The 52,556-nt window shown below is 39.7% G+C and overlaps 2 protein-coding genes across 2 annotated transcripts in view; both read left to right on the forward strand.

The window, feature by feature from the left end:
- Nucleotides 1-16,610: 16,610 nt before the first annotated feature.
- On the forward strand, nucleotides 16,611-42,052 carry cfap20dc (CFAP20 domain containing; the record flags this gene model as incomplete). The annotated part of the gene is made up of 17 exons (XM_083771046.1): nucleotides 16,611-16,631; nucleotides 16,838-16,927; nucleotides 17,557-17,650; nucleotides 17,752-17,824; nucleotides 18,401-18,515; nucleotides 18,617-18,770; nucleotides 19,442-19,585; nucleotides 22,024-22,196; nucleotides 22,875-22,938; nucleotides 23,993-24,079; nucleotides 24,182-24,316; nucleotides 25,644-25,915; nucleotides 31,931-32,290; nucleotides 34,688-34,927; nucleotides 35,933-35,994; nucleotides 40,625-40,719; nucleotides 41,937-42,052. 17 exons carry the CDS (start codon nucleotides 16,611-16,613, stop codon nucleotides 42,050-42,052), a joined length of 2,295 nt encoding a protein of 764 aa, XP_083627172.1.
- A 4,183-nt stretch (nucleotides 42,053-46,235) lies between these two features.
- asb14a (ankyrin repeat and SOCS box containing 14a) overlaps nucleotides 46,236-52,556 on the forward strand; it is an 11,660-nt gene continuing 5,339 nt past the window's right edge. The window contains exons 1-5 of the mRNA XM_083771218.1: nucleotides 46,236-47,081; nucleotides 50,061-50,235; nucleotides 51,310-51,359; nucleotides 51,457-51,591; nucleotides 51,741-51,899. Coding sequence (XP_083627344.1) covers nucleotides 50,102-50,235; nucleotides 51,310-51,359; nucleotides 51,457-51,591; nucleotides 51,741-51,899 — 478 coding nt within the window. The 5' untranslated portion in view covers nucleotides 46,236-47,081; nucleotides 50,061-50,101. The remainder of the gene's footprint in view (nucleotides 47,082-50,060; nucleotides 50,236-51,309; nucleotides 51,360-51,456; nucleotides 51,592-51,740; nucleotides 51,900-52,556) is intronic.

Genomic DNA, 52,556 nt, shown 5'->3' on the forward strand with positions numbered 1-52,556 from the left:
GAATGTGAAGTAGGTGAGGCAAACGGTTCTCGAGTTACGTGCATTACAACCGTACACACGCAGACAGACACACACGCACGCACGCACGCACACAGAGACGTGGTGCATTTATAGTAGGATGGTCCTCCATTAGCAATTCGACAAAACCGTTAACACCTATCGCCAGAGTTGCGTTGACCGCAGATGAAAGTATCTCTCAAGTCAAATAGTTGCGGGCAGTGGGCACCCCTGCTTCAAAGGGTCAAAAACGCGATTTTGTTAAAAGAATTGGATTAGGATTGCAGTGTCTGGCGTGATTTGGGCTGGGAGGAGGAGTAGGACTAAGGCCCTATACGTCCCCCCTTCGGGGGGTTACTACCTGTGAGTGGGGAGTGTTGGCTGATGAATGAATATCAACATCCTAATACATCCCGATACTGGGGGGTCAAATTATGACAGGCAATTCCTGCTGTCAAAATATGACCCCCCAGTCAAAAAACACTTTGTTTGAAATAGACACTCGTGCTTTCCAAGGTGTGATTTGGGCTGGGAGGAGGAGTAGGACTAAGGCCCTATACGTCCTCTCTGTAAGACAATATAGTGAATCTTTTCTAGCCCTCAAAGAAATGTAAAAGCTATAACTTATAAGTATCTAAATCATTCCATTCTCTGTCTGTCAACCTCAGCAGAGAAAAACATTCTTCTCTTTTTTGCCCTCCTCTGTAATGCAGGTGTGTTTTGTGGGAGCTATAGCATCAGTACTCTAATGGCACTGCGGCTGTTGTAATGAAGCATTGACAACATTCACCAGTGATGGGGCGTTTCATCACTCTGAGTGCGTAGTGTTTGAACTCATTTAGCTGAACATATGTGCTATCCAGGTCCCCTCTGTGCTTCACATACACACATCTCATCCACAAATCTGAATTTAAGCCCAAGAGGGGAATCAATTCAATTCAATTAAATTCAAAGGGCTTTATTGGCATGAGAAAACATACGTTTACATTGCCAAAGCAGAAAGAACAATACAGCAATACAATCAAAACAAAAATGATGTACATTTGAAGGTCAGAATCTTCAATAGATCAAATTCTATGTACCAAGGTCACTCGATGCAGGTATAGTGCAGGAATATACACAATGATTAGTCTTTAGGGTGGTTGTGTTCCATTTGATATCCTTCTCCTATCACAGCACAGGAATCAAGGCCATGGGAGTCAGCAATAAAGGTTTTAGGCCTACCTTCGTTTAAACACACTGCACAATGTTGTGATTACTGTTTTTGCATTACACAGACAAAGGATGGATTCAACAAAGACAACTTTGTTGTTGTGTCTGATGTTCATCTTAATTGCAAAAGAGTGCTTGCAACCAGGGAAGATTTCTCATTTAAACACAAATATATATATACAGGTTGCATATATATATGCAACCTGTCTAGGCTGATAACTTCTGTATATTCAGAGGTCCGCAAGGAGGGAGGCAACTAAATGCCTAATAAGTAGGCCTACTGTATATACTGGGTTGTGTGCCGTGCCACACACCCAAAATAGCAGATTTACAACTCACAACATGTAACATGTATAGTATAAATCACACATTAGGGGGATTGGATAAGCATCATGCACATTGATGCTTATCTCACTTCCAGAATAACCATCATGAATTCCTGCAGAGACGAATGACTCCTATTAAGCGTGACAATCATGAAGCTTGATTCTGTATTTTGAGCCTGTCAAATACAGCCTTATCACTGATTTTGTTGCATGGGTTTTCACATACAGTTTACAGCAAAAATGTTAGTGTCATGTTTGTTTGTAACATTCTGGAATGAACAAGAACAATAGTGGCATTCATTCTGTATAGTACTTTACCTGTAATAAACTCCTTTATGATCCCTATTGTTTTGTGAATTCATCTCGGTCAGGCCAAAGAATCCAGAACTAATCTTGCAAATCACTGGAACGACGAACGATTGGTGTCAAACATTATTTTTGGCACGAAGCCAGTAGGCCAATAAATTAAGACACTCAAACAGATCTTTGAGTGGTGCAACCACTCCCTTACGGAGCTATGTGTGTGGGTGGGTGGCTGGCTGGGTGGCTGGCTGGGTGTCTGGGTATGAGCACGAAAACAGCATGGTTGTTTTTCACCACCTGTGCGCAACCTAACGCACACACAAACACACACACGCACGTATTAACTGTATATATGATGCTTTCGGGGGTGCCAGTACATTACAGTGACAGTACAGTACAGTACAGTACAGTACAGTACAGTACAGTACAGTACAGTACAGTACAGTACAGTACAGTACAGTACAGTACAGTACAGTACAGTACAGTACAGTACAGTAGACTATACCGAGTAGAGGGTATAGTAGAGGGACCGCCACACGGTAACTCTGTCATTTCTCAACCATTTCGGACGCGGGGAGGTTCGCCGGAACCGGGCCGGCACCCTGCGTGCGTTCCTGTGGGTCAGAACCACCCCCCCCCCCAAGAACCCCCACATGGAGTTGCACCACTCACTTCACACGGGTGTGATTTTTTCAAATCAGCCTCATGGTGTCCAGCCTGATTTTCAATCCAGCCTTTCTTCTAAACATACTTTCTGCCACTATTCCTATATACATTTTGTCCAAAACTCACACAAATTGGTACACATAATCTCTGGAGATCGTCATCATTCAGATTTTTGAGGGGCCTTCCTATATTCAGCTATTAGTGTAGATTTTCATACAGATTTCACAAACATTACATTCCCATAGACAATGAATGGAGAATTTACGTCATATGTGAACGAACAAATCAGTATTTTTGTTTTACACAAACATTAAATTCCCATTGACAATGAATGGAGAATTTACGTCATAATGTAGGATGATAAGAGCACCCCTCACTTCACACAGGTGTGATTTTTAATATTCTATTCTGATCATGAATGCAGCATCTGATCAAACCCACAATTGTCACACATTGAGGGGCCTATACAACACAGCCAAAATGAACCCACGTGTTTGTTGTAGATAATTGATCTTGTGAGTCTCAGTCATGTGACACTGACCGTCAAACAGGGTTTTAATACTGATTGGTAGCTACTGTTTGTGCCAAATGTAGTACATATTATACTGTAGTTTGTGTTTCAATGGGACACTGGGAAAGAAATGTGCTCATGTATTTTATTCTACTCTAGAGTCAGTGGGATCACTTAAAATAGCAGGTGTGAGTGTACTGTCACAGTCACAGACCTTTGTCATTTATTGTACAGTCTAGGTCTTGTATTTCTGTTTTGTTCCCTGGTCTAGTTTTCATGGTTCTGTTTGTTTGCTCCAGCTGTGTCTCATTTTGTAATCAACCCTCATGTGTATATCAGTCTTGTTCCCCAGTCAGTCTTTGTTGAGTCATTGTATCCTGTCACCTGTTTCAGTCTGTTTTTAAGTTGTTCATGTTCACCTGTCTTCTGAATTAAAACACCAATTCTTGCCTGACTGTCCTGCGTTTGGGTCCTTACCTCACCTACACATGACATGTACGCCTGTAAAACACTGACCTTAACTTCCTTTATAAAATATCCCTGGGGTATAATAATATGTGACCAGATTTGACTGAGAGACTGCCAACCACAGAAGTGAACCTTTCAAGCCTGTTTTCTCAACTCGCTGTTTTCTGCAAGACATCACTCTATAAGCCATATCTCCAAAACTGGTGGGTCATACTGAACAACCAATATGTCAATTTGAAGCTATGATTCCCTGCTTTGATATGAAATGAAAAAATGAAAATGAAAAAAAGAAATCCAATGGCAGTCTCCCAGTCAAATTTGGTCACATATATGGGGGCTCATGAGCTCCATCCCCAAGGCTGATGTTGGCACATCTTTGGAAGTAGGAGTGTCAGAGAGTCTCTGCAAGCTATGGAGTCTATCTCAGTGGTTTTCATCCTATTCTGGACCCACTTGAAAAAATAAATAAAAAAATAAATATTTTTTTGTAATGTCATGGCCAGATGTAAATAACAAACAAGTGCTTGGCCAAGTAGTCACAATCTATTGCGCTATCAGAGTAAAAAACAAACAAACATGTAGTTGTATTGCATACATGATGCTTATCAGACATATTTTCTTGATAGCATCTCTCCAGTAATGGTTTACCAAAGATTAACACAAATAACACAAATGAGTGTTGTCCTCAATGATAGATACTTATTAATTTAGTGTCACTTAATATCAGAGGAGAAGTGAGGATAAATCCTCCTGGCATACTCCTATAAGGTTCAAGCTACAGTAGACCTCAGTTGACATCTCCCCAGCCCTCCCCGCCGTCGGGGCATTTTAGATCTTCCTCAGATCGTCTTAGACTCAGATAAACACTGGTTTTCAACCTGTGGGCCAGGGCCCACTGGTGAGCCGGGAGGATAAGTGGGGCCGGGCCCCCCAAGTTTGCAAAACACCAAGGTTTTTATGATAACATGACATTAATCATTCTAAAAATAATCTTCAGTAATGTTTAACAGCCTTGACAGTGTGGCTGGTATCTTTTTCATCTTGTGAGTGAATCTGTGTGTGTGTACGTGTGTGCGTGCGCACGTGCGTGCATGCGTGCGTGTGCGTGTGTGTGTGTGTGTGTGTGTGTGTGTGTGTGTGTGTGCCATCAGTGTGTCTGTGACGTGCATGTGATGACATTTTGTTCAGGCATGGTGTGCGGTCTGAAAAAGCACAGGGCGCACACATTATAATACAGAGCCAGACTGGGTGGGAAGGCAAATCAGGGCGGGCCAAAATTTACATAAAATAGTTAGAGAAGGCAACCAAAACACGGTAAATGATCAGTCGGAAATGCAAACGACTATTCAAGTCGTGGGTTGAGTCTGGTATTGCACTGCCTTAAATAGCCCAAAGAATTTCAGATTTTACAGAGGCCAGTTTCGAATTGCAGCCATCCGTAGGTGCCCTTTGAGAGCGGTTTTGAAGGAGTCAAGGGATTCACATGTCTTAATGACTGTTGGTAGGGCGTTCCACATTTTTGTGGCATAGGAGCGAAAAGAATTTAGTCCCTTGTTTGTGCCGAATCTGGGTTGTACATGGTTTGTTGCACTCCCTCTGGTGTTGTGGGTGTGGACTTCGTTTACATTAAGGAAGTATTTAGACAGGTACATGGGTATCTTGGTGGTGTATCGAATCTTGTGGACCAGACCCATTGCAAGATGCTGCTGTAGCAGAGCAGGTGGGTGGGTACCCTGACACTAGCAAACATCTGACTTGCACTGAAGCTTCTTGGAGCTCTCAGCAGCAGCCGTTTGAAACACTGAAGAAGGGCTCTAGGCAGACATGGTGCTGTGTGTTCATGATCAAAGTTCATTATGAAATTAATATCTAATTATATCACGATCTTTGTCAGATAACTGAAATAATGAAATGATGTAATCTAATTTGCTTTAAAGATTGGACCAAAGCAAATCATGCTTCTGCAACAATTGATACAAGGTTTTGCATTGTATCCGATTCCTTAGGTCAAAGAGAATTTGCTTGTGAGTTGTTTATAAAGACTCGTGGTTAAAATGTGGGATAATTTGGGGTTGATAGTTACAGTATTCTCTTCCCACAAGCTTTAGAAGCCAATTGTAACCAGCTGGTATGTAATATATTTTCTATTGTGCCTGTAATTGTTGGATATTAGCCTGGAATCACATTCAGACCATATACCCTGGCCACTCTCGGAGTGGACGCTTGTTGCTAGTCTAGCCTGGAAATTGGATTGTGTCTGCCCCTTTGGACTGTTTGTTTTGTTTAACTGATTAAAATCAGATCTGCTCTGCCAGGTGTCCAGGTGTCTTGCATTTTGTTTCACAACAGTTAAAGCAGCATTATGTAACATTTTATTATTTTTTTAAATTAAAATTTACATTTTGTCCAATATGTATAGTAGAGTAGCCTGCCTATGTTAATACAATAGCCTATAACTTATAATCTTTATTTCAGGCAGAAGCCCATATAGCAGGGGGCGGACTTGTAAAGATTTGGCTTTTGGTGACTAGTTTCTGAATTTTGGTGTGGTGTTAGGTATGGGTATAAGGTTTTCAAAAAGCTGTGCCAACGCGTTGGGCGTGCCTCGCCCCCTAGTGGTCTGTTTGCACAGACTAAAATATTGGATACTATGAATGGTTGAAAACCAAAATAATTGATAAAAGAGATTTTACAATGGATTCTGTTACTATTTGTGCTAAATTACATTTAGGAATTTTAGGAACAACGAACAACCTGGCTAAAATGAGCTAAAATGCCTATAAACTGGGATTTAATATGTAAAAAATCATAACAATTAAGCACTTTGTAACTACTTTTTGAATTTTGGCATGGTGTTAGGTATGGGCATAAGGTTTTCAAAAACCATTGCAAACTAATTTGGCTCTCCCCCTAGTGGTCGGTTTGCAATGAAACCACTATTAGATACTGTATGTCAGTATATGGTTGGAACCCCAAATAATTGATATAATAGATTTTACAATGGATTCTGTTACCATTGGGTGTGTTAGTAACATACTAAAACATACAAAAACATAAGAGAGACAAACAACAAAACAAAGTAGCCTACCTAATCAGCAGCAGGCTGTGCTTGCGCAGCCTGGACGTGACCCGGTAACAGCTCTTGATAGGGTTTGTTAGCACCACTATGATGCCGTTATAGACACCTCCAGCTGTTGCATAAAATTGTTGTTGTCTTAACAAAGCCTCACAGGTGGGCACACCAATAGAAGTAAACAACTGACTCGCACTATGCCACCTAGGAACACAGAGAAGTATCCTCATGGCATTGTTGTATGCCACTCTAAGCCGTTGCATGCTTTTCACGCTGTAAGAGGACCATATTCTCTGAATAGTGCACATTTTACATTACTGAGCACATAGACATTTTTCTTAAAAGCATATTGGCCTGAGCATATTTTGCGACACTGTTGTTGGATGTCACTGTCATCCCAGAGATTCTCTGAGAGGATATGTCAAAGATATTTTAATTCCTTAGACACAACTAGAGTGGCATCTGAGAGACAGAACACTAAAGGTGTGTAGCAACTCATAATGTAATAGCAACTCATAATGTAATAAGGGCTCAAAAAGGCTCATAATGTAATAAGTTAAATGTAATAAAAACTCATAATGTAATAATCAGCTCATAATGTAATAAAATCATGAGCGCATAACGTAATAACAGATTTTTCAAAAAAAGACGTGTTACATTATGAGTTGCCTTAATAGGCAGCTCATAATGTAATAAAAGTTCATAATGTAATAATGGCCCATATTGGTGAGAAAAGTCTTACACTGTCATTGTTATTACCTCTGTTGACAAATGTAGACTTTCATATGGCCCATATAGTCTTACACTGTCATTGTTATTACTTCTGTTGACAAATGTAGACTTTCTTATGGCCCATATAGTCTTACACTGTCATTGTTATTACTTCTGTTGACAAATGTAGACTTTCTTATGGCCCATATAGTCTTACACTGTCATTGTTATTAGCTCTGTTGACAAAATTAGACTTTCATATGGCCCATATAGTCTTACACAATCATTGTTATTACCTCTGTTGACAAATGTAGACTTTCATATGGCCCATATAGTCTTACACTGTCATTGTTATTACCTCTGTTGACAAATGTAGACTTTCATATGGCCCATATAGTCTTACACTGTCATTGTTATTACCTCTGTTGACAAATTTAGACTTTCATATCGTCACCTTATTAAACTAATTGCCTAGGTCATTTTTTTACTTTTTTCTTTTTGGCCTAAATCACCACCTGGTGATGCTGGCCACCTCTGGTAAAATCGCCCGAGCCCTAATGTAAAAGGCCTTCCTGTTACACCCTATTAAAACAATGGCCTATGTCAAGAGGGAGACTTAGGCCATATTATTTTGCCTAAGTTATAAATTATGATTTATGACCTCAGCTGCCTGACTCAGTGACAAAACATTTATCTGCATAAGCATATTGATAACCATGGCATGATGAGTGTCCACTACTGTATCGGAGGGACTGACTGTATGTGCAATATGGTAAATGGTGCATTTATATAGTGCCTTTATCCAAGGCGCTTTACATAGATTGTGCATTACTTTCACACACCGATGGCAGCAGAAACCATGCAAGGCCAACCAGCACATCAGAAGCAATTAGGGGTTCATTCAGTGTCTTGCTCAAGGACACTTCGACACGAACTCTGGGAGAGCCCGGGTTTGAACTGGCAACCTTGCCGTTACCATCCAGCCACTCTACCCCATATTCTTAACTTAATTGTTGTAACCCTGCAATATGGGCTAAGTATAACTAAATAATACGGATACATAAGGTGATTAATGACACTCGGAGATAAACAGACCTTGACGGACCCCATTGCCCACTGTGTGGAGACATTATCCCATTTTCCCTGGAAGGTTTGCTGCATGGGCATACCAATATATAAGAATACTAACGATGTATTTTGGAACACTTCTTGCAATCAGTTTCATGAATAGTTTTTCATGATTGACTTTATAAAAATGCCTTTGATAGGTCAATAAAAATAAATATGTTTAATATGTATATAATTGGGGTGGTTGTATTTTGTCTCCCTTCCTCTTCTGTTGAGACATAAGATTGTGTGATTTGTGTCAAAGGTCATGTCTCACCTAGACACAGGAGCTGACACGAATTAGCTCAATGGTAAAAATGTCAGCTGTTAATACTGTATAATACTGCATTAATACTTTCCACTGCCATCTGAGCAATGTTTCTATGTACAGTGAAACTGTTGACACAGGTCAGCATGGTCCTTTTAAAGGAACATACAGTACTGTATATCAAATTATAGTTATATATATATTCTTTGACTTGATGAATATGCAAGATATATATAGGCATGAAACAAATTAATATGTTTCTGGAATCTTAATTATATACAACAAACTATATGTAAAACTTGGCCTAAGGTGAATTATGGCCTGGATAAGTCTTGTTGTAAATTAGAGAATATTTGTGTTCGCTGTGACTACTCTCCATTGAAAATTCAAGCTATAAGTAATTTATATTTGCATCTAATTCTCTCACTCTGAAACAATTTGCATATAGCATTACTTTGTATTCCTAAAACCAATGATTATGTATTTTCCTTAGAGTAGCTTTGTCATTGAAGGGTGCTTGCTGTATTTATTTGTGGTGTACCCAACGGACTGGGTATAATGTAAGCATGTCTTAAGGGTACAACTTCAGAAAGCTACCTTCCCACTGAAGTAAATTTAATTTGTATGACCTTTAGGGATTGCAGAGAGTATAGCACAAGCCAAATTAAGTAATTTCTGTTTCTGACACTCCAAGGACTCAGTGTGTAGTATCCTTTTGATTCATTAATTGTTCAAACTCTATAAGGTACAAATTCCAAAGAAATAATTGCAGTTTTTCTGATGACTATTTTATCAAGCATGGGTTCATATCTTATTCTAGAACTACTGTAGGCATGGTTGTGTCGGGGGGGATTAAACTCATTCTAAATTGCCGTAATAGGCCTACTGAAAAAATAACAATGAATATGAGAAATGGAAATATAAATGTTAATCTGTAATTCTGTTACATTTTATATCAGGTTATCTTTTAATGGCCTGGGGATAGAATAGAAACTGTCCCTGAGCATGATGGATTCAGACTTGTTGCTCTGGTGTCATTTACCAGACGGTGGCAGAGTGAAAAGGCCATTGTTGCAGTGACTAGTATCATTGATGGTACAGGCTCTCACAGGAACTCCTCTGGGTTGAGGCCCTGCATGCCTGATATGTTGACGTACAATCTGAACTGAACTCATCTATAGTGTTGTGTGTCATCTCATCTCCTCTCTCTGTACTTAGTTTACTGTCTCTCCATATTGTCCTGACTAAAACATGCCCATGAATATTATACCAAAATGTGAATGTAATTATAGGACTACCCATATCCACTAGGCATACAGAATGTTCTGCTACAAACTAGGGATGGGTCCGATTAATCGATTATCGTTAATAGGACCCGAAATCGATTAATAATCGATAATCGAAAATCTTTTTTTTTTTTTTTTTTTTAATGAAAATCTGTTGAAAAGGCAATATTGGCTCAACAGTGGTCCAGGGACCACCAGTGGTCCTCATTTAAAATATGGAGTTAGTAACCAAATGGACCCTTATTAACTCTCAAGAGTTAAAATTATTGTTAATCATCTACATCAGAGGTTCCCAAACTTTTTTGACTTAGGTACCCCTTGCTTGGGGGGAAGATTTTCTTTATTTGTAGGGTTCATAAAATAAAATAAAATCTTGAAAAAAGATTTTTTTTTTTCTTTTTTTTTAAGCCCCCCCCCCCCCCAAACGATTAATCGATTAATCATTAATATTGAATTATACAAATCGATTTTCATTTTGGACACATTTACACATCCCTACTACAAACATAGTTAGTCCTCAGGAAATTGCATAAATAATTGAATGCTGAATCCAGTTGCAACTGTAACTGACTGTCCATAACATTCATGTCCTGCTTACACTAATTAGACATTGAAATGATATTTTTGATACACGTACATGACAATGTATGTTTAGGAAAACTGTTTTGTTGTCAAGTTTAGAAATGTATTTTAAGAATTCATTGACATATTATTATACTGCTTTTGTGCATTTTCTGACCTTTTAATCACAAATAACCACAGCCAAATCCAAAAACACAACTTGTAAAGCTTGTAAAAGAGAAGAAATCAATGAGGTAATGCAGGGAGTGGAATTAATTTTGTGAAATAATCTTTAAGGAGTGACCAGCGGATTATTATCGGTCACACAAATGGCCTACATTCAAGACATTTTGTTTTCATGCAAGAGTAAGTCTTTGGAATTGTAAATTGTCCAACACAAAGATTGGATTTTGGACATGGCCCTTGCACTTTCACTTTTGAAATAGAGTATTAAAACATAGTATTAAACTTGGGGATTGTGTGAATGATTTAGGGTTGCAAAGTAGTCATCGTTGATTCGTTCCATTCAGGAGCTGGGCTGCATTATTGACCTGCAGCAGGGCGTTTCAAGTATCTTCACAGAGATGAGAAAGGCAATATATTTTCATCATGCACTTTGTACTCTTAGCCAATGCAAAGATCACCACCTCAGCCTCTAATCACTTACTTCCCACAGACAAACGCATCAATCTCCTCTTGTCCATGATCCTTAATGTTTCATGCCGACAGGCAACATCAAATTATTTCTATAAAAGGCATAAACAATGTCACAGCATCAACCCCAGACACACCCTAATGCTAGGAATTAGAATTTAGTGCTGAGAATTGTGTGACATTACAGATTGTTTCCAAGGTCTTAACACACCCTTCTGGTGTTATTGGAGTTGTGAATGTTGAGGTGCTTCTACTACTGGAATTCTTCTGTCTTTTGAAATGCTCTCTGTTTGAACTGCTCCCTGAGTTCCTGTACTTGCAGAGAGAGCCCTCAAAATTATGGCAAATTCCATTCTCAGATTACACATTGCATAAGAAATAAAAATCACACAGTAGCCTATGTCTGTTTTGTTCAGTTCAGACACATTCTGTCTGTCAGGCTAATTTAAGCAGTTACAATTATCTGAGGGGTAGGTTTTATTTTATTATTATTTTTATTTTTTTGTATTTTTTATTTTTTTATTTATTATTATCCACATTGCAGAAAACATAGCATAAATAATTGGAGAAATTCAAAATTCATCCTCATGAAAAAGGCTTTATTGACATTTACTGAAGCCTCTCTCCATCATGAGCTATCTTCATTCTCCAGGATCACCCTCAAGATAGTTTGACTGCATCACAGCAGTCAAACTGTAACACAAACTAGTTGTAAAACAGCAGCAGATGGGGTGCCCTGGTGGATCACTGAGTGAGAGCACACGTTTCTCACTAGCTGACCTCAGTTTGAATCCGACCAGAGGCGCTTTTCTCCTTCCTCCTTGTCAGCCCCCCCTCTCTCAGAGAGGATGATGCAGATGAAAGCAGAAATTATTTCTAGGCTGTCTCATTTACATTTAAACCACAAAGCGTAAATGTTGCTGTGGCTAATTTTTTTATGAATCAAGTTGATTAAGTACCATACTTAAGGTAAGAGAGAGGATCGCAGCCTCCGACCAAACAAAATGGGGATAATAGCTAGATGGAAACACAGTACAGGTATTCTGTCTTCCACGTCATCAGCACCCAAACCCTGGTGCCCCAGTTTGGGGCTCTCCCCAGGTTGGCAGAGGGAGAGTAGCATCCAGCTTAGGCAATTGGCACCAGGTGAAAGAAATGGGTTACAAAACCGTGGGATAAAAAAATGGAAAATAAATAAACCTATTTGAGAAAAATGACTTCCTAAAATGGGTGCATGGTAAAGATGTGTGGAAATTAAGTGACTTTACTTTTTCTTTCTACTTGTTCAACTAACACTGTATTAATATAATGTAAAGAGTAAGCTATAGGTCTGCAAACTCTGCATTATAGCACCTTTTTTCAAAGTGCTTTAAAGTATGAGTTATTTTCATCTGAAATACAGTGGAGCAGCCATGAACGACACCATCCTGCTCGTCGGGAGCGGTTGGGTGTTCAGTGTCTAGCACAAGAAAACTTTGAAATGATGCCAGGAGAAATAAAATTCAAACCATTTGATTCCTGGACTTTCACAGGGCACAGGCTTTAACTCCTGAGCCATTGCTGCCTTCGAAATTATATGAGAAAATGTGATGAATCAACTCTTTTAGACCATTCAATCTGGGAAAGCACTGTGTAATTTTTTATTTTAGAAACATTATAAAATATGTATTAGTGTGTGTCATATATTTTTTCAAAGCATTTTAAACTCAACCCTTTGCTTCTGAGGAGTCCCTGGAACAAAATATTTGGAGATGGGGGTCCGTGGCTAAATAGATTTTGGGGGTCCTTGACATGAAAACGAACCACTGATATATAGCTAGCAACATGAGTTCTTCAGAAAGCTGATTTAGAAAACATTTGTAGAATTGGCCTCAGGTCTTAATGGGTTAAGTCACTGTTAATGGTTTTCTTAGCTTGAGACACTGAAATAATAATCCATGATATATCCACGAATATTCCCTCAAGTGTTTAATACAGCAGTGACCCAGATGTGTCTTCAGATATAAAAGAAGAATCCAGCTTCAAGGTGATAGCTTATTAGACCAGAGGCTGAGCCTTTTCATTCATGCTTAGAAAGCGATGCTAAATCACTCACTAAAGAATGTGACACACATTCTATACAGTCATTTTGATTTAATATAATGCAATATATAGTTTGTGAATTACAAACATGTTTTTTCCAGCGAAAAGGCAAAAGCAAATGTTTGCTAATTCGAGAAATAAAACTGGTGCTGGTTCAAATACTAAATGGGTTAGGGCTTGTGGGCGTTAACACTTTGTACAATAGTAGGCTGCAATGAGATGCATGTTTTATGCAAACAGTTTGTTAACTTTGGGATATTAGAAAGAGGTCATAATGTTTTGACGCCCATAGCAGCAATGTTATATCTGATGAGTGGATTAATACAATCAAATCCTGATATGAGTCTGAATTTAACTCTGAGTTAAATGTATAAATGCAATTTGTACAATTGAGTTAAATTAACAGAGGATTTTAACGCATATGTTCAGAACTCATCAGCTCTGCAGCTTCTTGGATCCTAACAAGATGCCTTTGAAAATAATGAATGAATAACTGATGATTATGAAGTATTTGATCAGGCCGTGGTTTATTAGCTGAACTCTCCATACAGGTTTGCTCAGTGTCAAATGCATGCAAGGCTTTATTTTAATGATGCTGCCTGTCCCAATCAGTGTCACTTCCCTTGCAATAGAGAGGAAAGTCAATTATGACCCTTTCACTTCACTATGCTCTGCTGACTCTTGTACAAATCCTCTTTCTTAGCACCATAAAATATAACAAATCTGCCCCAGTGGTTCTTAATATATATATATATATACACAAAAAATCACTGAACTGAGCCCAGCTTTGGGGACAAAAGGTTTTATCAATTGTCAGGAACCTATCCATATCCATGAAGGTTCCCTGGCAAGGAGGTTATTCTAAGGAATTTCCAGGAATTTCCAAAAGGCTGAGTCTGCCAGTTATCACTGACTTATTCAAAGACATGAGTGAATTCAGAGAAAAAAGAAACACGTGCATCAAGATTTATGAAATGCAACAATGTACAAAGCATATTCCTTGCACTGCAGAGACTTAAAACGAGCAGATTTTGTGAATTTGTCATGAGGCCTCAGCCTATTCTTAGCCATGGCCACATCCTAGTGATGTATTCTACTGTTCGATTTTCATGAAGAAATAAAAATAAAAACAAACACAACTCCAACTCAGTCCTAGTTACTTTGGAGGCATGTTTCTTGTTGGTGAATGTAGAGAATTACTAAAATATAGAAAATAAATATCTATATGATGTGGAATAGCAACAATACTTTACTCTTGAGCGGACGGATTTCTGAATTGTGTGGAGGGTTTTATTCCATATCCTTGAATAACTGAGACCAGCCCGTGTTTTAATCAAATGCTTATAAACATGTTAATAAGCATTAAGCAGTAAGGCGCACAGTCGTACTTCCGGATGTGTTCTCCCTTAGTAGCTAATTAGGAAGACATCTTTTTGATCTCATAATAGACCTGCTGCCAGGGTAAACAAACGGCGTGACAATGACACAATAATAATTTTTGCATTTCAAAAGAAGATAAAACTTTAATGTCACTATTTTTAACTGTTTTGTTCAGTAGCTTGGTTGGGGATGTGTGCAAACTTAGTTGCCTTTGGTAGAAAGAGAAACAAAACAAAAACAACTTCATGCATTTTTTATGAATCCTCATAGTTTCAAAGTAACATTTAAACAAATCAATTGGAGGTGCAAACACTGACTGCACCAAAATCGCTCATATTTCAATCATATTTTGATTGACCATCATATTGTGACCATTTTACCTTTGACCTTTTCTCCTCAAAGATTAATTATCTCTCTTAATTATCTCTTCAGGACAGCCGAGGACACATTAGAAAATGAGATACGGTATTGTTCCCTGGACTGTCGCCTTGTTTAAATACAATATAAAGAAACAATTATGTTAGATCCAATATACAGTTATGGCAAGCTGCCATGAATGCTGCACCGCCTCGTTTATATGATGCCATGTAGCACAGCTTGTGTTGACAGCTTTGCTTGTTTGCTTTGAATTCAGTGAAGAAGTACTTAACCTCGTTAATTCAGCCACTCCACCACAATGACCCGTATTAACTCGCAGTATTTTGTCCCAAAACCAGTGGTGGAAAACGTATATTCACATGTTTTAGTAAAAGTAAAAGTATCGATACCGCAATGTAGTTACAGTATACTCTGTTAACTTACAAGTAGAAGTCCATGTTTAGGCCTACTTGAGTAAAAGTATCACAAGTAAAAGTACTCATTGTGCAGAATGTCTCATTTCACAAGTTCAAAAATCAAAATGTATAAAAGTAATTGTAGCCAATCTAGATTGTGAATTTGTGAGCTTGTATATAGCCGAAATATATAGGCTACTGTATAGTGGTTAGTGTGGTTTTGAAAAAAATCACACCTGTGTGAAGTGAGGGGCGCTAATATATTAAAGTCTAACTCATGTTGATTAGGTGATGTGGGGACCCCCTGGAGCTCCCTCAAGGACCCCTAGGGGTCCCCGGACCCCACTTTGGGAACCACTGACCTAAATTTTCCTTTCATTGTCAATAGCATTTAATGTTTGTGTTAAAAAAAGGTTTGCTCAGACACATAATTATGACGTAAATTCTGCTTTCATTGTCAATGGAAAATGTGACACAAGTTAGGACAAATAGCTGTAGGCCTATAGAGGGGCTAGCGCCCTTCAAAAATAATCAAAATCTACCAAATAACTATAAGTAGGCCTATTAGTTTTCATAATTGTAGTGGAGTAAATACAATATTATCCTCTGAGATGTAGTGGGGTACAGTAAAAGTATTTTAATACCTGAGAAAGTTAAATTGATATTATATAGTAGGCTATAGCCTACTTCAGCTACTTAAGTAGCCTACATGCCCGCATGACCAAAACGGACACTTCAAGAAACAAACTAGGTAAAATGTTCTCACACATTTGTAGGCTATTATTGTCTATTCAGACTTTAAGCAATCTATTTATATTTATTTCGTTTTACCAGAATCAAAATAAAGTATAGCCTGCCTCATAGCTCATAGCCTCATACTACATCGGGTGCTATTAGAAAGATTCACCCATGTCTGCTTCATGAGTGACTCCCGGCTAGAGTTCTGTAACCATGGAGACGCCTCTGCATGGGCTCTGGCTTTAGGATTACAACAGACAAAACCGAGACAACAACAATGAACAACCTGTAGGCTACCTTCGGATCTCGTGCAATGTTGGTCTTTTGATTCTTACTTCAAGTCAGATAGCTATAGCTGATGATCTACTGGAAGTAATTTGGGCGATTGACTGAACGCAAAATGCCAAATTAAATGTTTGTGTAGGGTTTTCTAGAATGGCGAACAGAACATAACAGCGGAAGCCAGCTGAATTTTGACGTGACTGTAACAAAAAATGTTCAAGAACATTTATCAGGTAAGCTAATTAGCTTCCAGTACGTTTAAGTAGCCTACACACTGACTGAACACCTTTGTAAAGATTCACAGGTTTATGAATTTCTGTAGCCTATTAGCTTATAATGCAATACTGGCCTGGCCATGAAAAGTTGAAAACAAACGATACCTGCAGTAGCCTACGACCCCTACGTGACATGCATTAGTTAATACTCAGTACTCACACAGGGTGGAGCTGTCCTTGAAATCTTCAGTGCACAAGGAAAAGACCCTGTTTCAAAATGGAAACTTTATGGAGGCCCGTCGTCGATATGTAAAGTGAGTCTTTCTGTGTTGCCTAAATATAGTCCCGATAGGCCTGTACATTACTGTGTGTGAACATAATTGTCTTGTGATCCAAGGCTAAGCATAATGATAAATGTGGACACTTATATACACCTTTTAGATTTTGATTCTCTCTCTATTTTTTTTGTTTTGTTTCCCCCCCCCCAGGGGATCAATTTGGAGACGGGGGGGGGGGGGGAACTCACTTAAACCATATGAATACCGTAGTTGTGCATAATAATAGGCTAGCTTCTAATATTTCACTTTGTTTCCTCACCTTCATTATGCAACTGATTCAGTATAGGCTATATATGAATGGAAGATAGAGAGTGTCTAAAAACAGCCTGTGCTATTATCTTTCAATTTGATTGCATTGTATGACTGAAAGCCCTCATCCAGAGAGAGATTATACTACAAAACTCAGATTGGAAGATTACTACTTCTATAAGTATGTCTTCCTAAAGCACCAATTTAAATAAAATTCCCTTTTAAAATGTTTAGCCCAGATAGGTGTGTTTACAAACAGCCTCAAGATGTTTAACAACTGAATGGAGACATAATTATCTTGAGGTCAGTCACATACCGTACTCCCAAAAAAAATGTGCCTATTTTTTTTTCTTCAGGTGTTTGATAAAGAAGTCAAGGGATATGTGTACTGTCTAGAGGGTAGCTGCCAAAATGTGAAAATGCAATTGCCAGATGATAGTAAAATCTCTCGTAAGTTTGGACTGTGCATTTTGTAGATTATATTATTCCATGTATTTTATTTCATGTACTGGCTGTTGCAGTGAATTACATATTGCCGTTTCATTTTTCAGTGGGACTTATTCAAAGATTCTTGGTCCTTCAGGTGAATGTCACTCAATGCAAGGACTTTTCCATAGAGCTTGTGTAAGTAGTCTTTAGAAGTTTTACTTACAGGTAATGGTATATGTGCACATCTCCTCAAAGTAATTGTGATATAGTGTCCAACAGAGATGAAATGCAGTTTGCCTACGATCAAGACTCTTAGGAATAGCAAAGGAGTGTCAGTGTCTCTTGTTCATTGTAATGTATTTTCTTGCTATTTTGTTCAGGACTGATTACTGTCTTTTGCATGATATTAGTCACTGACTTGAGTGGGTTGGGGGGGTTGAATAGCATTACCAAGGCTATCATAGTGACGATACTGAGAGACAGTGGCTTCCTAGCATCACAAGCCACTGCAGCGGGAAGATATTTTTTTCTTAATTATTATTATTGTTATTATTTTCTTTTTGTTATGACAGAGAGAATAACACATCTCATCTGTAAAAGTCAAATTTTCTTGTAGAAGCACTAGTGCACAGGCATTTGCTGACTCAACTGCATCAGTGATAATTATGCTGATCATTCTTCTGTAAAAATGCAGTATAATATATCTTGGCCTTGACAAGTTTGTGCAACATTACCACCACTTTTTCCTACATTCCTGTTGTGTATTAACAGAGTAACGGATGCTGGGCATCTGAAAAGAAGATTGTACCTATCAACAGTACATAAAGAATTTTCTGCAACACCGCTGCATGCAAGAATACCCTTTGTTGGATTGAAACGCAATATTGTGAGTGTTTGACTCAACCGTGACAGTGTTAAAAGTATTGCAAATTCTATTTCTGTTCAACATACCTAAACAGCATTCTAATATTTCCTCCATTATGTCAGTGGTCAAGCCTGTGCATCGACCTCGTTTCATTTATTGGAGGTCTGTTCACGAGCACTGCCTTCCTGACACTGGATGGCATCACGGTTTCTGCCGGCTGCAAACTTCGAAGAATCTTCACCATGAAGGCAGGGCCTGAAGGAACGTCAGATGCCGGTAAACACAATTGGCCATTGGTCACACAGAAACAATTCATATTAAAGTGTGCATGTGTGCGTGCGTGTGTGTGTGCAGACTGCAGAGCATTCTTTACAGGCTGTAATTTACATATAGGACAAAAAGAAAAGAGGGCCTGCAGTAAAATGTTAGTGTTAGTGTTTGTGGTGAGAAGGACATGGACATGAGCACTATGTTGTCACAAGGGCCACTCATGCAACGCAATGTCTGCTTGTTTAAATTAATGTATTCATTAATGCCTTTCGCCACTGTGCCCTTTAAGATCTTGATTTGTCTTTGAGTTGAGAGAAGACAGACGCAGTGTGTCTGTGTGTAGACCACACAGGCTTTCTATAGAAAGCCTGTGTGGTCTACACTTCCAGCTATTAAGTTGTCTGTTGTGATTGAATTTAGAAATCAGTTTGAACGAAATTAGCAGTAGACGTGGTTTTTGTGTGTGCAATGTGAAGATGGGCAGTGGAATAGGGATGGATGTGTGGGTGTTTTAAGCTGAAAACTTTTTTTCCCCTGAGTGTGTGTAGTACTGTGGTGTTTTTGTTTAGCTGTGAAATTTCGTCTGCTGGAGATTGCAGACTTAAAAACTCGATTAGTCCCTGTTACAATAATAGTTTTGTGAGAACGTTTTATTTGTGTCTCTTCTTTTTACCCAGACGCGTTTTTCACTGGAACTGGTATCATGGATTTAATCCCTCGTAGCTGCCAGTTCCTACCTGAAGTCCAACATGTAATCCTGGTATTGAACATGCAGCAGGCACAGCAGGCTGATGTAAAGACTGGTCTTGTAGACTCTTATGGTGAGTATGAACAAATCAATCCGGAGCACAGAATGTGGCAGTTATAATACTATGGCTACAGCCATAAATTAATGATAAATAATAATAATAATCTTACAATCTGTACGCCTGTCTATACGTCTCTAGTTCACACACAAATAATATAATAGTACTGTAGTAGTAACAACAACAACCTCTTCTATAGATGGTATAAAAGATGCTTGACTTCAGGCCGCACAGCATGAAATAAAAAATAACCTATATCACAGAAGCCTTTTGTCTGCTTTTGCTGATTTCAGCTGGTTTTATTTTCTAAGTTAGATATGATTATCGATTATACATTATACGTTTGGTTTGACACAATCCATACCCATGAATCAGGCGGTGTACAAATCTAAGCAGGAAAGCTTCCTGATACAATGCGTGACTGTAGAACAGTTTTTCAATGAAGAGATTGTGCCACGTATGGATTTGTACTTCTGGCATGACATTCACGTAGCTCTTTTTATTTTTTTAATTTGCACCTCACCCGGGCCGCACCCAGAGAAATGCAATTATCTCCTTGTATAAAAAGAGATATGCACCAGTAATTTGGTTTCGCTGTTCCCCACCGCCTCTGTGGCCTTTTTATCAGCACAAATTTATTTGTTCTGACAGCTGTCTAAGTCATGTTGAGTCACCCTGCAGTGCCATAGAAATGAACAGTAATCACGCACAAGGAATGAGCTCTCATAATTAGTGGTTCTGATTAGCATAACATGCCTAATAATAATTAAATGGATTGGTACTGTATTAAAGTGGCCACCCAATCTAATTGTGTAAAAGCCATTCTTGTTGATTACTGACGCTTCAGTACATTTTCAAACGTGTGGAGAAATAAAAAAAACACTTTACCTCCATGTGGAGAACAATTCACCACTGAGATTCACATGACCATCACAAAGCACTGTAGTACTTCAAAATCACTTCTGCTGTGACATCAGGCAAGCTTCAAGACCCTACTGTTTGCTGTTTACGGTTTTATGTTCATTCATTTACCAAAGAGACTGATGCCTGTCTGAAAGTGGCTGAGTGGGAGTTGACCCTGCGTTCAAAATATGTGGTTCATGCATTGCCTATCATGTTTCTTGACCCCTCACACAGGAATTTTACTCTCCAACTCCCCTCCCTGTCGTTTACACAAATACTGTCAATAATAATATTTTCTACAATAATAATATTGTTTTTATAGCAGCTTTCAAAAATGAAATTAATGTTGCTTTTGAGCCAAACAACATAATTAAAATATACTTTACAATAATATTGTCTATCCTGTGTATCCTGAATGAACGTGTCTGCTCTGATGAAGATCAGATAGAATGTGCCAATGCCTGTCAGTGTCCGAGGCCGAGGTCTGGCACAGATGAAAAGAGGGAAAGCAGTAGAGCCAGCATGTAGCCCTACCAGCACACACCCGGCCTGTTCTGTCTGATAGCAGACTTTCTGTATTTAAAGAAAACATAATCCAAATACTGACAGAAAACTAAATTCATCAAAAGAAATATTTTTTATTGTTATTTTAATTCTCTCTTTTTGTATTATGATTTATCTACTTTTTAAGTTCCATCGAGAGTCATGCATGTACAGTACAATTCGAAGTTGCGCTACCGTCCCACAGTTCAAAGGAATATGTGAGCATTGGTGAATATAGCTAGAGAGTAGTTGTAATTGCAGCTTGAATGTATCCCTTATTCCCTTGACATGGGGGTATACAGTGTATTCCAAATGGCCCATCTAAAGCTAAGCATTTAACATCCACAATTGAAATAAAATAAAAACACACACCCACGGAATTACATCCTTATACCTCATTACAGGCACCTTTTGCTGATTATTGAATTACTGATTTCAAAACAATGACTCAAATGTGCTTGCATGAAGTCATAATAAAGCAGTACAGAGACAAACATGTTAATGCTAAGAGAATATATTGCGTTAAGCTGTTCCAATAAAACTTAGTTAAATGTGTGCTAAACTAAAGCTTCCTCACTGAGGAATTGCAGTGTAATCTGCAAATAATTGGTTGCAAAATCTTTTAATGCTTTTAGAGTCCAGTGGGGTTATTTAAACTGCATACAAGTCTGTTTCAAAGCTGAAACAGACTGAAACATGCCTCTCCAGTGGGCTATCCAGTGGCATTCTAAAAGATCCTTCTTCTGATTGGTTTTGGTCACTGTTTCCCAAACACTGGGTTAGGAGTTGGGACCCATTTGTGGGTCGCGGACCAATTTTCATGGGTCACGGCTCGAGTAAAAATACTGTTTTCTTTTCCTACATAAAAACAAATAAACACATGATCTCACTGGATAGTGCAGGATTCATTCAAAACAACGTTTCCTTTTATAAGCATTGGTAGGTGTTTTTCTTTTTTAATATACAGCTGCTTCTTTGTGTTTTGTGCATTTCCCATATGAACCCAGCACCAGATCAGACCAGCACGAGGTCAGCTCGTTCACGCAGATTCAAGATCCAGGATTCCTCCCACATAGCCTTTGGGTCCAGAGTTTCAGGACCTCCTCCTCAAACTGCAGGGAGGAAGAATGGTGGACCATCAGATGGAGTGGATGGAGGGACAAGCCAATCCCAATACACAGTAAATCATACTTGAGTAACACTGTTTATTTTGTTTTATTAATAAGATGCTGCATGCGGCTTGAAATGGACAAAGGTAAACCATGTACCCTAACCACATCCCTTTCCTTGCCTAACAATAGATAAAAACATGCACGCGTGTGCATGAGCACGCACACACACACACACACACATACACACACACACACACACACACACACACACACACACACACACACACACACACACACACACACACACACACACACACACACACACACACATACACATACAAACACACAGTTGGTTTCTGAAGGCATCCTTGTTTTCAGTTAAAATAACAATTGCTGCAGACACTTTCTTTTTTAAAGTTTTACCTAGTTACTTCTCAGACTGAAATGCTCATGTGCCAAATGTCTATTGGGAAGCTGTTCAGGTGTTTGAATTTATTATTAACTGAATTTCATATCAGGGACCATTTTCTACACTAATTTAATGAGAAATTTCATCACTAGATTAATTGTAGTAGTCTACATTTGTACCACTGTGAAATATCGCTGCTTAATACTCATTTGTAGTTATCGTCAAGTGAACATTTTTATATAAGTCTGAGCACTATAAATATTAAGTGGTTAATCAATTTGTTTATTAAAATATATATAAATAACTGATGCAGCTCTCCTTTTGCTGTGCCTTATAGTGCCCCACCTCTAGCACTGGAACTGACCCAACATTCTCTACAGAGAGACCAAGTGGAAACCATAGTGAGAAATCTTCTCTTAGAGAGCCATGTCAAGCTCTCCATAGGAATGGAACTGAATTTGAACATATAGGTAAGAGGTAAGCGCATTTGTGCTTAGAGCCCCTAGCGCCAGGGCTCTGAGCATTGCTGTTTGTCCTTTCAACACTTTCCATTGTAGCTCCCAAACAAGATACCTCGAAAACGGCATTGTCGTGAATGCATAGGGGGGGTTGCCTCGGATAGTGATGCCTTGGCCCTTTGTCTATTTGTCCATTAAGACAGTTTCTTCGGGCCCAGGCGGTGGCGTAACCGTCTGGGCACCCGACTGGTAGTCCAGTCGCAGTGTGCCGCGTGTTCGACTCCCGAGCCCGACACGGCCTTTACTGCATGTCTTCCCCCATTTCTCTCCCGTTTCCTGTCGGCCTGCTGTCTGTCCCTTCAAAAGGCCAATAAAAAGGCGTAAGCCGCAAAAAATATATGAAATATATATTGGGGCTGTTAGACTCATTAAATAGAAGCATGCCCTCCTAGTTCCACCAAACATGGCCTCATCATCCATTAGTCACAAGCTCAGAGGTTTAGTCATAGTGGATATTTATTTATTATTTTACGAATATCTCAGTGGATATTTGTTTATTTACTGTACTTGTAAGTATCAAATTCATCGTACATGTAATATGATATTGAAAATCATGTTTTTATATCATAGTTGATCCAACTGAACCAAATTTATTTATATATATATATATATATATATATATATATATATATATATATATATATATATAAACTTTAATATCATTCTGACCAAGTTAGTACTAATAGCCTATATACATTTCTATTAGACTCTGTAATAGAGTAAATCAGAATTTGAGCATGAAGGAATGGCCAAAAGGATGATTAAAATGTCTTAACACAGTTGAACATATCAAGGTTTGCTCTATGGGCAGCTTGGTTACTGAAATTATGGGAGTTTTTGGGACCACAGATGCAGCTATTCTGGCACAAATTCAAAACCTTGTCATTTGACCCTTGTGGTTTTGAAAGCTTTCTAATGTTGAAAATGCTGTATATAGTACGACCACAGCCCCATCCCCCGAAAGACAGACAGGGATCTAAGAAGAAGATCCACACTGCAGGACGAGAGCGGCTTGCATCGTCAGGTGGGTTGTATGCTTTAAATGTAATTTTCTCAATGTCTGCTTCGTTATGTTGTATAAGCGCACTCAATTTATGGCCATGTTTCATTTGCTGTGGTGCAACAGTGCCACGTAGTCCAGATGCTGTGGCTGGTGGCCATATTGATCGGAGCGAGGCAACATCCACAACGTCACTGTGCAGAGGAGAGAGCAGCCGACGACCTTTGCCCCTGACAGAGATGACAGGAGATCAAACCTCAGGTCAGCCTCGTCTGCCATAAATAGAAATATGCCAGCGAGAGTCGGTGGCAAGAACACAAACACATGCTCAGACTCTGATACCAATGATTAGGAGAGACAAAGCGACAGACAGTCGAGTGCATGCATGCAGAATGATTGATGATTCTTTACTGTTAATTTAATGTATGGAATGTATCACTCACTTGCACACAGTGCATGGGGTAACATTTTGCCTAATTGTACATACACATACAGAGTTCCGTTTTATATTTTACCCTATGTCAAGACATCAGGCGGAATTTAAATTTGAGCGACCCCCACTGCCCTCACAAAATGAACGGGAATGAGTGCTGAAGCTCGTTTATATGCAGTTCCCCATGGCAGTGACGACCCCTTTGCAGTGGCCTTGCCCACTGACTGAACGTGGTAAGTTCATTAATGGTAATGTGGCAGATTAAATAAAAGTCAGATGGACATCTCCTGGGCCCAAGGTTCAAACAGTGGGCAATTACAGATAGTGATTACACTGTTCAGATCTCCAAAGGTGTGCTCATGTGCTTCCACACTGGATATTGAGCTGTACTCTTAAAATCCCAGCTGTGACCTCGCCTCTAGAGGGGATTATTTGTTAATTTACACTGTGGAAATATACAGGGGTACTATTTTTTATTAAAATTACTATTAGCCATTTGGGCTATAGATTTGCAACAGGATTGGTGGTCAAGCTGCCATGATGTAGTTCATACCTGTGGTTTATTTTGTCAAATTCATGCCTCTTGGAAGGACATGAAACTGTGAGCGATGAGTCATTGTCAGAGTTAGCCCAGCTTTGCCAAGGGAACAGGCTCTCTGACTGTATGCTGGAGTTGGTGCATTACTATTGTTTTCAGCACTCTAGCTCCTCTTATGCATATTTCAAATTTTCATTAAGGCATTAACATTGCACTGCCATTAACAAAGCAGCCAAAAATACATCTCTGCAGTAGAAATTAATGCTCTGGCTCTTGTAGCCCTCATGGAATTCATTTCAGTCCTCCATATTGTGATTAGGAAATTATTTGCATATATTGAAAATGAACTGAGAGTAACAAGAGCTTGTGATGAAGAGATGAATAAGTATTTATTACTTACTGTAATTAGATTTCTATCATTATTCTGTATTCAGTCCTTTTGTCACAGGAGAAGCACACGAGGGGTGTTGCTCGTGCATTTTGATTTGGAGTGCGTACTAATTAATTTATTGTTTGTAAACTTCAAACCACAATTCTTTGTTTTATGTTTCAAAGTAATACTTTAAGCCATTAAGAATGATAATATAACAAATTAATTTCTCACTTTCCTTGCTTAGATGAGTTGCTGAACCACACACGGCCCTGGTCTAGTCCAGCATTCTATTCTGGCACACACAGCGCTTGTCGAAGTGACGAGTCGCCCGAGCCTGAACTCACACTGGAGGAGGAAGTTTTCACTTTTTCTTCACAGCCTCACTCAGCCAGACGGGTGCAGGGGCATGGCGAGCAAGAGAGGACCGAGGCCAGTCATTATGAGGTTCAGACGGAAACAAGGAGGTGCAATGGAGCCCAGCCTGAAGACGACTTTGTGGCTAGTGAAAGTGATGAGGTATGTCTGCTGTGAGCAAAACACTGGCTCTTGCACGTGCACACACACACACACACACACACACACACACACACACACACACACACACACACACACACACACACACACACACACACACTCTCTCTCTCTCTCTTTCTCGAGCTTAATACACTGGGATATGACCACAAGATATGCTGCGCAGGCATTGAGAGTAATGAGCTTACTATAACTACACCTCATGTGTGTCTCCCTGGGGGCACAAAACATGTGTACATAATCACATTCATCATCCTTGGCAAAATAACGAAATCCAAAGATATATGATCCCGCAATGCAGTATATTATTTTTTCACAAAATGTCTTAAATCTAATGGATTCAAGTATTCAATTGTACAGTACAGTACAGTAATTGATAATTATGAATCTATTCTACATTTAGATAACCTCACATCACCAGGCGTTCCACCACTGAGGAAGGTCTGGTTTTCATTGGTGGGGGGACTTATTTGTGTTTCGATGGTGGGTTCTGTTTGGCGTCACATTGATTGTTCCCCACATAATGCATATCAATTAGTTTAGTACCGCTAGTCGTACTATGAGTTAGAATAAAATATGGACATACCAAGCTCATATTATATCAAAAGAAACAAGATAATTTTACCAAACTAAAGTAATTTTAAACTAGGGGAATCGTTTTCGAGGTGCACAGTGCCAGAAGTTCTGCTCCTGCTGGCATAAAATTATTTCCGCTCCAGACCTGATCAGAACGTTAAGCTAAAATGTAGCTAAACATTTATGCTTCTTGTCTTGCTGTAAATGCCATAGCATTCTATGAAAAGGCCACTCTCACTTACCAACGTTTTCGTGAGGTGTGTAAATCACTGCATGTAATCACTGTATGACTCTCTCTCTTGCCTTTCTGTCAACAGCCTTGAGGCAGTCTCTTTTTCTATCTCTCGCTCTCTGCCATATTCTCTGTCATGGATAAATAATGTGTAAAATGGTTGTATATAAGATTACTGTTTCTGTTTTTACTACAGCCACCTGCAAAAGACCCCAATTGTTGTCAGCAACATTTGATTACGGTTATTCTATTTCCACTGTGAAATAGCGTTGCTTCATGCTGTAAATACACTTTTCATGGGCCATCTAGGCCAGTATTTCATTGGTTTTTAGGGCCATTTTCAGTGGCTGGACAGCATAGAGGTCATTCAGTGCATATTATCCTGAAGCGAAGACACATTCCATGTGTAGAATATAAAATAAAAAACAGAGTTTATGTTATGACTTATTATCCTTCAGTCATATCCTAGACCTAGATAATAGACGTATTCATTCTATAGCAATTAAAGTACTGTTAGTATTGTGCTATTGTGGCTATTTTTACTCCATCGTGTGTGTACATAACATCGTGTGTGCACACTGCACATGCATGTGTATAAAATCAACAGCAACAAAAACATGTTATTTAGTTGTTGGTCTATCCCACCCCTGAGGGAAATCAGTTCATTTTGAAGCCACATAAGCTGTGCTCCAGTTAAATAGGCTAGTGTGATTGATGTTCCTGACACTATGATTCTGTCTCAGCCCAAACTACTCTGTGACAATAACACGTTTCACTTTCCCCATTTGTTTGTTTACCCCTCTTAATGATTTTTGGCACTATTTTAATGTACAATGGAAGACTACAACAGCCTGCAGCAAAGGAATGACACTATCACTTATCTTTTCTCTCAAATTAAATTTCTTCCTGAATTAACAACTTTCACCCTAGTCTTGCATTTGATGATTGGTATGATCTGCGAGACAATACTTTCACATTGGCATCCCTGTTTTGGGCATATCATTATGGGCACAAAAAAAGAGAGAAAATCTTTTAAATTGGCTATTTTCATAAGCAGTTTGACATTTATTGAAAAGGTCTGAAGGATTATGACACATTTTGAATATTTTAAAAAAGGACCTCAGGTCTTAAATGGTTTATTGTATTTTGTTGTAACTAGACCGGTGCCCGGCTGTTTTTTGCTTTTTTTATTTTATTTTGCTTGCAGCCTTTTCTTCCTTTTAATTTTTTAATTTTTTTTGCTCATTATTAAATTTACTGTTAGTCATTGATATCGTTCCATTCTATTGAAGAATATATTCAGCTATTAATCTGAAGACCTATTGAAGCTCTGTTGAAGAAGTTGTCAGAAAGAGACATACGTACATATAAATAGAGTAAAACATTTTAGATGTGGTCTGAAAAGGAATCCCATATGCCCTTTTCACAAGGATGTCCTCATTACGACTAATATACTGTATACTCGGTGGTATCGGACACGGCTTAATTGATATTTCATCTTCGTTTTAAGAATCAAGAACCAAGAGGAATTTATCTGTTACTCATGCAGGTAAAAGCAGCAAAATGTTTTATTCCATTTAATTGCGACAGTTTGTTCTTTGCTCAACTTGCAGCCTTATCATCTTTCTAGGACTTGCATCAGTCCCTTGTAGTTCTTGTCTTTCATTAAACATAGAGAAATATTTATAGCAAAAACCAACTCATGACATTTCTCTGTATATTTGAGTTGTGTAAGTTAAGATACAGTGTAAGGAGAGAGTAACACTTTATTGTACTTTCAGAAAATGTGTGTTGATTCAAGGTAGTAAAAAAAGACAAATCGGTGAATATGCCAGTCTAACCATCGATCCGACACAGGGGTAAGGGGTTGACACTATGGCAGGTAAATAAAATGTTGGGACATGTGGAGTTTGCTTTGGAGTTGCCAAAACTGTAAGTGCATAAGGGCTTGTATTTCAAGTATTTGTATGGGCCTCGACCCGAAAAGTCAGTAGAGTATCTGCGCGCTGGTTGTGCATGGTGGGCCAATCTGGGCCAAATTCCGTGAATATGTCTGGGCCGAATTTTTGTCTCCAGTCCTCCAGCGAACAGGAACGGAAGTTGACAGCAGTGACAGGCTGATGTCATGTTGTTTACATATATTAGGAACAGTAAAGGCCAGCTTACTTGGAGGTGGGGGGGACAGTATTCCGTTCACCTCCACCATCTGTTCTCTCCCCTCCAGGTAAGATTGCATCCAGCTCACTGATGTGCTATCAAAACCAATTGCTTTTAGCTTGTTAAACAGTATGGAGTGGTTCACGGTGTCAAAAGTCCTTTGGAGGTCCAGCATGACCATGCCGCAGTATTTGCCAGCATCCACCTCATGTTTGATGTGGTTGCTCAATTAGAGGAGGCATGTGTCAGTGGATTGGGATGTTCTGAAGCCAGATTGGAATTCGTACATTCGTTTTTTAGTGGCAAGATACTTTTCAACCTGTTTAGACTATCACTTTCGAGATGGAGCTATAGCTGTCCTTGTTTGATGGAGAGGTTTATTATATGGGTTTATTATTATGTGGGAGATATAGAGATGGCTGAGTCTCTGAGAACTTTGGAGGGAATTTTATTCACAAAGCAATAATAAAGGCATATAACGTCGCAGTAAGAAAAACAATACAAAATAGAGAAACAAACAACTTAACAAATTACCTCAAACTGTTGTAAAAGCAAGAGTAAAAAGGTGTGTCTTCGCGATCACCTTTGGTAACATGCCTTTATAACCTCTCGTTTGGACTACTACTATATCTGGGTTACTGTGACTAGGGCTGTGTTAAAATGGGTTTCAGTTTGGCTATGGTTCTAAGCTGTTAAAAACTGCTCCTGTTTGTTAATATTAAGGGCTGTGTCGAAGAAGACACCCATTGGGGATAATAAAACCCTAAGCAGCACATCTCAACATACAAACATAAAGATCAAACAAAAAAATGCAGCTGAATAGAATCTATAATGACTGCAAAACTCATCAAAGACAAAGTTATTGGTATAGTATGTAAAAAGAAAAGGAAAGGAAGTAAAATTTAACTAATTCATATAATATACAAAGTAGTGAGAGGATGATCAAAAGAACTTGGGTGTTTGTAGGCAAGAGAATTGAATGGCGAGAGAAAGAGAGAAAGGATATGTGTCATGTTACTGAGGAAAAGTCAGACAGGTCAGACATCACATCAGACGCATCCAAAATCAATATTTGAAATTGCTGAGAGATGCTGATTCGTTGACATTCACTGTTGATGTAATTATGCCACTTTCTTGAGCCTCTTTAATGGACAACCAAGGGCAAATGGTGCGTGATCTGGATAGCTTCTATTGCTATTAGACTGGCATTGGGCAATTGGGGCTGGCGTTCTAAGAGGGATGTTGTAAATTCAGTCAAAAGTGGGCCAGGGGATGATTCACATTATAATAAATAAAGTATAAAATATACTTGATTACGATTGGTGCTCATTGCTCAGCGATATGGACAAAATCAACTATCACAATATTACAAAAACTAATATCACAAATATATCAATATGGTATCGTGACAATAACATCTATTTTCTATTTAATTTTTCAAAAAAGAAATTGCCGAAATACACGTTGTGACGCATTGTGAGCTTATACATTTGCCTATTTATCTTTGGCCATATTTGAAAGTATAAAATAAGTTATTAGTTATTAAAACTCTGTGTCTTCTGCTGCAAGCTGTGCCCTAGTTGTTTTTCCTGCTTTTAAACAGTGTTCTTGTACTGCTTTTAATCTGTACGGCGACCTTGAGTGCCCTGAAAGGTGCCTTATAAATAAAATGTATTATTATTATTATTAAAACCAGGAAAATACACTTTCCATATCACATTATTACAAAATCCAAAATCACAGATCATATCTATCTAGTCTCATAATGACGATCGATATATTGCCAAGCCTTCCTCATACATACTTAGTTTATACTAAATACTTGACATACTTGACAATACTAAACATACTTGATCTGACTGAACACAATGTGCAAAAAGAACAAAAAACTAAACATGAATCAATAATTGCTCTACATCAGGTACATTGATTGCTGAGGGAACGAATAATTTTCTTTGACTTGTGACTTTGATTTTGCGCTGCAGGGTTCTACCCCTTGGTTAATTGCATATACTGTAGCTAAATGTTAAAGTTGATGAGATCTGAGTGAGGATCTGATTAGCCTTATTGAGAATGAGGTCAGGCCTCATTCACACACGCAATCAAACAAATGTTTGGTCTGTTGGGCCACCACAATGCTTTTCCAATGGGAGTCACATGGTTTGACCAAACTTTGATCAAACCACGTGACTCCCATTGGAAAAGCATTATGGCCCAAAAAAACTACCAAACATTTTGATTGGTGTTTGGTACGTGTGAACTAGGCCTCAGTGTGATGCTATAAACTACTGGCATCCAATCAATCTCAAAGATTCCTACTCGCCATCTTGATCGTGAGTCGTGACATGCACTGATTTGGGAGGTCTGAAGCTTAATTCGTTTTTTAGTGACATTGAGATGTTGGAGAATCAAGAAATGCAAGCATAATCAAAATAGCATAATTGAATGAGGGCTCCGGCTAGAGTCTTGAGAGCACCTTTGCTGACAAAAGAGGAATGTTCTTTGATTGACTTTCTTGATCACTTTCTTTTGATGCCATTCTTTAACCCGTCTGTTTATTACTACGGTATATTGCCAACTCTGACCTTTAAATCATTTGCATTGCTAAGGGTATGTTTGAACCCATTGAAAAATAATGGATTCTGTTTTACCAAGGTGTAATGAATATGACAGTTTGTTTGCAGAGTGCAGAGTTCAGAACTGAGGGGTTTCCTCAACTTGCATTTTGTTCTCGCCCGAGAACAGTGAGTGCTGAGTCATCAGTGAACAAGAACAAATTGCCGTTACAAGCTGCTTTCATGTCATTAATGTACAGTATAAAAGGGACAAAGATTGACAAATGCATAGATCTCCAATCTCCATATCCATATATCATACAGACGGGTACCCCAGGTACTCTGACACGGCTCCCGTCACTATGACTAAGAGGGTCGGATCGGTAGTACGACATAATTTTCCGAACCTCTGAGTCTAGTGTACTGGAATACGTACGTTATATCTTATATGCACCATTTATTTCTATCTATCTATTTCAGGAGGAGATTTACACCAAGTTCTTCCATCAGAGGGCCAGTGTTGGCTCCAGTCCTGTCACTGTCAGATCTCCTGATACAGCTGGGCATCTCCAACCTGGGTGTCATGGCATTGACCAAACTTTGCCTGAAGAACTTCACCCAACCAACGGCAACATCCTTGATCAGTCCAGCAGAAGAGCTGAGCCAACTGTGATGCTCCCAACCCGCTGTCTGTCGCCTAACAGTAGCACACAGATCCTAAGGGACTTCTCTGCCGGACCAGAGTTAACAAGTACCGCCCTGCTGCACCAGAATAAGCGTACATCACTTTGTAGGAGATTCCTACAAGAGGTTTCCCTGGAAGACGGCAGATTACACAAGGTACTGCTTGCAGTTGGTGTTCAGCTAATCGTTGTGCTTGTTCCACAGCCCTGTGGGTGGAGGAACATCATTTTCAACTTTCTATTTTTGTCATTTTCAATTTTGGTGAAGTGAACAGCCATCACTCCAAATTACCTTCACTGTGGGATGCCTAATGAGTTTGACTGAGCAATCCCGTCTGTTGCCAGTTGTCGAGTTTTCTTTCTTTTTTTCTTCTTTTTTATAAATTTTTTACTGAGTCACACTCAAGAAATTCAGAAAAACTATTAAATGGATTAAAGACACATTTCTCTGCCAGACTCCTCTCACATTTTCCATTACACAATATTAAACTATGACCAGACACATTTTTAGACAGGTCAAGGCAAATGATTGGCCACTTGCAGCAAATTTATGCTTACCGTGAATCAAGGAAAATTTGATCAAGCTTTGATAATAAAAAATAAAAATAAAAAATAAACTGTGGAAACTGTGGCTGAAAAAAGGAACCTGTGCTGACAGATGGATGTGGCACTAAGTGCATGTCAGACTGCGGGTGGGCTGGCCTCTAATCTTCTAGGTTAAATCTGTGAAAGGTGCAGAAAGGGTTTAGGAGAAGAGGGGAGGTGTGTGTGGGGGGGCTCAACATTGTTTTCAGCCTCTGATGGCATGACATGTCATGTCTAGCTGCCTCTCCCTGCCCAGCCATATTCAACTGGGCTGTGCTGCTGCTGTAAGTATCCAAAAAGGATTTGCAAGCGGATCTGTCACACTGTGCTAAGGAGGATTTCAGAGCTAGGTCTCTCCTTGAGGGGGCCCCCCTGCTCCTGTTGAGAGGATCCGAGATCAGAGGACAGTCAAGTGGAGAGATCACAGTACCACAGGGGGGTCTGTCACTGTACCACTGCATCCCACGCTCACCTCCTGCCTGCTGTGACATGGCCCAGCGTTCCCCAGTCAAAGGGGCTCCAGTCAGCTCACCGACCTGGCAGGCAGCGTGACTGAAAGGCTGTCAGAGAAAGATGACATGATGTTTGTTTCCTTCCCCGGAGCTCTGTCTCATCGACTGACCATTGATTCTCAACACTGGGCTTCCTGCACCTCTTGTCAGACAAAGCAAGTTGCCATAGGATTCTGGGAAATCAATAGATGTACTATTAAGAGACATTTCCTCAGAGATTCAAGCCCATTACATGGCCTATATTCAACCTTGTCAAGCTCTGAATAAATCCACAGCCCACTGCTCCATCTACTTCTTTAGCTGCACAAAATATAGTTTAAACTAGGGGTCTTCAACGTTTTTCAGCCCAAGGACCCCTTTATAGCTGAGAGAGAGAGATGAAGCAGGGGCCCCCACTAAATATAGTATAACATTGTATTGCACGTTAAACCTTCATCAGTGTATGTTGCATTCATGTTAATGTGTATTTTCAAACAAGAGAATACCAGCACTTACGGAACTGTCTTTTTAAGGCACTTTATTGTTTCATTATTGGTATGGTATGCTGCAAAGCAGACAGCACAACAACATACACGTTTCGGCCTGCGGCCTTCGTCAGCGTTGTATGCTGTAGACCAGTGGACGCCAAAGTGGCGTCCGGGGACCCCCAGGGGTACTTGAGGGAGTTCCAGGGGGTACCTAGCTAAATGATAATTTGGCACCAAATAGACCCTTATGGGTCTGTAACTCAGAGAGCAGACAAATGGAACCAAATGGACCCGTTACACTCTCAGAGTTACCATTGATTTTACAATATAAATTGGAGGTCCCAGAGATAGAAATGCCATTAAATGAGGGTCCGTAGACTAACTCATGTCAAACTAGGGGTCCTTGAAATTAAACAGGTTGAGAATCACTGCTAGAGTTTATGTGGGTCCCTGGCATATATTTTCAAATGGGGGTCCGTGGGGCTAATTGGAATCAATTTGGGGGTCCTTGACATGAAAAAGTTTGGGAACCACTGCTGTAGACAACGGAAGTGTCACATTTATACTGTCCGTCGGTTATTATTACTTACACGTGTATTCCTTCCCCGACCGTGCACCTGCTCACAGAGATTGAGTTGAATTGGAGTCATGTGTGCTTCCTTGATTTAGAAATGTGTATTTTCAGACATTTAACCACGTAAACCGTCAATACTATTACTTAGTAAACTTGACCTTTGGTTCTGTACTTGGTCTTCTCCTTTTACACCAACCTCTTTGCCGAAGATAGCTGATAGATGGGCTATTTGTTTTGGCTAAAGTTCTCCTCAGAATAGAGATATCAAGTGGTTAATGTAAAAACACCCACCCTATAGTAACCAATAGTAGACCCCTGGTCTAAACTCATAAGACTGCTGAATTTTGACAATTCATCGTGCATCCACATTTGCATGTCAAAAAAAAAATTTTTTTGTGTGCTGTTCTTTTTAAAAGGAAGCTGGAGACACTAGTCGGGGTTCTTTCATGTCCGGCAGCTGCCAGCTAAAGCCCCTTAGCAGTGTCCCAGTGCAGGGAGATGAAGACGAGGAGCTGAGGATGCTGGCCAGCCTGCAGCGGGAACAGCAGGAAGATGAAGGCGGAGCCTCTGGCCTCAGTGCCTCTCAGATCCGCCAGTGTAATGTCAGTATGAGTATGAGCAGTGATGACACATCTACCTGGACCCACATCTCCATGGTTAGTACACGTACACACTACGTACACAGTCTGTTGGAATACTAAGCCTTTTTTGTTGCTCTTCCGGGCCTCACACAATTACTGCCTATCTATTATTTGCTTCCATTGTGGTGTATCCTTTCTCTCTGCACACTCTGTCCATTTGCGCGACCCCGGCTCAACCTCACTCCATCTATTTTCTATTTCCATCATACAACGTGCTGCACTCAGTGCTAATGCGCGGTTCTCTGGTGTATTCTCAGAACTAGTATGACACTGAAGAAGATAAAACTACATTAATTGAACTCTAAAAACCATTTTTAGAAGTAAGACTCCAAATTATTTGATGTCGCTTAAAAATGATCCCCAGAGGCTTTTTTTCGTTTCTTTTTTGTAGAATAAAAAGATAACGCAGTTTGCTTCTGGCTATGAAAGGACATTTAAGATCTACGGCCCATTAGCATAAGTGCATTGCGGTTATGGAGATCGAACAATGGCCATCGTGGCTTTCATAGCTCTCAGTATGGTCTCAAGTGTGTGCCATTACTGCTCCTTCTGCTACATGACGATTATCATAACTGTTCATAGGGGTAATCTGCTAACACAAAAGCATAAAACTTTACCCTCACAGGTCCATTTTTATGTTAAAATATCATCCCAGATATTGCTGTGTATAAGTTTTCCATAAAGATAAATTCCAAATGGGACGTAAATAGCCTGTGTAGAACCAACCTACTCTGCACTTCACAATTATAAACACGTGACAACAGCACCACCATCAGCTTATTCAGAAATAAGAGAGATCTCCATGTCATGAAGCAATGTTTCTGGAGCTGACAAACACTGATAAAACCCATGAGGAATTCCTAGGGATATGGGCACATTATAACTGTACATTGTGCTGAGCTTTTGAAACTTAATATACCTTTTGTTGCTAAATCTTTGCTGCTATTGTTTCTTAATCTATATTTTATTCCTGGCTTCTGTAATCACCCAATGTTTTCTCGCCAATTATTTCCAACATAGCCAGCCAATCAGGGTCAGCACTATCAAAAGGAAATGAATCCCTTGCTACACTCAAACCCAAGGTAAGCATTTGCCTCATCCACACACCTACAGTTAACTACTGTAACCCCAGGCTTTTGGAAACTCATTCAAACTGTAAATGTAAATGCATCACAATTAAACTAAACGTTGTACATGAATGGAAGACAAACAGCCTACAACATACTATACATAGTGATACCAACCAGACAATATTGTGCCGTGAATATACTCCCTCAAAAAGAGGGACCACAGTTTAAATAAGATGATGAATGGTGTTTTTGGCCAGGACTAGTAGCAATAATATTATTTTAGAAAATTGCAGTCCTTGTGGTTTCTCATATTTTCTGATAGAAACCAATATCATGCATGCTTTAACCCTTACTGGAGTTTTTATTTCATCTTCTATCTGTGAAAGCTGCCCTCAAACTCATTGTAAGATCGTTATCAGAGATGGGAGGTTTAGCTTGAGCTATGAAAACAATTATGCATACCGGTATATGCCCGCTAGTTTTTTGGCTTATTTTGTATTTTTCAAGGTTTATTGTGCGAAAGAAAAAGTTCTGCTGTTTATTTTACTGAACCTCGAAGCAGGGATAACTGAAGGAGAAGTGTTGGGGGCTCTTGGCTTATGAACACAACAAACTGTGTTATGCCCCTTATGAAGCTCCACTACAATCTAGCTTTAAATGTGTCTACTTAAATTTAATTGTGTTATTGTTTCATAAAAAGCCTGTGTTAGCTATACATTAAAAAGTACAGCTAGTCTGAATCAGTCATAGTTTGTAGTGGTAATCTGTGATGCAAGCTTAGTTATTATTAATGCCCAATACATCCACAGGTTATTGATAATCATTGTGTGGTAGACCCAGCATCCTGGTCAGGGTCAGGGTCATCAGGGACATCTCTGCATCTCATAGACAGCCATGTAGCGTATTTCAATGTAAGACAAAAACATTGCATCACATTTCCACGATCATTTCTTTCCTTTCATATTTCAGCTCTGTACAGAATTCTTTAAGATTTTAAGTATTCAACAATGGACTTTGGCTCCGCTATCTATATAAATTCATATTCACAGATGGTGTTCCATCACCTAATCCTGTATCAGATCACAGCTGTACAAATGAAATTACGCTCAAAAAGCAACATATTTAAAGAGCCGAGCTGCACTCCATTTTAGAGCTGTGCTTGCTTTCTATATTTTCTTCAGACCATGCGTTCCGAGACACACACTTAAAGTGGCCTCTCTTGTGGTGCTCTTGAACGTCCTCGCGGCACTGCGAAGCTGCACAGTTGTTTGGAGTGCGAGAGCCTTCTTGATCACCAAAATGGTCCTCTAGTTGTGCTTCAGGGTGCCGTGCTATTCCAGCACACTAATGTCTCTTCCTATATTTATGTCAGCCTCTGGCTGGCATACATGTTTCAAATCTCCTAAGTGTGCTTCCAAAAAGAGAGTAACTCATTTATTTTCGAAAGAGGCTATTTGGAACACATCATAACAAGAAATGAGATGTTAAGAGTTGCCTAGCCATGGCACCATTTTGACAGATATTTGTAGCGCTCAGCTCTGACATACAGTAATTCACCACTGTATACCCCTCACTGGGAGTCAAATGAGATAAAAATTTATGTTCTTCATCATTAAGATGACCTAAAATGTGTTTAACATTTCAAGTGTCTCAACCTGAGTCACTTAGCAATCTGCTGTCCCTGGAGATACTGTTGTGGAGAATGTTGTCCTTGAAAAGAACCATTAGATTTATATGTTTGCCTGGGTAAGAATAGCCTATTTTCACATGAATATTAACTTGAAAAGTTCCAACAAATGTATTTGTACAGGGTTGTGCATGTTATATAGTTAGGCAGATTCAGTCATTGTTTTCATCCATGTATTATTGCTGGTTCTCATGAATTCAAAGTGGTGTAAGAAGCTTTTAAAATGTGTTATGTTAATGTTAGGATGTCCCCCATTTCACATAGTTTCACATGATTTTTAACAACTGTAGTATCTTTACAGATATGTCCTCTTTCATGTTTCCATCTTGTGTAGCACGTTCAACTGAGAATAGGATTATACCACCACTTATTATTGTATTATTATTATTTTACAGTTCACTGTGTGCCTCAGACCCTCCAATCACTTCTGAACTATAATTCAGTCTTGGATGCTGCTGTGTGTGTGTGTGTGTGTGTGTGTGTGTGTGTGTGTGTGTGTGTGTGTGTGTGCGTGTGCGTGTGCGTGTGCGTGTGCGTGTGCGTGTGCGTGTGCGTGTGCGTGTGCGTGTGCGTGTGCGTGTGCGTGTGCGTGTGCGTGTGCGCGTGCGCGTGCGCGTGCGCGTGCTGTGCACATTAGAGAAAGACAGAGAAACAGAGATCACTTTTATCTTTCTGCCCAAGCTGCAATGGCAGAAATTGCAATGGCTTTGAAACCTAATAACCACCATAATATTTTCTCCCACCCTCATAGTTTAAGGTTAGTATACTGTTAGTGCATCCAGTGGTTTTCAGACAGAGAGAGACAGAATCTTCGCTGGCTCTCTGAATCACTCTGCGAGAAGCATGATGTTTTGCCTTTGGTTTGAATTACAACCCTGGTTGTTTACAAATGTTTACAAATTGCAGAATTCAAAGTAACATTAATCTTGAGATTGAGCGTTAATTGTTTCTACTTTTTAATTTTCATTGTGAAAATTGAGGCCACAGGTACTGAATGTCATAATTTATAATAGGTTATATCCATATGATACAAACTAATGTTAGTGAATGTTACTGTACTGTAGGTCTACTGAAGACCACATTTCATATTAGCATATTTAGTGATGGGGAGAGAGAGAGAGACAGAGAGAGAGAGTAAAAGTTTATTAATTTAAGATTGACAAATCTGACCAATTTCAATAAGTTGTCTTGGTCCTGGGCGCATTACTCCATTACTCTGATCGGTTCAAAACGTATAGCTTCCATTTCACTATAGACCAAGCCTTTAACAAAATAGATTTAAGCATGTTTATTGAAAGAGAGTGGGTTATTGAAGCAGTCTTTCTCTCTGTGTTGGACTATGGAGATCTATGGAAAAGCTGCTCCTTCTGTCCTCAAGCCCTTGGATGCAGTTTATCACTCTGCTTTGCGATTTATATCTGGTGAACCTTACAGAACTCATCACTGCATCCTATATGACAGAGTGGGTTGGCCCTCCTTGGCCGACAGGAGAAATAAACATTGGTATCGGTTTATTTTTAAAGCAAATGATGGAACTTTACCGTTGTATATTAAAGCTCTGCTGGATTGGAACCCTGTAACCTATAGGACACGCTCCAGTCACTGGATCAAACTAAAGGTCCCAAATGTAAACACAGATGTGGGGAAAACAGCCTTTTGTTTTAGTGCCCCAACCACGTGGAATGACCTACAGCTTAAATCAAATATCTGTTCTCTCAATCGTCACGCGATTTAGGACATGTTGCTGTTCTGTACTTGTCGCATGTGTGCCATGGGACGTGTCGCATAAATGGCCAAAGATCCAAAAGTGAGAAATGGTCCTCTAAGGGCGAACTAAACACAATCGTTAAGAGCACTGAACATGAGATGGCAGGTGTGACGACGATGAGGGGGGGTGTGATCAAGGACGGAGGTCATGGACCCAGATACTTTTGGCTTTGGGGTCCAAGGCGTGACCCTGTGCGGAGGAAGGTTAACGGACCCCACCTTGAACCTGGGTTAGAAGTAGAGGAGGGAGGGAGGGTTACTGGAAACAGTCCTCAGACTCCTCACACTCTACGTTGTGAGTTTGGCAAAGCTTGTTTTAAATGCCTGTTTGGCATGGGGAGTTGTGAGTTGTCATCAGCTTGATTGAAGATAGGTGAGTGGTTGGTTGTCATCAGCTTGACTGAAGATGGGTGAGTGGGATTACTATGCAATTACAATTGCATAGTAATCAGGGTATGGCACGTGGGCATCTGGGCGGAGTTGGAAAGTATTTTGGTCTGTAGGAGATCAATGAAGGATATTAGTTTGGCTCGTCATTACCATTAGCATGTTATATACACAGCTAAATGATTGGATTTGTCCAGAGGAAGAATAAGTAAATTGAGGATAATTCAGCACAGAATTAAATTTCACAGAATGTTTCTCGTTGCAGTGCTCCAGCCTCCAACACAACACATTTTATTCAGATAAGATTGTTTCAAATGAAACCTGGTGTACTGGAGGAAGAGAGATGCACGGCGAGCCTGCGGTAGCTCTCAGGCAGGGAGTATAAACTCATTTAGAGGGAGACGAGCTCCTGTGGAGGAGAGATGCAGTATCATTTCACAGTGTTACGGAAGCCAGAACCTATACGCACTCTCACAGCCGTGGGCAAGGTTGTGCCTCCCTAGCCTGGGCCAGAATGTGGACACTTGGAAATCACAGCTTGTGTCAGTCTAATAAATGATCCTCCAGCCAGGCCTGCGAGCCTGAAGCACAGAGAGAGTGTAGGAGACAGACTGGCTCAAGGGCAGAGATGGAGCGGGAGGGCTTTGCTTTTTATGCTTTTTTATTTTATTGTTCTTATGGAGAGTTGGCGTTGATGCAGAGTTTCTTGTGTAAATGACATGTAGAGATGATTTCATAGGATGGTCAGTTTAATTGTGATGTCTTGCAAATTACAGTTTTCTTCTGTGATGTCGTCCCCAGGGAATGGATGGATGTGCTTAGCCCTCCTATTATCCCTCCAAGGCAGCAGAGGAGGTCAGACAACACATGGCACCATCACAAAGACCTTATCAGAGGTACCCTCACATTTAGCTCATATCACATTGTTCTAACCAAAACATTTACCAGTGTCAAAGGTTGCCGAAAGCTGAAATGGTACGTTTCCTATGAAGATTGAACAGAGCTTGGGGTGTACGCCTGTAAAACTGTATCCAATTAAGGATAAAACCTCCCATGAGATTGTAGCTTTCTGTCCACCACACAACTCCATAGGTGAACAAAGACAGGCTCATTACAGCTAGCTACACTGCTGTGGCACACTTACAAGGTTAATTGATGGAACCTTTTCAGTTTACAACATCATTTTAAAACCTCTTAGAAATTGTATCTTATAATTAGTTTGCATTATCATCTTTGGCGTTCTGATTAGATAAAATATTCCTCTTGGTGCATTCCATAACCTTTTTAGCAGTTAACTGCCTGACTGTCAATTTAACAGGTTCTGTAAATGAATGTGCTTTACGGTAGGGAGATTACCACAGGGGAAGTTTTTTACAGCTTTATTATAAGGCTGCCGGGTCTGGGTGTGTTAAGCTTCTACGCCTTGATTGATTAGAGGAAAAATGGGAAATGGTAGAATCTTTCAAATCCACCTGGGTCTTAAGGTCACCACACCTTCAGTGATTCATAGGAGACATTTAATTCCGCAAATAATAATCAGTAGATTCATTGCCATGCTTAGAAGAACCCTAGCATCCCTATTCTGGGGGCAAATATTCTCCTAAAATAGCTGATCTACAAGCTCACAGTCACAACGTGTCTTGTCGTGAGCTTGATTGGCTATTTGTATTTTCAATGCAGAGATTTGGTTTAGAGGTAAATAGCGGACCTAGTATAGAGCCCTGGGAGACCATGGTCAACTAAGTATTTAGGGTTTAAGTGGTTAAAAAAAGGACTGATATGTTTAGATATTTAAAATGTCACACCTGTTTAACGTATCAAGACTTGGGGCAGATTCTACGAAATGTCTTCTAAGTCCCAACAGTTTTCTAAAAGAAATATCAGTGCTTTTCAAACCTTTTTGTGTCAAGGACCCCCAAAATGATATGTATTTGGTCGCAGACCAGTGGTATGTCTGACTGTTGGTATGTCTAACTAAACACATGCACCAGCTAGGTTACGGGTTATCTACAAGCTCAAAATGCTTTCCTAGTCTTAACAGCTTAAAGTAGTGCAATTTATTTTGGCTTGAGTTATGTTGTATAAGTTATAATATTTTCCTATTATGTTACAGAAGGGGATGTGTGGAATGAAGGAGATAACGAAGAGGAGTATTTGAATCTGCTCTATGATCCTTGCCTGAACTGCTACTTTGATCCACAGACTGGGAAGTACTATGAACTAGCCTGAATAATGAGGATCAGACTGGGAAGTACTATGAACTAGCCTGAATAATGAGGATCAGACTGGGAAGTACTATGAACTAGCCTGAATAATGAGGATCAGACTGGGAAGTACTATGAACTAGCCTGAATAATGAGGATCAAAGTGCAGAGATTACAAGCCATTGACTTTGAAAGTTGCAATTTTTGTAATGTTATAGCAAAAAGCTGCTTTTGCTACTATATGTTTTCAGGCTATTTCCCAATAGGCTATTAATTGAGTTGAGAACTGTATGACATATTGCTGAGTAAAATGTATGCCATTCATAATCATATTTGTAATTTCATGAAAGATGTAGCATCTAGATTGTGTACTGTAGATAGACTATAGTATGCTTCATGCAAACTGTTGAGCACTTTTTAAACTCTAACCTGTTTTAAATGCAGAGAAAACAAAGTGCATGATTTTCACCAGAGCAAAGTTGGTACGCCGATTGAAAGAATCTTTGGCCATATATTGGTCGATGACAAATTGTCTTTCAAGTACCATATTGAGATCTTATCTTAATAAAGATAAAAATAATTGCATGTATTTTATGTCTTTCATGATGTGGCAATCTTAGTAGTAGAGAAAACGGTATCATGCAGTACAAGCTCATACTTTTGAAAGAGCGATCGCCAGCAGAGATTGAAATAAGCACAAAAGGAATCAAGGCTGGATGTCCTCCAAATAGAGAAGCTAAGCAAGAAGTATGCAAGAATTAAAGTGACACTGATGTCAAACTGTGTTTGATTGACTATGTGGTTGTGAGATAAAGCATTTCAGAAAGCAGAGGATGGAAAGGTATACAGTAGGTCTGTTGTTTTTTTTATTTTTTTACTTTACAAAGTATATTTATTGGTTTTAACACATTTAAACACAACAAGCAGACATTACACAACAAGAACATAATAACAAACAACAAAAGAAATTAAAGAAAATAAAAGAAAAACAGCTCAGACACAACACCATTATAAATAAAAAAGATTGAATATACAAGGACATGGCAGGAACAATGAACCATAATGACAAGTGGCTTTTGAATTTTGATAGACTCCCATTCAGGAAATACATCCATACAGTATATAAATACATTGGTCTGTTGTTTTTAAATGTGCTATATAAATATAATTGACTTGACTTGAACAAAACGTCAATATAGGTGAAGTCTATGTTTTTGCTAGTGTATATAGGGCTTAAGTGGTTAATTGTGAATCCTGACATCTGAGTTGAAATGCAGCACATTGTCAGGTAATGTTAACCTGCAACAGAGTGGCAATACCAGATGCCAGTGCAGTACCTGTTTTCCACCTTTAGATGTCAGGCTTCGCACAGATTTTGGATTGGTCTTTGGAGATTAGCAATAATACAGTAGAATTTAACATTGGTGTCATGTGTGACTGTCTTTTCACATTGCCATTTAATTAATTTGACTCTATACAGAGAGAGAACAACAGCAAGCAGAATATATTGGAGAGTTTACACTTAAGTCTGCTGATGATATATTGCAGATGGTCTAATAATTGTTTTATAGGCAGTGAGAAGAAGATGTATTCAGGAGCTATGTACCATTAAAGGCTTAAGTAGTACTTTTCAAATCAATTCTGTATTTAATTAGGAGCCAATTAAGTGATCCAAGTATGAGTAATATGTTCAGCTTTGCTTGTCCCAGTTAGTACTCTGGATACATCATTTTGAATGAACTGGGGTAACTCTGGGTCCAACAAAAAAGGCATTACAGTAATCTAACCTGTTGGAGACACATGCATGGACCTGTTTTTCAGTTTGAGACATCAAGCGTTTTACTTTACTTGAGGGAGCCACACTATTTTTGTTTAGTATGTTCGTGTATTTGGTAGCCAGGGTCAGGCTGCTGCATGTAGCAGAGTTGATATAAATAGTACCATCGTAAACAGACGCTGACAGACACTGCACACACAACCAGAGCCCTCCGTTTGCATAGTTATAACAGTCGGCTAAGTTTGTATGGGTGTGTAACTGATGATTTGTTTGTATTCATTTTATCTGACACTTGAACAGAAGAAATATGGATTTAAATGGACATTCATGTAGTCTGGATTTAATATTATACAGATATTACAAGCCAGCCACCATATTACTTCATTACTTCTGAAATCTTTGCTTCGTTTTGAAGCAGTGTGACTGATGGTGAGAATGGTAATGGGTGCATTCGTACAGAAGCCTTTAGCACCTTTCTCCAAAGCGCTTTGGCTTTATATACATACAGTAAACAATTTTCCCATTTCACACACTGATGGCGGAGGAGATGATGCAAGGCGGAGGAGGAGACCAACCTGCTCATCGGGAGCAGTTAGGGTTTCAGTGTATTGTTCAAGGACACTTCGACACAAACCCAGGAGGAGCTGGGGATCGAACCGTCCGATTCCCAATCGGCTGCTCTACCTCCTGAGCCACTGCCCCCAGCTCCCCCCTTCAGTTCAGTTATCCTGAAGCTCTGTGAATGAGAGTTATAGGTTAGGTTGTTGAATGTTCACAGTGGTGTAATTAACTAATTACAAATATGAGGTCTTTTTGAGTGGTGGCACATGTCTCCAAAGAAGGGCTTTGTGTGTCCCTATGTGTATGTCTGAGTAGGACCTTTGACCCCTGCAGATCATTGGGGTCGCATTTCGGTGCTGATTGGGGTCAGGAGTCAGGACACATACAAACACACAGGCCGGAAGGAGGGGTCATTACAACCCCAATGCAACCGCTCACTTCACATTATGGTGTGAGTATTTCCAAATTTCAATACTTTTTCTTCTACTTCTACATCTCAGAGGAAAATATTGTACTTTTACTCCACTACAATTTTTTGAAAACTTTAGTTACTACTAGTTACTTATATTATGTAAGGGATAATATCTGGCTAGGTGGACATTGTCGGGAGATAATTCACTGACAGGGAGTGTAACCACCGAGGCGAATCCGAGGTGGTTAATCACCCTGGTCTCTCTCATATGATGTTTGTACTTTTGTATATTTTTCTACTGTATGAATATGTGATGTGAATGTGTATCTGTATGTCTGTTTTTAGTGCACTAAAACAAATTCCAATCAACTCTGTTGACATGGCAATAAAGTATTGAATCTTGAATCTTGAATCATGGCTGTCATGTTGGAAACAGCAGTAAAAAAAGTGCCCTTCCGGGCACAGGTCTCCACCAGGTTATCCACAGATCCGTGCAGTTAGAGGTAAAAACACTTTTCGGCCAGTTATAGCGCCACCTTGAGGCTGAGTTGAAATTGTTCATGTGGCATTTCGTCCTCGGCCTAGTGGGAATGTGGGTGCACAATTTCACGGAAATCACGCGATGTGTTCATGATTTGCAGCATTTTGTTTGAAACTGAGCACTCCTGTGAACTTTGGAAGCCAATCTTAACCAATCCGGATGGAGTCTGATAAATCTGAAAGACCCGTTTCGTTGAATGGCTCTAGAGAGACTGTGTACCAATTTGCGTGATGTTTGGACAAAATCTGTAGGTGTACTGTGCAAAAACTGCACAAAGCGGCCTCCTGGTGGCGCTATAACAGGCCGTTCTGGAAAGTTTGGGGCAGAGGTTCATGGTTGGCATCCAGGGAGTGTGTGTGCAAAATATGGCATCGACCGGGTTAACGGTGGCCGAGATTAGCTGTTCACGGACACACGGACGGACACACAAACGGACGGACACACAAACGGACGGACGGAGTGCAAAACATACTCTCCCCACATGCCTTCGGCCTGGTGGAGACAATCAAGTGGGGTGCAGCCGCGCAGCTGGTGCTCAGAGGGTTTGATTAGGCAGCGGTCTGTTATCATGAAATAACACACCTAGATTAAGCACTTGAAAATAGCCGATCTACAAGTGTAGATCTGCTATTTAAAAAGTATTTTTTACTTATATTTAAGTATATTTTGATGACAATACTATGACAATACTTGTACTTTTACTCAAGTAACATTTTGAACACAGGCCTTTTACTTGTAAGGATTTGTATATTGTGGTAGTGCTACTTTTAGTACTTCTTCCACCACAGAATGTTCAACCCATTCAGTGCAACAGTTCTGGCTTTGGCCAAAATGTCACATGATCCACTACCCCTTTAACTGCGTTAGTACCCGGACCTTTAACCCACTAGCCCTTTTAACACTACAGCAAACAACACCACAGTCACAGACAGCCTTTAACATCTTGAGACTACAGTATACAGGCAGCTTGACCGCCTGAAGACTAAACACAAGGTAAACAAAAAAACAAAAGAATGAAAGGAATTGTATTTTGTAACACTTAAACATTTTATTCTTGATCTTTCAGCCTTATATTCACATGAGAGTGTTGGAGAGAGGGGAGACAAACTCGGGTGCTCACTCACAAACATCTCACTAGGGACCATGTGGTCAGTGCACTAACTGGTTGAATATGGTTCAACATTAAATAATGTAGGCTATTACATACATACACATACATACATATACAAACATATACCCGTGTGAAATGACGTTGGGCGCTCTTATCATCGTAAATCGTTCATGATGTAAATTCTCCATTCATTGTCAATGGGAATTTAATGTTTGTGTAAGACCAAAATCTACACTAATAGCTGAATATACACCTCACTTCACCTATCCCGTAACCCCGGAGGGTCGTTGGGGCATCACAGACGATCTGTTGACCAGCTCTCTCCATCCCTCTCTGTCCTCAGCAGCTCTCATCGCCTCACTGAGTTTCAAGTGAGTCCATTCTCCGATGTTATCTTCCCATCTTTTCTTATGTCTGCCATCTTTTACGGTGCCTTGCAGGATGGTCTTTGCAAGGCCTGAGGATCTGGTGATGTGTCCGTACCACCTCAGTTTACTCTTTATGACAGTGGTCAGAAGTGATCGCAGTAGTCTCACCTTTGATGCCAGACTGTCTTTCCATGCAGCTTGAGTTTTGCCAGGGAAGCAGTTGTTTGAGCAACTCTGGCAAGGACTTCCCGCTTGGATCATTCATCGGACACGATTGCTCCAAGGTATTTGAAGGTAGACACCGTGTCCAGTGCCTGTCCATTAACTTGGATGTCTGAGCGGATGCCACTGATGTTGGTCATAATTTTGGTTTTATCTGCATGGACAAGGTTAGGGCTGATGTTATACTTCCTCATGGTCGCCCACAGCGCAGCATGTCATACCTGGTCAAAAGCTTTCTTGAAGTCTATGAACACGTGGTACAGGTGTTGTTGCAGATATCTCTCGCAGATAATCCTCAAGTTGAATATCTGTTCTGTGGTGCTTCGCCCTGCCCTAAATCCAGCCTGTTCTTCAGCTATGATCAGTTCAGTTTGAGGTTTTAACCTATTCAATATTATTTCAGAAGGACTTTACTGGGATGGCTGATAAGATGTGAATGGTGCTGCTAGCACCCCTCAAAAATAGTATAACAAAACAAACAAAGGTACAGACCTACCTAGACGATATGAAATAAATCGTATCTTAAACACGTGCATGTCTTAAAATACATTAGCAAGGCCCACCAAGGCTGGTGTAGACGTCCGGGCACCTAGGCTGCTAATCCAACCTGACAGCATACTTACATGTTGCAGGTTCCATTCCCGATCGACCTTTGTGTCACTCCCCATCTATCTCTCCCCATTTCCTGTCAGTCTACTGTTCTATCAAAGAAAGGCATAAAAGACTGCAACAGTTAATCAGACAATTTAGTCTACTATAAAAGAAACCAATTTAGTGGAATTAATGTGTAAATGTGTAAATGTATAATTTAGTTTAATGATGTTTAATGATAGCAAAAATTGTCCTGTGTTTTTATCATGAATTTTCTCCATTGTAGCTCTTGTTGCAGCATCCTCTGTGTATCTAAACTAGGACCAGGTACATACATACACAGTAGTATCATAAGCAAAATAATTTGAGAACAGATGGTGGTGCATATGAAATATGATTCATCATGCATATTAAATAGAAGAGAGGCCTGAGACAACTCCCTTGAGGCAAACCACAGTCCATATTCAAAGAAGAAAAGAGGATCCACTTATTTAAACAGATTGTGTTCAATCATGTAAGACTGCACCCACTCAAGAGCAGATAATGAAAGTGCTTCTTCAGCAAAATTGTATGATCTACCAAGTTGAAAGCTCCAGTACAATCTAAAAATAATGTACTAACTAACTAGTCCCTAATCAATTTGTTCTAGCCATTGATTTGTCATTCACTGGGGCTATGGAATGGTCCTTGTCATATGCAAGATGGCTATTTAATCGCTGTTACTCTGGTGGTCTTTAAGTGCTTTACAGAGCAATGGAGGGAAAAAATGAAAAGAAAAGCAAGGCATAAACAGCGTTTATGTATATTGTGGCCTAACTGCAAACAGCAATTACACCAGCACTTGAACACAGTTTTGGTATATTTGTAAAGATTAGAGCATCACTAGTTGTCTTGGTATGTAGGGTTAGGGTTAGTTACCATTGAATATGTTGTTGCATTATTCAACATCTATTTCAATCTAGTCTAACTTTTGTCACATTCACATACATACTCTTTCCAATTGTCCCGTCCAGGGCTGTTGTGTTGCTAAGCTGTGTAGAAGTGCAGCATCGCCTCCCCATTCACACCAAACATTTTAAACTGATGCAGGAGGTGAATTAGTCTCTGGTGGATCTAGTTAATTATATGACAATGAATTTAAGGTTCAACCTTTCAAACTTCAGCCTGCAGTATAACTTCAGTCTGCAGTGGCACTAGCTTGAAACCTTAAATCTGAGGGCAAATGTGATGAATATAGATATGTATTTGTCGATGCAATGACGAAGCTAAAACGGTTGTTATGACCGGGCCTAGGGGTCATGCGTAACACAGTTCACAGTTTAGAACATACTTAGGTAAATTACCTCAGGGTGGGCACCTGCACCTGTACCTACATTACCAAGACTAACCCATGCTAACAGTGAAATAAGCTCCAAATTACTGGCATGTCTAAAAACACTCAGACTGGTGTGGTTAGGGGACTGGCATGGAGGAACACATCTGATGATCAGAAGGTATAGGCAGCTTTATAGACAAATCCGTGGAGCAGTGCCCTGTAGGCCAGGTGCAGCTAATCAATGTGAGGTGTAAAGCTATGATTAATGTGACACCTTAGCTATGGTTGCGCCCAGGGCACCCCTCTGTGGAATCCATGGAGTGGTGCCCTGTAGCTCAGGTGTAGGCAATCAATGCTGAGGTATCAAGCTGTGCTTAATGTGACACCTTAGCTATGGAGTCCAGGGCACCCCTCTGTGGATTTGTCCTCCAGTCCCTGATGACAGGAGCCAATCACCTGCACGTTCAACCTACTAATCAACCAGTCACACTCATATCAATATGGCAACAACAGCTACAGACACAGAGTGGTGCTCAATAGCACCACTCTGTGTCTGTAGCTGTTGTCATCCTTGAAATGAATAGACAGGGATTTAACATTGTTAATTAAATTAATTCACCAAAGACACCGCTCACTTGTTTTATCTCTGGGACCCCAATCTACACCATAAAACCCTCTGTGCTAATTTCACTTGAGAGTGAACAAATGGAACCAAATAGCCCTGACAATTTTAATTTGGTCCATTAGTACTCTCGAGGGCTGTATTTTGCGTGTCTTAAGTACCAGGTCTTATTATCTAACTTGAGTAAACTAAAGACCTGGAGGCGTGATCAATGCTCTTTGGCCACTCAGAATAGCCAAATGGCATTGATCACGCCTCCAGGTCTTTAGTTTACTCAAGTTAGGTAATAAGACCTGGTACTTAAGACACGCAAAATACAGCCCACAATGTCAGGGTTAGAGACCTGTAGATGTCCATTTGGGCCCCTGGTGGTCCTCGACCCAATGTTGTGAACCAGTCCTCAGGTACACTGTCTGGGCCACTGCATGACTTCCACAGAGTTATCCAGAAGCGTTTTCACTTTCATTGCTCTATAGGTATGTGCCTTAATCGTGACCTCTATCCTGACTATAGTGAGCACACCAGAGACCTGAGACCTCTGTGTGAACAGCCATATGGAGCACTTTAGACTGGAGTACCATGAGGACAATGAGGATGATGATGCTGCAATTCAGTACATCATAGAAGAGAGCCTGAAAGAGAGCAAGAAACAGGAGACAGAGAAAGAGAGCGAGAGACATGACTGCAGGTATGTTCACCTATGTGAGTATAGTTTAATCAATGTATATAGATATTATACAGATACAAATAGGTGTCTAAAGGAAAACGGATTGGCATGAGCTTCAAGATGTGTGTTTTCAGGCGTGTAGTACTGAAACACTTGTGTGGACATTGGAGATCGCTTTAGTTTAAAAATGCTGTTTTTTGTATTATTATTATTTAATGTATTGGTGTGGATGTAGTCTTAGCCACAAAGACTGGTCAACTGTCTAGTGTTTCAATAGGAATATAGACTAAAATGACATGTGCATTTCAATCTATGGGAATCTATAAATGGGCTAAACAAAAAGCAGAAAAAAAAGAAAAGAAAAACAATGTTTTTCTTGCATGGTTCGGTCCCATTTCCCCTTAAGCAAGGGTCACTGCACATCAATGCAAAGTTATTCTGATTATCTGATGATCTTAGATGAAACACTGGATGGGAGTTTCATGAGTTTGAAAATGATGTGAATCAATGCTATGACCTTTGCAGTCACCAGATCTCAACCTATTTGAACACTTCTTACTTTTGGAAGAATGGCATTCCTTGAACATTCCGATTATCACCTCAAAAATGTGTTGCACAGGATTATCAAACTGAGGATTGGTATATCAAATGCAGCCAAGCCTGAGGATGGATAATGAGGGCAACAACAAATGGTGGGCAATAAGCTGTTTATCACATACGTAGACAGGGGGTCACAGCGTGACAGACAGACAGACAGACAGACAGACAGACAGACAGACAGACAGACAGACAGACAGACAGACAGACAGACAGACAGACAGACAGACAGACAGACAGACAGACAGACAGACAGACAGACAGACAGACAGACAGACAGACAGGCAGACAGGCAGACAGTTCTGCCTGTGGTACATAGTACTCCCCTGCTGAATGAAATGGTATTGTCATTACTCTCATATCCAACCTTTCGCTATTGCTGCACCATATGACGACGTGCCTGCCCTGGGTTAGATAAGCTCTGTATCTGTAACTGTATCTGCATAGTGTACAGTATGTATAGGATTTGATGTGATGAAATAAGGTTTTTGTTTACAGCCATGGTTGCACTGATGGCAGTACAGAGATATTTTCTGCAATAAGAGAAGGTAATACTTGTACTATTGTGTTTATTTTATTATTATTAATGGTATCTATCATCTACTGTATTTTATGTACATAACAGTCTTAAATATGTCTTAATAGGTGATGAAAACGCAGTGAGACACCTGAGTGTGGAAAAGAAAGACAGATTTAGAGAGACAGACAGGCTAGGCTGGACTCCTCTCCATCAGGCTGCGGCCCAAACCAACCAAACTATACTGGAGCTGACATTCAGAGGTAAGAATTAGGCCCTGAAAAGATCCAGTGAATGGGCCCTCAATCCCATGCGTCATGGTGTGTGCGTGCGCACACACACTAGACTACATTAAACTTGCTGTATATCATTATATCATAAATGTGAATAATCTACATTACAATGTCATCAGCCACAGGTAAAGTAGTGATAGAGAGTTCTTCACTGATTGGTCAGACTCCTCTGTGTGTTGCCGTGGAACATGGTCTATTGGGGAATGCATCGTTTCTCCTCCAACAAGGTGCCAACCCTGACAGCCAGAACCACGAGCTAGACACACCACTGGTTATCGGTATGATGATTACCTTTTGAACTACTCACTCGTGCATGTGGACACTCTTGCTGCTTGCACATTGTCTACTAAAATGTAAATAATAACTGTTGATAGACTGTACATTCAGTAGTATATGCATTCAGATACTCATTAGTCTATGCATACAGTATATTCAATCATTATATATATATATTATCATTGTTGATAGACAATTATATTCATGCATATATTAATTATTGATATAAGTTTGATTGATGCGCATATATTCATTCATACAGTAATTGTAAACATTAATAGTAGTTTCTAAGCTTGCCTATTTTATTATCTCTGCCAAGAGACGTGTTTGTGTCTGTCAAATTATTATAGTATTGAAATATTTATTAGTTTTAGATTTTTAAAGCATGGCTCCATAGTACGCACAAACACACGCACGCACACTGATTGATTGATTATTTTGATTGATTGATTGATTGAAGAATTTATTAACAGTTTTGGAGAATTACAGTACATTCAAGCACAACTCAATACAAGACTGTTAACAAAACTGTTAAGACGGCCTAAAGCATTACATTTGTTTAAAATAGGATCCAATATGTTCAATTCATCTCACACACACACACACACACACACACACACACACACACACACACACACACACACACACACACACACACA

This window comes from Protomyctophum parallelum (assembly GCF_964188405.1).
Source record: "Protomyctophum parallelum genome assembly, chromosome: 8".
Lineage (NCBI taxonomy): Eukaryota > Metazoa > Chordata > Actinopteri > Myctophiformes > Myctophidae > Protomyctophum > Protomyctophum parallelum.